The 58,185-nt window shown below is 34.5% G+C and overlaps 7 protein-coding genes, 2 long non-coding RNA genes and 1 pseudogene across 30 annotated transcripts; 5 read left to right on the forward strand and 5 right to left on the reverse strand.

Moving 5' to 3' along the window:
* Positions 1-766: 766 nt before the first annotated feature.
* On the forward strand, positions 767-2,944 carry LOC104724691 (mitochondrial carnitine/acylcarnitine carrier-like protein). Of its 2 annotated transcripts, none has more exons than XM_010443231.3 (3): positions 767-1,252; positions 1,748-2,143; positions 2,278-2,944. In XM_010443231.3, the coding sequence occupies exons 2-3, from the start codon at positions 1,752-1,754 to the stop codon at positions 2,786-2,788; spliced, it is 903 nt and encodes a 300-aa protein (XP_010441533.1). In that variant the 5' UTR covers positions 767-1,252; positions 1,748-1,751; the 3' UTR covers positions 2,789-2,944. The 2 variants fall into 2 exon arrangements, with proteins under 2 accessions (XP_010441533.1, XP_087329644.1); XM_087473518.1 differs by having other exon boundaries at positions 1,245-1,465.
* A 750-nt stretch (positions 2,945-3,694) lies between these two features.
* On the reverse strand, positions 3,695-6,053 carry LOC104724692 (uncharacterized). Of its 2 annotated transcripts, none has more exons than XR_757742.3 (3): positions 5,837-6,053; positions 4,973-5,135; positions 3,695-4,002 (listed from the first exon to the last, which is right to left on the reverse strand). It is a non-coding gene; the product is annotated as an uncharacterized LOC104724692 (long non-coding RNA). The 2 variants fall into 2 exon arrangements; XR_015571609.1 differs by having other exon boundaries at positions 4,973-5,564; positions 5,837-6,003.
* Positions 6,054-6,251: 198 nt separating this feature from the next.
* Positions 6,252-7,696, forward strand: LOC104728514 (RGG repeats nuclear RNA binding protein C-like). The gene is made up of 3 exons (XM_010447480.2): positions 6,252-6,647; positions 6,743-6,808; positions 6,896-7,696. The coding sequence occupies exons 1-3, from the start codon at positions 6,439-6,441 to the stop codon at positions 7,017-7,019; spliced, it is 399 nt and encodes a 132-aa protein (XP_010445782.1). The 5' UTR covers positions 6,252-6,438; the 3' UTR covers positions 7,020-7,696.
* Positions 7,697-8,583: 887 nt separating this feature from the next.
* Positions 8,584-18,725, forward strand: LOC104724693 (uncharacterized). 18 transcript variants are annotated; one of them, XM_087476625.1, is made up of 10 exons: positions 8,706-9,127; positions 9,250-9,467; positions 9,538-9,671; positions 9,796-10,002; positions 10,111-10,186; positions 10,275-11,080; positions 12,053-12,215; positions 17,559-17,717; positions 17,850-18,014; positions 18,375-18,725. In XM_087476625.1, the coding sequence occupies exons 6-10, from the start codon at positions 10,980-10,982 to the stop codon at positions 18,549-18,551; spliced, it is 765 nt and encodes a 254-aa protein (XP_087332751.1). In that variant the 5' UTR covers positions 8,706-9,127; positions 9,250-9,467; positions 9,538-9,671; positions 9,796-10,002; positions 10,111-10,186; positions 10,275-10,979; the 3' UTR covers positions 18,552-18,725. The 18 variants fall into 18 exon arrangements, with proteins under 18 accessions (XP_010441543.1, XP_010441536.1, XP_087332750.1 ...); XM_087476624.1 differs by having other exon boundaries at positions 8,629-9,467; XM_087476623.1 differs by having other exon boundaries at positions 8,629-9,127; positions 9,291-9,467; positions 9,796-10,186.
* Positions 18,726-20,889: 2,164 nt separating this feature from the next.
* Positions 20,890-22,020, forward strand: LOC104724694 (abscisic acid receptor PYL1 pseudogene; annotated as a pseudogene). Its single transcript, XR_015573070.1, has one exon. The product of XR_015573070.1 is annotated as an abscisic acid receptor PYL1 pseudogene (transcript).
* Positions 22,021-30,311: 8,291 nt separating this feature from the next.
* On the reverse strand, positions 30,312-32,509 carry LOC147934722 (uncharacterized). Its single transcript, XR_015571749.1, has 4 exons — positions 32,088-32,509; positions 30,577-31,474; positions 30,447-30,495; positions 30,312-30,351 (listed from the first exon to the last, which is right to left on the reverse strand). It is a non-coding gene; the product is annotated as an uncharacterized LOC147934722 (long non-coding RNA).
* A 983-nt stretch (positions 32,510-33,492) lies between these two features.
* On the reverse strand, positions 33,493-34,645 carry LOC104724696 (protein HAIKU1-like). Of its 2 annotated transcripts, none has more exons than XM_010443247.3 (2): positions 34,532-34,645; positions 33,493-34,370 (listed from the first exon to the last, which is right to left on the reverse strand). In XM_010443247.3, exon 2 carries the CDS (start codon positions 34,359-34,361, stop codon positions 33,654-33,656), a length of 708 nt encoding a protein of 235 aa, XP_010441549.2. In that variant the 5' UTR covers positions 34,362-34,370; positions 34,532-34,645; the 3' UTR covers positions 33,493-33,653. The 2 variants fall into 2 exon arrangements, with proteins under 2 accessions (XP_010441549.2, XP_010441548.2); XM_010443246.2 differs by having other exon boundaries at positions 34,507-34,645.
* A 5,919-nt stretch (positions 34,646-40,564) lies between these two features.
* LOC147934723 (uncharacterized) lies at positions 40,565-41,411 on the reverse strand. The gene has a single exon (XM_087471606.1). It carries the CDS (start codon positions 41,227-41,229, stop codon positions 40,825-40,827), a length of 405 nt encoding a protein of 134 aa, XP_087327732.1. The 5' UTR covers positions 41,230-41,411; the 3' UTR covers positions 40,565-40,824.
* A 2,580-nt stretch (positions 41,412-43,991) lies between these two features.
* Positions 43,992-46,402, reverse strand: LOC104724698 (transcription factor MYC3). Its single transcript, XM_010443248.3, has one exon. It carries the CDS (start codon positions 46,133-46,135, stop codon positions 44,312-44,314), a length of 1,824 nt encoding a protein of 607 aa, XP_010441550.2. The 5' UTR covers positions 46,136-46,402; the 3' UTR covers positions 43,992-44,311.
* Positions 46,403-47,558: 1,156 nt separating this feature from the next.
* On the forward strand, positions 47,559-49,911 carry LOC104724699 (putative ADP-ribosylation factor GTPase-activating protein AGD9). The gene is made up of 7 exons (XM_010443249.2): positions 47,559-47,800; positions 47,928-48,046; positions 48,318-48,753; positions 48,844-49,110; positions 49,202-49,327; positions 49,415-49,516; positions 49,605-49,911. Exons 1-7 carry the CDS (start codon positions 47,732-47,734, stop codon positions 49,710-49,712), a joined length of 1,227 nt encoding a protein of 408 aa, XP_010441551.2. The 5' UTR covers positions 47,559-47,731; the 3' UTR covers positions 49,713-49,911.
* The last annotated feature ends 8,274 nt before the right edge of the window (positions 49,912-58,185 follow it).

Genomic DNA, 58,185 nt, shown 5'->3' on the forward strand with positions numbered 1-58,185 from the left:
GTAGTATGTCTTAGAACCTGGATCTAATGCAGTGTCTATGTATAAAACAAATGGAACATATGAAAGAGAAAGAGGGACAGAGAATGTTGCAGAGAAGATAGCAAACGGTCTGTTGAATGAAGCTAGAGCAATGCGTACAAAGGACAACACCTCCATCATTTATTTATGTTTCGATACTTCCACCTTGGGGTTTCTCTAACATTTGCTTCTTAGGCTCTTACAGACTTCATCTTCTTCTAATAGACAAGGTAAGCAATGAATTTGATGATTGAACGACGGTCAGTCTCATGAAAAATTGATGAGAAGTCGAGAGCATCTATCATCGTCATTAGAGTTCTAAAGGCAATTTTTTTTTTGTTATAAAGTATCCTAAAATCTCCCAAAATCTGAAACAAGAATCTATCCAAATCACAAAATATTTTTAAAAAAATATATAAAAACTCTAACAAATAACCAAAAATCTTGCAAAATTCTAAAATATTAAAATCCCACCAAATTCTTTAAAATACAAGTTCAATACCTCTAAGTATTTTTCCAAAAAAATTACAAGAGCACAAACGGAATAAAAAGAAGCTTTCTCCATCTTTAACAACTTGGGCCTTATCGAGAACCACACGGCCCATATTCACACATAGATAAGAGAACCTCCCAATCAGCTTCAAACCAGCTCAATCCGTAAACCAAAGACTTAACCGAATTGATTCCTGAACCATCTGAGATCGACACATACCTACCTATATATACCGACCAATGAGCCGACTTAGCCAATTTGACATGTTTTGTTGAGACAAAACTGAAACTGAAACTGATCTCCAATTTTCAGTTTTCACCAACCACTTAAACAAAATCGCCTTTTTTTTGTCTAAAAGAAATTTTAAGAGAAACAAAACAGAAAAGAAACTGATCTCCAACTTTCACCAACCACTTAAACAAAATCGTTTTTTGCTTTTCTGTCTAAAAGAAATTTAAAGAGAAACACAACAAAAAAAATAAACTTGTGTCTCTGCAAAGCTCCATCCTTTTGTGGGCGTTTGAGAGCCATTGGGGAGTGGTTAAAAGTTAAAACTTTTATGTCCACTTGAAACCTTTTTAGTTTTTATTTTATAATCCTTTTGGATTTTATCTGGTCGATCACTCGTTTGTGTCTCTGATTCTCTCCATATCCCGTGGATTCGCATCTGGATTTGTTTTCAATTACATTCTCGTGGCTTCCCTTTCTCGGATCCATTTGATATCCTCTAATCAATCTCTGGTAAGCCAAAAATCTAATTACTTTGTGGGGCTTTCGATCTGATTTCACCTCATTGTCCATTTAGAGTTCTCTGGGGATTTAAAGATTCAATCTTTTTTTTTTTGTTAGTTTACCTTTTCTCTCATTGTTTTCTGAATCCCTCTGCTTTTGGGATTGTGATTGGATTGCATTTGCGTTAGAGTTTCTGAGGATCACAAGATTCCTACTTTATCGGTTTGTTTATACTTTCTGATTACACCAAACTTGTTCAAGTGGTTCAGATTACAATTAACAAAAAATAAAGTATTGATTTTGGATGGTTTGTTAGAGTGGTTTAGGTCACTAGTTTAAATGTGAATGATTCTTTCATTAACATAAGTTTTATATGTTGGTTGGTTCTGAGAATTTTGGTTGATTTATAAGTGGTTGTCAATCAAACTTTATCTTTCATTACAAAAAAAAAAAAGTTTTGATTTTGGTTGAATCTGAGAAACTTGGTTGATTTGTGTTTCTTAGAAAAATGGCGGATGTAGCGAAGGATTTAGCTTCAGGGACTGTTGGAGGAGCAGCTCAGCTAATTGTAGGTCATCCCTTTGACACAATCAAGGTCAAACTTCAGAGCCAGCCGACTCCAGCACCAGGTCAAGCTCCAAGGTACTCTGGTGCAATCGATGCGGTTAAACAGACCGTTGCTGCTGAAGGACCAAGGGGTTTGTTCAAAGGTATGGGAGCTCCTCTTGCAACCGTTGCTGCCTTCAATGCGGTTTTGTTCACCGTGAGAGGACAAATGGAAGGGCTGTTTAGGTCTGAAGCTGGAGTTCCTTTGACTATTCGTCAACAGTTTGTGTGCGGTGCAGGCGCTGGTTTCGCTGTTGCGTTCCTTGCTTGCCCTACAGAGTTGATCAAATGCAGGTTACATTCTTTTGACATATTTACCAATCAGAGCCTATAATATACTTGTGCTTATAACTCAAGCTGTACACTGCATTTTGTTTCTTTCACTGAAACAGAACTAATGTCTCTTTGTGTGTGTGTTCAATCATTAGGTTGCAAGCACAAGGTGGACTAGCCAGGGCTACTACCACAGGCTCAGTGCTTGCAGCTGTGAAATACGGTGGACCGATGGACGTAGCCCGTCATGTACTACGATCTGAAGGCGGCACACGAGGTCTATTCAAAGGTTTAGTCCCGACTTTCGCCCGTGAAGTCCCGGGGAATGCAATGATGTTTGCAGCCTACGAAGCTTTCAAGCGGTTTTTAGCCGGTGGTTCAGACACTTCAAGCTTAGGACAAGGGTCACTGATCATGGCGGGTGGAGTTGCTGGTGCGTCGTTTTGGGGAATTGTCTATCCGACCGATGTCGTGAAGAGTGTTCTTCAAGTCGACGATTACAAGAACCCGAAATACACGGGGTCGATGGATGCTTTCCGAAAGATTCTGAAGTCGGAAGGAGTTAAAGGTTTGTATAAAGGATTTGGTCCAGCCATGGCTAGGAGTGTTCCTGCTAACGCTGCTTGCTTCTTGGCTTATGAGATGACAAGGTCAAGCTTGGGATAAACTGGTTCGGTTTGGTTTAACTGTTGGTTGTATTGGTGGATGTTCCATTGAATTTAACCTTTCGGTTTTTAGATGATCCTTCTAAAATTTCAGCAAAATTTATGTAATCCCTTACACAGTTTATTTCTATATCTCTTACACAGCTTATTTCTGACACTCGATTAGGACCAATTCAATAGATTAAAACCGAACAAAAATTGAAACAGTTGGAAATCAAATAAAGAACTTGAAATTATTTTAGAGTTCAATTATGGGTTTGTTAAAAGGGTTGAATCTTACAAAATTATGAAAATACAACATTTTTGTTTATATTGTGGGCTAAGATTGAAGTTTTAGGTTAGATTTTACTGTGGATACTTCTCGGCCCGGTGGACATCAAAGCATCAACTCTCATTTTAGTGTGACCATTCAACCGTCCTTCGAAACCTTCGAGGATGGCCTCTCGATTTACCATGATCTCACATGTGTCAATATGCTCCCAAGCTTATTGTTCATAGCTCTCTTAGATTTTGACAAAAAAAAAGCTCTCTTAGATATACACAATGATGAATTCTTTTTATCAACTTTTAGCATTGGGAAATGCCTTGTATTGTAATGTTTCAAACTTTGGGGCTCTTGCTTCTTGTACTTGTACTTGCACTTGTTTCTATCTTGAATAAATGAAAGCAAAGAGTTTGACAAAAAAAAAAGGTTAGATTTTACACTTTACAGTTTAGGGGTTTGATTTATATGTTTTCTATTTAGAATTTGTATTTACACCGTTTTGTTTATACGTTGCAGTTAAAACTTCAATTTTGAGATTAAATTTTAGTATTTTACAGTTTAGGAGTTTAGTTTTTATGTTTTTGGTTTATAATTAGTAATTTATGATTGATATTTAAAATATCAATATTAAAGCCAACAACATTAGGCCAAACCCCACATTTCAACATCTGATAACGCTTCAAGCAACTTATTCTCCTTACAAAGCGAATAAATGACCATATTTAAAATGAATCCATCCCCTTAAACCCTCCAAAACCAATCAATTAGATTCAAATTCAATAAACAGCCCATAAAATAATTCAACGCATAAATAGAAACCCAAAAACACTCTGCTCTCGTCTGCTTAATCACTCTATAAGCTCCTTCAGCATCACCATTCTTTATACAAGCTCTAATCAATGAATCAAACACATCAACACTCGAACTCCCAAACCACAAGCTTGGTAACTCTGAATCAAAGCCACAAAACATGTACAAAATTGCAGTTCTTGGAGATTATTATTTTCCAAGAGATAGATATGATAAATTATCAATGATCTAATTTCTTTTAACATCTTTATAATTTCAATTTGCAAATAATTATTTTTAAATCTCTTTCTTCAACACAATATAAAGAAACATGAGAAATTACTACAAATAAATACACCTTGGTTTCTGTTTTTTTTTTTTATCAGGTATCCAATATTAGAATATGTTCAAAAGTACCTTGCCACGCCTCTACAAGCTTGACCAAAAAAACTTTTTAAGTAAATTTATTGCTTTTGCATAATCCCTCTCTGGATAACAATGTTGTATTATACAAATATAGATACGAACTACACTACCATCTGATCACATTTGGGAAGATACATTAATCTCATGTGTTTCGTTCTACCTTCCAATTTTCAAATAAACTCACTTTAAGATATGATCATTCCATAAACAGAACAATTTTGTTATGAGAATAGAACGAAAGACATGAATTTGAAGTATTTTTTAAATTAAGATCATATGGCAATGTAGCTTGTACCTAAAATTATATGATAAAATAATATTTTTCAGATAAGTCAAAAAATCTAGAACTATGCAAAAGCAAGATTATTTACTCACAAAGTTTTTAGGTCAAACTTGAAGAAGCGTGACTATATGTACTTTAAACTGATTATAATATTTGGTACGTGAATAGAAACAAAAACTTGCTTAATGTAATTTCTCATGTTTAATTTCACTGTTGAACTAAAAATCTTTTAAACAATTACTTTTCACCTGCAACGACAAAAATGAGTATGGTGGGAGGTTTGAAAAAATCAAGATAGACAAAGCGAGACAATAAAGCAACACACTTTTGACTCATAAAAAAGACTACTAGAAAAATAGCACGTACTGTATGTTCTAATTGAAAATGAGAGAGAAACAAAATAGAAGAAAAACTCCACAAACCTGTAATACATGTGCAAACCCGTACTATTATCTATGAACCTTGGAAAATGCCACACTAGCCTCCCAAAGTGCATGACCTATGTGTCCTTTGACTTTATCATCATCATAATTACTGCATCTCCATATTGTACTTGAAAGGTTTTTTGATACACATTACTATTCCCTGCCAAACAAACGAGAGGCTTTGTAAGCGCATATGAATGATCTCACAAGAGTTCTAGTCAAATGCAACTCATCCAATAAATCATAAGAAAGCATTGAAAAGCAAAACCATGAAATTATTTTGTGCCCTAATCATGTGTATGTCCCAAAAAAATAATTTCAATTGTAAAAATCAGAAACCTGAAATGAAATTCCAAATTTAAAACCATGAAATCTGTATTCCAATATTTTCAATTACCACAAGCACTCGTATATGACTTTCATTTCCAAAAGACTCACATCGTCATACAAAAATATCTTAACTAGATATCCAAATATTTCACAAACGAACCTGAAACTAAAAATAAAATGGTCCCATGAAATAGTTTTGCCATGTTGTTCGGATAAAATTGTAAGACAGATAGATCAACACCAAAACCTAAGATAAAACCTAAGATAAGAGAAAGTAACATCAGTTTCAAAGACAGAGAAGACAATTATACAAATTATCAGAACAAATAAACACAAATCAAGTTATCTAAAACATACCATAAAGATCCACAAACCCTAACATCAATAGGAACAAAAAATCTAAACAACCTAACACAATGAGAGAGATACAGGGAAAAGAGACAAAGAGAGAAAGAGACAGAAGCAGTGAAAGACGTAATCTAATTACTCAACTCAACAAATTGTGAGAAGGAGAAGAGATAGAATGAGTACCTGTCGGACAATAATCAGAGGGTCGAGCGAGATGGTAGGTGGGGCAGTCGACCGGGGAGAGGCATGGTGAGTCGAGGAGGAAGAGATCGGAGATAGTATTGAAGAGGAAGAGATCGTAGATAGTATAGAAGAGGAATAGATCTTAGTGTCTAGACGACAAATATGGTGGAGTTTAGGTTTTTGTTGTTCTTAAGTGTGAGTATTTATGTGGAGGAAATAAGAAGAGTTTAGGTCTTACCTTATCTTTATCCTATCAAGTACAAGTGACATGTCCAATAGAATTTTAACAAATCTGCACAACTCGTACGTCCAATAGAATTTTGACACATAGATTAAAACAATATTACTTTTTTTTTAGATAAAAAACACTAATTAATGGAAATAGAAAAGAAAGAAATATATATTCAAAAGAGGTAATTGTGAAAACACAAAATACTAACTTTTGAACCCTAGATTTTATCTAACCAATGCCACCGTTTCAAACCACTGTTCCACATTCTTTTTATTATAGTCAATTCTCAAGTTTGAAAATTAGAACAATCAGAAAATACTGATTTATATTATGAAGTTTCGTTTGCATCGATGACTTGCAATGTTACTGAATGAACAACCGGAACAATGATGGTCCTGCAAATGAGAATGGGTTTTCTGGCGGATACAGACATTCTGAAGATGCTGATGGGGCAAGGCGTGGAGGTATTGTTGGTGGATTACGTGGTCGTGGAGGTCGTCGTGGATTTTCCAATGGTGAAGGAGGTGATGTTGAACGCCCAAGGAGGACTTATGAGAGCTATAGCGGGACTGGTCGTGGGTAAGCTTTTTTTGTTTTCTTCTGTCCACTACTTTGGTTACTGCTTTGTTGTTTAACTTCTAATAATTGTGATCTTTTTGTTTTCTTTTGTTTAGTACTGATCTAAAACGTGAGGGTCGTGGTCGTGGAAACTGGGGAACTACTGAAGATGACATTGTTCAGTAAGCATCCTGGTCTTCAGTTTAATTTTCCATCCCATATGTCTTGAACTCTAGGCTGTTTAAAAACTAATGTTTGTGATACATTAGAGCTACTAAGGAACCCACCACGGAGGTTGAGAAGAGCCCTGTTGCTGAGAAGCAGGGAGGTGAGGATGAAACTGCTGATGCAACCAAAGAAGCCGAAGAGCAAGCACAACTGGAAAGAAGCTGAAGACATGGTAAATTCATCAATTACAGCTATTGACGCATCATTTGGAGATCTCCAATGGATTGGAAACGTTCCTTCTCTTTACAAATTCCTCAAAGCATTATCAAGTACTTATTCGATTTTCTAAGGGAAGGTGACGTTGTGTATCTTTAACCCTCCATTTTTCTATAAGTTCTGAACTCTATCACATTCACTTATGAAAATTATACCTAATCCTCATGAAGTTTTTACCTCTTATGAATTATGAGATTTAGGTGAGCCACATCAGAGATTAAAGAGAGTGGAAGCGATTCAGTCAAATGCAAGGCAATCACTATTTCTCCTATCGCTTTCTTTTTCTGGAATATTTAAAGCAGTTTTTCCATTTTTATTCACACTTTATCTCCTTCCTTACTTTGAGGGAGAATGACACAAAATTCAATATCAAACATCAACGACCATTACGAAAGACATGTTATGTTCTCATGCCATCATGAAAAGGTGTAATCGCTATAATATCCTATCTCACGTGTATCATATGTTTTAATTTCAGTACATGGTTATTTCAAAGTCTTTCCTAATGGATGCATTACCATTGTTGTTACTGAGAATGTAAGAAAATGCACATATTATTTTTGAGAGTAAGAGCTGTAGAATCTCATCCGAAATATAACATTCCTTTTGCATTGTTTAGATGTAAATTTTTGTAACATATTTCATGTTTTAATTTCTTAAGCATTTATCAACATGTCTATAATTATATCTATATATCAATATATGTGACTTTTAATACCCTTTTCATCTAAAGAGTTACTATATATGGTTCATGTTTTGTGACTTTGCATTATCATGTTTTTGTTGTGTCCATGGGTCTCTAACATTTACTCAATATTGTTAGTCTTAATACATTTCTTCCATTTATTAGTCTTAATACCCCGATTGATGTTTTTTTCAACATCTTCCTCTTATATTCTCCTTTCTCCATTTTTTTTTAAAAGAAGAATACAAAAAATGGAAGAAATGGAATTGCTACTCGTTTATTATGTGGCCACATGGATATAGGCTCTTGCTTACGGCCACATGGATATGGGCCCTTGCTTACGGCCATTTGAATATCCGGAGAGATGGTCTATCTGTGGGCTGCACCTCTCCCAGGGATTAGTCTCGGGTCCCTTCATAGGCCTGGGGATTTACCCTGAGTTATCCAAAAAAAAAAAAGAGTACAAAAAATTCTTGCTTTTGGTCTCGAGTAGTGATATCACAAGTTTGCTCTTCTCTTGCCAATTTAAGTATTGATTACTTCAATGGTCTTTTTTTGGTTTATAGCCTTTTGACAATGATATGAAACGTTAAGCATAAAAGAAGACAAATTACGAAAACAAGAAAGCTAAATAAAGAAGCATTAAAGGAAGCCACAAGAAGAGCATATAGATAGACAAAACTTTCATGGGGTGTGATGACATGACATGGAAAAGCCTTTCGAAATTTTAACATGACGACATAAATCTTAAGTCTTCTCAACACAACAAAAAGCTTAAGTCATGAGTCATGACATAAATTATGTGTGTTCAACTGTTGAAGCGTTAATGTCTTAAAAACTTACTTATTCGGAATTTTGTGATTTTGCGATCCTGAACTTTTTAAATCATATTACCTGTTTCATGAACTCTCATAAGTTATTTAGTTCCATATATTCTTATTTTTTTTGGCAAACCAATACTTTCAATTAAAAACTACGGTTCAGTACAGAGAAAACGAAGAGCCTCTTTAGCCAAGAGATCTGCTTGTCGATTCTTATCCCGTGAAATGAAAGAGAAATTACAAGAGCTGAATTTAGAAGATAGAGGATATCATATATAATCTCGTGAAGTTTCATTAGTTGGATCTTCTTATGGAGAGTCTTGACTAGCAATTGCGAGTTTGAGACTACATGAAGGTACGTGAAACCCGATTCAAAGGTAACTCCCATCGCAGTGAATGTTGTAGTTGCTTCGGCCATCAGCAGTGACCACACATGGAGATGAGATGTAGATCCCCGGATCAAGATTTTGTTTAATTGGTCCTTGAAAACCCATCCACATCCCGCCGAATTGTTACCCAGCCAGGCGCCGTCTGTGAAGCAGGTCACACAGGTTGGTGCCATTGGGGGTAGATCCTGGTTGTTACTTAAATGGTGTGGTATTTTTTAATTCGATTGCAGTATGCCATTATTTCGCTCGCGTGATGGCGAGATTCAGAACCCCCTTTGCCACAGGTTGTTCTTTGCTGAAGATTAGTCGGTTTCTTGCGGTCCAGATTGTCCAGAAAATCCATGGAGCTAGGGGTCCGGATCCGACTCCGGTGGGAGGTAAACAAGTTAATCTTGTAGTGGCAGTGATTCCCGCTTTCAAAGATCGGATGGTTTTCCGGATTAGTTGTTCTTTAAACGGGGCCAGTTTCCAAATCAAAGATGCAAATGGGCAGTGGAAAAAGGTATGAATCTCCGATTCTGGTTCTCCACAGTGTGGACATTGGCCTTAGTCGTGATATTTCTGATTCTCAGATTTTCGCCGACCGGTAGTGCCTTCTGAGCCATTTTCCAAAGGAGAAGTTTTGTCTTAGGTGAGCATTTGAGGTTCTAAATGTTAGCTTTCCAGCTGAAATCATCCTACGGGGCTCTTGGGGGATTTGTCTCGGGTGAGTTTGTTGGTGTTTTCTTTGCATTGAAAGCTTCGAAATAACCTGAATTAGCTGAGTAGATACCATCCTTTGTTGATAACCATGCCCATTTATTTATACCTCCATGTTTACTTGGTCGTAGTTGGAATAATTCAGTTTCATGGAGGAGAACCGTTTTTTGGATTAGGTGTGTGTCCCATTCTCCTGAGATTGGGTGCAGTAAGTCCGAGACTTTGAGGGAAGCACTACATTCGGTTGGTGGGCCCATTGGAGATAAAGGTTCTACCAGAGAAAGCCATGGGGTTCCCCAAATGGGAGTGGTTTGTCCTGATCCAATAACTTTCCCCAGGTGAGTCTTGAGGAGATCTCTACCAGCACAAATGCTTCGCCATCCATGGGAGGCAGTGGATGGGAAAGAGCATTCGAGAAATGATGAGGATTTACAATATTTCCCCAGGAGGACTTTTGCTAAAAGGCAGTCTGGTTGGGTGAGGATATGCAAGCTTATTTTTGCTAGAAGTGTATCGTTGAATGTCTGTAAATCTCTAAACCCCAACCCTCCTTCTTTGAAAGATCGATTCATCTTATCCCATGAAAGCCAACACATTTTCTTCTTTTAAGGATTGGAGTCCCACCAAAAGCGTGTTAGAGCAGATTGGATTCGGCTACATAGGGAGTTTGGTAGTTTGAAACAAGATATTGTGTAAGAGGGCATGGCGGCCAGAACTGATTTGAGCAAAGTTAGTTTCCCAGTCGAGGAAAGAAACCGGGTTGACCAGCTGATCGATTTTTGCTTGATTCGATCAACAATCATGGTAAAAATATATTTTTTCTTCTTTCGGTCAAACAGTTCTGGTAAGCCTAGGTACTTGCCTTGTCCCCCTTCCTTAGTAATTCCTAAGTCTCTCTTCACCCTGGTTCTGACTTCATTTCTTGTTTTTGCGGAGAAAGTGATTGATGATTTATCTTGGTTAATGCGTTGGCCTGATGCTTTCTCTTATTTTGCAGGATTGACCGTAGTTGGTTGCAGTTATATTGATTTGACTTGCAGAAAAACATAGTATCATCTACAAAGAGTAGATGATTCACTCTATAGGGCTGACTTTTGCCACTCTGATACCAACTAACCTCCCTTGATCTTGTGCTTTGTTGCAGAGTCCTGAAAGGACCTCACTACATAGGATGAAGATGTATGGAGAGAGGGGATCTACAATTAGCTATTCACCCGGCCTTTTGCTTGACCATTGATAAGATCTGAATAGCTAATTGTAGTTATGCATTGCATTAACTAGGTGATCCATCGGTGATGGAAACCCTTCCTCTCAAATGGTAGCTCGAATGAAGTCCCATTCTAGCCTATCATATCTCTTGCTCATGTCAGTTTTCACCGCCTTGAAGCATATTTCCTTTGCCTCAGAATTTTTCAGGTAGTATAGCGATTCATGAGTAATAAGAAGAGATGAAGAATTACACCTTATACGTAATATCCCACATACGAATTAAATACAAAAAGTAAACTACGGGATTGAATACTAGTACCAAATAAATTCATTTTAACCAAATAATTTAGTGGGAACTTTTTGCCAAATTTTGGGTTGGTCCGCCCAAAACAAATAAATTTGGTTTGATAATTGTCTTTTTTAAAGTATATGATTTTGAATAACAATTATAAAAAAAAAAATTCTATGTTTGGAGTGATATATAAAAGAAGAAGAGAGCACACATACACTATATAAAATTTAAGGTTAAGAAAATGATTAGATTTTAAAAAAATTATAAATAAATATTTTACATATCTTTATAGATAGATAATTCAAAAGATGAATTTATTTAATATATATATATATATGAGTTATATATGCATATAAATTATTTATAGCTTGGTTCTATGGTTGTGATTGGAGTATAAGGTTTGGAGTAAAGGTTTGGGGTACCGGTATAGGATTTGGAGTAAAGGTTTGAATTTGTGGTTAAAGTTTAAAAAATATTAGATTTGTAATTATTTTTATAATTGTTAGATATTAGTTTGTGGGAATGTTACATTAATTAGATTTCTTTTCAGAGTCTATGGTTTTAGGATTTATGCTTATTTAGAGTTTCACATTATGTGAATCACATAGCTTCAGAATTATCCGCGGCAAATCTGTTGCTAACTTATAAAGAACCTTTTAAATTTTATTATTGTAATATTATTTGCCACAAATACTGCATAGTTTTTGTAGCTAATAGTCATGATTTAGTTATGATATTAATCTGTAGCTAAGATACATTAGTGATGAAAAAGCTACTAAAAAGTCACGAGACACGTTTTATTTTAATGACAAATTTGTGGCTGTTATGAAATAAACCAGAAAATTTCATGGCTAGATCGTCGAGATATGATTTTTTTTTACTACTAGAGACAAAGAAGAATCATTGAAAGAGGAAAATATGCGAGATAGCAACGAGGAAGAGCCATATATGATATTGCGAGAGAACCACTACTGTAGACGCTTCGAGTATATTATCGGAGTAAGTTGCAGCGGCGAACTTAGAAGTTTAGAAAATCTCTCATTTACAAAGGTTATCTAGTGACGCTATTACTACTAAAATTAAGTTGGTTTATTAAATGATGCTAAATTCCTTTCTGTTAAAAGTTTTAAAGTTGGTTTAACAAGTGACAGTTAAAAAACCGACGTCTCCCATCCTATCTTTTTTAGTGATTTTGTTAATTTAAATTATATATATATATATTCTTTCTATAGTTTAAGAATTATCTTTCTCATTGCTTACGAAAATAATTCAAAACTTAAGCTCTCTTAAATCTCATAACGCTTACCACACCTTGGTAACTCTATTTATATAAAATCTTTATAACCTTTTTCCAAAACCAATTATGAAATATAACATATTTTAGATAATTCCTAAAACTTAGATATGTATATTTTGGATAATTCCCAAATATATTTAGCTTGGGCCTTAAGCTAGTTCAAGTTTACTCCAACAACATTCTCCTCTTTAAGCTTGAAACTACTCTCATTCCGATGAAGCTCCTCATTTCCTTGAACTTGATTCTTCCAAGTGCTTTCGTCAATATGTCAGCCTTTTGTTCCGTTACGGGAACATGTTCCACTTCTATGAGTCCTTTCCCAACACATTCTCTAATAAAGTAGTACCTCCGGTGTATATGCTTACTTCCATGAAACACCAAATTTCTTGTGAGTACTATTGCCAATTTGTTGTCTAATAAAATTGTGATTCGTTTACTTGGTGATCCTGTGACTTCACTAAGCAAATCTCGAAGCCAAATTGATTGTTTAGCTGTTTCGGTGGCTGCCATATACTCCGCCTCACACGAAGACATTGCCACTGTGTCCTGTTTTTGACTGAACCAAGTGATTAGACTATCACCGAAGTAGAAATGTAACCCTCTGTACTTTTTCCATCATCTTTGTCAAGGTTGTGACTACTGTCACAGTAACCAACCACACCTGTCTTAGAGTCACGAGCAAAAACAAGACCTAGCGATGAAGTACCTTGCAAGTATCTCATAATCTACTTCAAAGCGGCTTCGTGGGATGTCTTTGGCTCATGCATATAACGGCTCAGCACACCGATGCAGTAAGATAAGTCTGGTCGTGTGTGAATCAAGTACCGAAGACATCCTATAAGCCTTATGTAACTTTTCTTATCAATGTTCTTCTCCTCCTGAGATTTTGATAGTTGCAGGTTCATATCCATTGGTATATGTGTCGAATTACATGTATCCATTCCTGCTTCGATTAGGATTCTCTTAGCATATCTCGCTTGTGTTAAGTTGATCCCTTTTTCATGTTGGTGAACTTCGATCCCAAGATAATATGTAAGCTTCCCAAGATCACTCATCTCAAATGTCATTCCCATCAGTTTCTTAAACTCAAGTATCAAACTCAATGATGATCCAGCAACCAGAAAGTCGTCTACATACATACACACTATAAGTAGCGACCCTTTCTCCTTCTTTTGATATAGTGATGGTTCTTTAACTCACCTATGAAAATCCAAATCTCTGAGTATCTTGTTTAGCTTGTTGTTCCAAGCTCTAGGAGCCTGTTTCAGACCGTAAAGGGTTTTGTTCAACTTGTAAACCTTGGTTTCTCTTCCTAATACTTCAAAACCCTATGGTTGAGTAACATATACTTCCTCCTTCAGTTCTCCATGAAGAAATGCCGTTTTTACATCAAGGTGATGTATTTCCCAACCATTCGAAGCTGCTAAGGCAATGATAAGGCGAATTGTTTCCATGCGTGCCACTGGAGCGAACACCTCATCATAATCAACGCCATGTCTCTGCACGTAACCTTTTTCCACTAATCGAGCTTTGTACTTGTTAATACTCCCATCAGAATTACGCTTTATTTTGAACACCCACTTTAAGCCAATTAGCTTAACTCTGATGGGAAGATCAACGAGATTCCAAGTTTGATTCTTCTCTATAGATGACAATTCTTCCTTACAAGCTTCAATCCATACTTTAAGCTCTTTAGCTTCCTGAAAGGTCCATGGTTCCTCATTTATTACCATCAAGAGTCGTTCACACTCTATTTCAGCAATGAGCACATAATCATTCAAGTAGGTTGGTCTCGTTCTTAGTCTTGTTGACCTCCTCAGCTGCTCCGGTGAACCATGAACTTCATCATCACTGCCATATTTCTCTACTTCAACTTTGCTATCATTCTCATCCTCCATTGCTTCCTCTTCGTTATTGACGTCTTCACTCATAACTCGAGAGACGTGGGAATCATCTTCCAACTCGGTCTGTGTTATGATCTCCCTTATGCCTTTATTGGCAAATTCTCCTATACCAAATTCAAAAGTTCCAGAGTTTGTATTTTGGTCCTTTTCTGAAATATTCCAGTTCCAACTCTTGCTTTCATCAAATATCACATCTTGGCTCACAATTATCTCCTTACTTTTAGGATCAAGAAGACGGTATGCTTTATAGCCCGACTCAGTTCCTAAATGCACCAGGATTCTTGATATGTCATCAAGTTTCTTTCTTCCTACGACCTATGTTCGTGTATATGCGATGCATCCAAATATTCTAAGGTGACCAAGATATGGCTTGTTTCCTTTAAACATCTCATATGGGGTAGATATGTTCAGAGATCTTGTTGCTACTCGATTGATCAAATAGGTTGCATGTCTCACTGCTTCTCCCCATAAGTAATTCGGCAAGCTTATGTGCTTCAGAATGCTCCTAGTCATCTCTAGAATCGTACGATTACGTCTCTCAACTACTCCATTTTGCTGAGGAGAATAAGGTGCAGTCAATTACCTTTTGATGTCGTGTAGATCGCAATATTCTTGGAACTCAAGTGACACAAATTCACCACCTCTATCTGTTCAGAAGGTTTTGATCAAAGCCTTCGTTTCTTGTTCCGCAAGCGATTTGAATTTCTTAATTTTTTCAAATGCCTCACTCTTCTCTTTCAACAAAATCGTCCACATATATCTTGAATAATCATCAATGAGCACAAACACATACCTCTTGTGAGCTAGTGTAGCAGGTGTAATGGGTCCGCAAAGATCTCCATGAACTAACTCAAGAACTTGTGTGGCTTGGTATACGGTTGCTTGAGGAAAAGGTCTTCTTGTTTGTTTGCCAAGGAGGCATGACACACATGTTTCTTTCTCAATTGTGATACTTGGTATACCAGCCACAACCTCTTTATCAATCATCATCTTCATCGTATCCGTGTCCCAAACGTGCATGCCATCTAGTTGATTCTATCAATATTGTTAATTGTAGACACTTGATAGTTTTGACTTCCAATATGAACTTATACAACCGATTTCTTGACCTTGTCATTTTTATCTACTCTTGACCCATTCGATCATAAAGCATAAGTAATTCTTCCTTCATTCGTACTTCACACCCTGCCGGTAGCCTGACCAAGGCTCACAATATTGCTCTTTAATCTCAGTATGTAGTAGACATTGTAAAGAACTTTTACAATTTTCTTCTTCCCAACTTGGAACACAAAGCGTATGGACCATTTTTTCTTCTATACCAATCTGAGAATCATCTCCAAATCATACCTTTCCTGTAATAGTCTCATCAAGTTCATAGAAAAACGATTGATTTCCACTCATATGATTGCTCACCCCATTATCGAGATACCACACGTTAGGTGCATCACAATCTGCTTCAAAGTTGCTTGGTTTTATCTTCTTCTCGTTGAGATACACCACCTGGTGCATCATCAGTCCTTCAACTTCTTGCGTCTCTTCTTCTTTCTTCTCAAGTTTCTCTTGAAGTTTAAGCAATCTGTCAGGACAGTCAGATGCATAGTGACCAAGCTTGTCACACCGATAACACGTTATCATAGAGGTATCTTTGTCTTGGCCTCGTACTTGGTAACCTCTAGAGCGCCCGCGACCTCTACCTCTCCACGCATAACGACCACCTCGGCCTCTTCCTCTGTTTCCTCCATAACTTCTGTGAAAGGTGGATTGTGTATTGGTATTAGCGTACATCAGTTTGTTCTGCTCTTCATGTTGTTCTTCGTCTTCTTCCCCTATTCTTTCTTCATATGTTTTCAGCCTTCCAACAATATCCTCAAAAGTAGTTTTCATCAGGTCAAGAACTTGTTTAAGGGCCACAAGGATATGTATGTATTTCTTTCTTGGTAGACTTTTCAGGAACTTCTTAACAAGCTTTGTTTCTTCAATGGTCTCTCCAAGAGATGCTGACTTTGATGAAATTGCTGATAGACTTCTTGCAAAGGCATCGATTGTATCAGTTTCTTTCATCTTAAGTCGATCGAACTCTGCCATCAGAGTTTGCAATTGAGCCTCCTTTACTCTCTCGGCTCCAACATGTCTCGCTTTTATTGCATCCCAAACTGCTTTTACTGTGTCAAGATCTCCGATTTGAAGGGTTAAGTATTCTGGTATTGATTGCAACAACAGAGCTATGGCCATGTCGTTCTTGTCGACGTTCTTCACTTTGTCTTCTATAGTTTCCCAAACCTTATTCACCTTAAGAGTAATTCTCATACGTATAGCCCAGACGGTGTAATTGGAAGAATTCAGGATCGGACATTTAATCGAAGAAGGTCTGCCTTCTTTGGATTGAAACTCAACAACTTCAAGCTTTAGTTCGGTCATCGTGAATGAACAAAGCTCTGATATCAAATATAGATTAAGTACACAAAATAAGAATAACTATCTTCTCTTTATTGGTTAAGAAAATATTATATAAAACCCTTAGAATCCTTTTCCAAAACAATTAGGAAATATAACATATTTTAGATAACTCCTAAAACTTATATATGTATATTTTGGATAACTTCCAAATATACTTACCTTGGCTTTAAGCTAGTTCAAGCTTATTCCAACAATTTTTAAATTTTGAATTAAAAATAGATTTATTAAACTAGAATTATATACCAAAAGCTTTTCTAAACCTAAATTTAGTTAATTTTGGTTTAGGCTTCAGATAAAAAACGAAAGGTAAATAAATATCAATGGAACATCCACTAATCGGACTAGCAGTTAAGCCAAACCAGACCGGTATATCCCAAGCTTGACCTTGTCATCTCATAAGCCAAGAAGCAAGCAGCATTAGCAGGAACTCTCAACCACTATAACTATTTATCGTCTTACATTTTTATAATTATTGATGTAATTATTTTCCACTATAAAAACCCAATAAAATAATATCACCAGTTAGAGAAACAATAATCACAAGTCTTATGGAGACGATTGAGCAACAAAGACATTCACTCTCTTCTTTGCCTATGCTCTCTAGGCTTGAACACTTAGATTTCGTTGTAAACTGTTCTTTTACCTTTGGTTTTTCAAGTTAAGAAAAAGAGTTTACTAGTTTGATGATTTACTCAAGTGTTTGTTTTCGTTTTTTTTTTTTTTTGGGTTATGTAGATAAAGAATCTAGAGAGACAACAAAACCTTTCGAAATGGAAAGATGAAAGGGCGTCTACCACACGTGGATTAATCGATAGAGGCACGGCGATTAGAGAAGCGAATTTCAAAGGATCGTTACTAGATCGAATCGCAGCTTTGGAGACCAGACTTTTTCAGGTATGGTTTTGATCATTAATTACTGATTTTTCCTAGCCAAAGTTTCTCTTGAAGTGAGTGTAATTGTTGTTTGAAGGGTTTTTGTATATGCTAATGTTTAAAAGGGTTTTCATTTTGTACAATGTTTTAAAGATATGTTTGGAGTTGGAATCGAGCAGTGCATCTTCTACCTCAACTGGAGGGTCCGGTGAAACATCAAGCCAAAGGATTAAGAAGGATTTGACAAAGACATTACCTATTTTCAGTAGCAACGTTAATCCTTTTCATGTTCCCTTACAACATCCACAAGACCCTCGGGTATAGATATATTTGTTGTTGTGTATTTCTAGACAAGATAGTTATAATATTTCAGTTACATATTACAGAAAAAAACAATCAAATATTATTAGATCTTCTTGACTAAGCAATTAAGGAGCGAAAATAGGTCATCTATCTAGGATCTAATATCGGTAATTAGAAGGAAAAAAAACTAATGTAATTAGTTTAAGTATATAACAAACCATATTTTTCATTTTCTTGTTATATTTTGTAAGAGACTGATTTTTTTTTTTTTTTGCTATTATGTGCTTCTTCTTGTATTGATATAGGCTTAAAAAAAAAACTTAGTTAGTTAATTACTTCCGTAGTTGTGATTAAATGTTGTATTGTGATATGAAGGACATGGAGGAGAAGATTGAAGAAGAGAAAGATGAAGAGATAAATCTAGAGAAGCCATTACTCGAGAAGAAGAAGATTAAGAAGAATGATGCTAATGAAACTTGCAACCCAAAGAAGAAGAAGAAGAAGACAAATTCTCCCAAGAAGTGGTGTCGTTTTAGCTTGTTGGGCTGCTAATTTTATGTTATCGCAAAATTTCCTAGACTATGCTTTATTTCGTATTTGTTTTAGATCTAAGTTTTTCTTTACCCATCAAACTTTAGGATTAATATCTATCTTTTCTTTAAACATCTTTATCACCAGATATGCTCTGGTTTTTACATGATCATAGCAAACAAATGGATTTATAAATATTGTTAGCAAGTAACATAACCTATGTTTAAGACTATATGGTTGAAAGAGAAAGACCAAATACATGCTCTAATGTAGCCCAAATTGTACTACATCATGATTAAAAAGAAATTGTTATCATATTAACTTTTAGGATGTACTATAAAGCAACTACCCTCCAAAAAATACAAAATGTGTGGATGTAGATATGTGTATAACTGTATATTCCACTACTTTCATTTTTCTTTTTTTCGCATGCATATTCCTTTAAAACTTGGTAAGTGGATTCTTAAAGAATATATTTGTAAAAAATTCTTTCAGCCAGATTTTAGAATTAAAAAATTCGCAATGATCAGAATCAATATTATTCCACCAAATGGACTTTTTTTATATACTTTTATAATCTCCATAATGCTAAAAGAATATATAGCAATCTAATGAATATGTATTATTTTCTGACTTCAACTTTAGAAAAAGGTAAAAATGTTATAATTAAATCATGACAGTTTGAGTCCGCTCCATTTCTTTGTCTACCCAGACAATACTATTCTCCTTTTCATTTAAATTTTCCGAAAATTTAATTTAGGGTAATGCTACAATTTCTGGTTGTGTTATATGTCAAAAGATTAATGTAGTTTTTGATATCTATAATATATGTCTTAAAAATCTCTGTCTAGCACCGATTACACCTCGTAAAATCGCTAGGTCTATCATCTCCGTTTCGATTAATGACTAATCTTTCCTACCATCGATTATCTAATTATGTCAGTTTAATTTGATTATAACCCGTCTAATCTAATTATTTCCTGTTTAATTTTGTATACCGATTATTTTTGGAGCTAAATATAAATCAAATATATATATATATATATTTGTTATTTAGACATTCAGATTAAGATTTTGTGATGTTTTACAATAACTATAATCATAATATTTTCATTTCAAAATTATATTTTTATGTATTTACCGTAATTTTAAAAACAATATTATAGTTTTATATTTAATTTGATGTTTATTCTTTTAACATAAATAGAATTATACATATATTTAGTACTATATATTTTTATTTTAGTATTAATTTAATAAAATAACCCTAAAACTAATCTCCGATTAATCCTTGTTTAATCTCCGATTTTTTCGTTAAGCGTTATGCCCACCCCGACCACCCCCGACTAGCGTCTACCTATTTCTAAAATAGGATCTACAACTAACTAACTCTTAATAGTATCAATATTAAATTTTTAAAAATATTAAGTACTATATACTATAGAAGAAGAAGAAAAAGTAAATAAACCATGATTCCCATAAATCTCTTTTAAACATGTAAAAGTCAACTCTCATTAAATTAAAAGAAAATAATATATAATTTTCTATTTAGAATATCCGTACAATTTTAAATGGTTATTTTATTCGGTCACTATTTACCAAAAGAAAATTCCAAGTTTTTCTTTTAAAGAAAAATAAATAATCTGAAATCAGAGATAAGAGTATTATAAAAAGCTATAGTGAATCAATGAGAATAACATTCAAGTTAAAATGTAATTTAAAAGAAGGTAAAAACTAGTATTAATCATCGCCGTAAAGAAAAGGGTGTAATACTAATCATCAAATTCGATATAAGTGTATTTGTATATGTGCACGTATATATATATATATAGTTATATACATGTAGACATTAAAATTAAATGTCTCGAATACGCCAAAAAAAAAAACAGCTGCACACGGCTCTTTTATGGTTATAAATTGTACCTACCGTATCTCTTTCGATTCTACCTCTTTATAATAGCTTTACGAACAAAGGCTAATGTAATGGTTAACCTTTAAATGCATTTCGAATAATTTTAATGATTCTATTTTTGAGCGCATATAATCAAATTTTCAACGACCCCTACATAATAATGTTATATAAAATAATGTTATTTGCATTCCAATACCCCCAAACAAATAGTTTTTAAATGATATTTATCATACTGATAATTGATATGAGACAGTAAGAATTTTTATTGTTGACAAAAAAAAAAAAGTAAGAATTTATATTAAAATAATATATATTAAAAAATTTACACGCTACAAACATATTTTAAAAATTAGCATCTGATATATATAATTGACTCATATATATTAGTTTTAAAAATTATACGATTTATACATTTTATAATTGAATAGTACTATTTCGGAATCTATAAAGAAATTGTAAAAGCTGGGTTAATAATATTTGATGTAAGAGGTTCAACAAAAATAGTAATAATCAACTAAAAGTAGAAAGATTCAGTGCCTAATGACATTTTATGTGGTAGTCATTAATAAAATAAAAAAACTCTATTATTAAATTCCACATCTACCCTTCTCTTTGCTTCTTCTTCCTCCTTCCATTAAAAACTCTCTTTCAAACAAAAACTCAAAAACAACATCAATGGCGAATTCAGAGCCTTACTCCTCCTCCTCCTCTGCACCACCACCACCACCAGTAGTAGTAGTATCTAACGAAGAAGAAGACAACAACAACAACAAGGAGAGAATCTCAACTCACCATCACCAGACCATGCCTTCCGAGTTAACTCAAGACGAGTTCGCCGTACTCTCCCACTCAATCGACGAGTTCCACACGTACCAGCTCGGCCGAGGTCGCTGCTCCTCCCTCTTAGCTCAGCGGATCAACGCGCCTCCCGAAACAGTCTGGTCCGTGGTGAGAAGGTTCGACCGGCCCCAGATTTACAAACACTTCATCAAAAGCTGCCACGTAGACGAAGGTTTCGAGATGCGAGTGGGATCCACGCGCGACGTGAACGTGATCAGCGGTCTACCGGCGAACACGTCGAGGGAGAGGTTAGATCTGCTGGACGATGATCGGAGGGTGACTGGGTTTAGTATCACCGGAGGTGAGCATAGGCTGAGGAACTACAAATCGGTGACGACGGTTCATAGATTCGAGAAAGAGAGAGAACGGATCTGGACCGTTGTTTTGGAATCGTACGTCGTGGATGTGCCGGAAGGTAACTCGGAGGAAGACACACGTTTGTTTGCTGATACGGTGATTAGATTGAATCTTCAGAAACTTGCTTCCATTACTGAAGCTATGAATCGTAACAACAACAACAACAACTCCTCCGGTGACGGAACAAACTCTTCTTCTTCTTCTTCATTTCAGGTGAGGTGATGATGAGATTTGGGGGGGGGGAACAAAACAAAACAAATTGGGGGTTTTTTAATTTTATCATCGTTTTTGTTTGCGGTGAATTGTAATTTGATTATTGTTTTTATGTTTTTTTTTGTTTTAAAACAACATCAAGTGAAGTCTCTCCTGGATTATTGGAAATTGAAATGTTCGATATATAAGTTACTAATTCTATAATGAAACTAGGAAGGGTCCCTTACTAATTATAGTAGTTCGTTAGGTTCTAAATTAACAAGATGTGTTTTATTTATATAAAAAAATGTAACAAGGTAAAATTACGTAAGTTTGTCTTTTTAAGTTAGGTTTTTCTTTTTCTTTTTCTTTTTTGGTTATATTCGGTTTATTTTATTTTATAGATTAGGTTAGGTTAAAACTCCATACCAATATTATTAAGGGTCCATCTGCTTGGATCTCTCATAGTCATAGTACTGTATCTTCTGATAATGTTTTGATAACGTAATTTTTTTCAATTGGTTCACCATCATTGGCTTGTAGTAAATAAGTTTTTATATAAAAAAAAGATATAAACTGAATATCCGTAAAAACAGCAATAATAAGAGTCAATATTGGTAAATGGTAATAATATAGAACGGTATAAATTTTGTAATAGATAGAAAAAAAGGTAAAGGATATTAGATTATGAGTAACGTTCCCAATATCGTTTTTGTGATTGATCAGTTTTTAAGCGGTATATTCCATATCACAAGGATACAAGAGTTACTAATCAAAGTCAAAATATAAAATGAGAAAATTATTTCGTGACAAAAATCATCTGCTCCGTAGGTTCATTTTATTCTTTTTAATTCTACAGCTCTTTTATTTTGTTTTTCCATTTTTTTTTGTTATGTACAGTAGTAGGCAAAAAAAGTAGTATTTTCATATTGTGTGCTAAATATCGCTCTCAAAAAAGGCTTTGACAGACGAAAAAGCCCATCACTGATACTACAAATTGGACTCTTTTATTTTCCAGTTTCTATTTTAAGGGAAAGGGAGCTTAAACATTTTGAAAAAGACTAGTAAGCCTAATAGTGTAATTTATGTTGTATATCTTTTTTTTTTTGACAATCAATTTATGTTGTATATCTTTTGATATGGTTTTTTATGATTTTATTACTGTGACAATGATAGTCAGATAGTGTATATCATATATCAATCAAAATCTATAACTGGATTCACTTTTTTGTTTTCTACTCATCTGTTCGTTCTTTGTATTTTCTTTCCCGGGATTATTAGAGAATCTAAAGTGGGACGATCCTACAACCATCATGAGACAACAACACCTCAAAGACTTTGGTTGCAAAAAAATCTATTTCAAATATGGTTGGACGACGAGAAATTATGGGATTTGGAGCCACTCCTTTTTTAGTTTCTGCAAATTGTGGGAGCCACGTCACGTTCCATTTTGTAGTACACTAGTAGTCGAGTACTACTTCTTTTTTTTTTTTTTTTTAACAAGTGTTTTGTTTTGGGAAACTTATGCTTATTTATTAGTTTTCCTAATTTGGTTATGGCATGAAATTTTATTTTAGTAGTTAATTAACTAAATATTTTATAATTATCTGTATCAATCATCATTTAGTGTACACACAAATTTTTTACAGTAACAGCATGTTACAGTAGTTAATTAACTAAATATTTTATAATTATCTGTATTAATCATCATTTAGTGTACACACAAAAATTTTACAGTAACAGCATGTTACATGTACATAAATTATTCGATGTAATTCATCAACTAGTCACAAAATAAATATAGAGTGTGTGATATTGTCATTGTTTTTACACAAAAAAAATATTTGTTTTCAAGAAACATTTTTTAAATAAAAGGCACAAAATATACATTGATAAATATTAGGTTTTTTCTATAAAGTTTTTAATTGTTGTATTTAGTAATTGAAGCAACAGTAAAGGAACTGAAGATGCTTCTAGTTTTATTCCATTAGGGAAAGGGACAAATCTAGTGGGTACTACAAGTTGCCAACTTGGTTAACAACAACAACAACAAAAAGTCAGAAAGTTAAATTTGGGTTTTATTGATTGGAGGATAAAAAATGAAACAAAAAAGTAAAAATCATCGGGTCCAGACTTTAATGATGGTGAACCAATTAGAAGATAGGATTTGTCAGCACCATGACCTTAATCATTAACATCAAACTTCTTTTTTGGTTTCATTATGAAGGGATGGGGTAACTAAAGTTTGAAAATCTATCTCATATCCCATTGAATTTTAAACTCTTTTTTTTTTTTTCTCGATCTATCGTAAGGATGGTCAAAGTTTGTGATGTTTTTAATGATTATGATATATACATGTTGGATTCATTCCTTCAAGGCTTTACCTGTTATATGTTATAAACGGGATAATAACATTTGTGATTATCCATCACATTACTTTTTACTTTAAGTAACTTTAATCTTATTTATATGTTTATTACTTACTTACTTCCCAAGTAATTAAATTTTATCTTCTTATCCCATGTATGACTTATCCATTAGTAATCCCTATATATATGTGTTTGTTCGTTCATTGTAATATAGAACAAAAAAGTTAAGAGAGTGAAGTAATAGAAGTTCATTGTTTTAACTCTCTCCCTCCCTCCCCTCTCGATCTCTCTCCATTTATTTATTCTAGTGTATATAGTTATACATATATACACATATAATATAATATTATTATATATTTGTGTTATGTTTTATAACATATTATCAGCATGATGTCTTTACTGTTGGAGCTTTTATGAGGTAAGTAAGTTTATATTGTTTCGATTATATTTATAGAACATAAATATTATAGATATCGTGAAATTACGCCTTTTTCCGGATTGATCGTCATAAACTGTAGGCATTGCCTCCTTTATGATCAAATCTATAGCTAAATTATATCCGAATATATCGTTAGATATATAGTAGGCTTTGCCTCCTTCACGATCAAATAAAAGCTATTTCTTTTCCGGATAAATAGATCGTTAAATATGGTAGGTTTTGCCTCTTTTTCGATTATACATAAAGCTATATAATTTTTGGATGGATCATTTTATATGATAGGCTTTGTCTCCTTATAGATCTAACAAAAGACTATGTCTTTTCCAGAAAAATCGTTAAAAATGGCAGGTTATGCCTCCTATATTATCAAATATAAAGACTATGTCATTTTCTGGATTCATCGTTATAAGTGGTAGGTTTTACCTCCTTTTCGATCAAATATATAGTTATGTTATATCCAAATTGGTCGTTTGATATATGGTAGGCTCTGCCTCCTTCACGATCAAATAAAAGTTATGTCTTTTTCGGGTAGATAGATCGTTATATATGGTAGGCTTTACCTCCTTTACGATCATATATAAAGCTATATAATATTTGGATTGATCATTTGATATGGTAGGCTTCGCCCCTCCATCACGATCTAACAAAAGGCTATGTCCTTTCCAAAAGATCGGTTTTACCTTTTATGTGATCAAATAAAAGGTTTTGTCTTTTCCGGATTGATCATTATACATATAGAATTTCTACCTCATTCATGATCAAATAAAAAACTTTGTTTTTTCCGGATTGATCGTTATATATGATAGGCTCTCCCTATTCTAAGATCAAAGAAAAGCTATGTCTATTGAGTTCTTATATATAAGGCTATAACTCTTATTTTATTTTCTGAATTTATATGTTTGTTTATTTAATTCCGTTTATTAGTAAAGAATAACTATATGTGTTATATGAGATTTAAAGACAATGAAATGTCTTTAAAATCAAAAATATATTTCTCTTATGAGAATATATGAAGCACATGTCAGTATATCCTAGACAGTGCAAACATAATTGAAAGGTCTAGATGAGTTAGTCTCTCGACTTCCAAAGACATCATATTCATAATTATCGATGTCTAGTGTTCTCCAAAGTCTCAAAGAAACTCATGGAGTTTTGAAGACTTTTTTTTTCTTAATGAAATTATTATGTTGAGACTATAAATAAATATGGTATCGCAAGATCGGCCATATTGGAGACACACATGTATATGATTATATCATACAAAAAGAAAGATGGCAAAATAATAGTAAAAATGAAATTCTTTTATGCTTTAAGTATAACATTACCGGTTAAGCCATCCCGGTCAATCAATGATATTAAAAATCATTGAGAATTTGTTCAGAGGAACAAAAGTTTTTTCAAAAGTACTGCATGTCCCAGTTCACATTTCATGAAGTTGTAATCACTGCACTTCATTCATATTTCAGGTAACATCTAATTTATGTTGAATTTATTTAAGTTTATTTAAATTCAATTAATTTTCTATTTATTGTTTATGAAGTCGATGGTTATATACCTCCTCCTTAATTTTGTAGTAGTCTATGCCTCCAGAATCATATAGTGTTGGCCCACTCACCATCTTTTTGGATTAACAAGCTCATTGTATATATATGATGGTTTGATTTCTTTAATAAATCCCCAAATTAAACCCCAAATATCACCGATGTAAAAATAAGATTCGGTTAAAGGTGAATGGATATAAAATTCATCATCTTGAGAGGGGTAATTCTCATCTCACATATTATAAGGATCTAAGATAATAGACATAACCAGAATCGGTATGTTGTTGATCCATGTATGGGATTCAGTACGAGATGAATCAACTCCAAGAGTTATCATCTCGAGGGGGAGAATTAAAATTCCACATCGACAATAAGTCGATAAACTTTGGTGAATTTGACACCCCATAGCGATATAACTTTGGTGAAGTCATATCCTTTAGTTTATCACATATATATGTCGCATGTGATAAAGTAGAACATCCATGATGTTCACTCTTGAAATGAGCTATATAATCATTCATAGCGCAACCACAAGATATTACAAAACGGTTCCTGGTTTTTTGATCTCCATGTCAAAACATGGAACATGGAGTTTTGCATGTAGTCAATATTATATATGACGCCAACATTTTATAAAGAAATATTACTCCCATGTTATATATTCACGGTTGAAGATCAAATATTTCTCATTTTGAATCTTATGGGTGTGTGATATATATTTTAAAATGCTCCTCCACACCGCATAAAAATATCATCCACAGAGGATGAAATATATAGATGTGGGAGATGACTCTCCGCTCTAATAATGTTAAAGCCATCTTATGAGAGATGTGCTTATTGCAAGATTTGCATATCATCATGTTGGATGATAAAGATCCCATCACTATGGGGAAATCATAAAATAGTTTGGATCTTTGAACAAACGAATATAATGAATATGAACTTGATTGTTCAAAAGTTCAAAAGACCACTATTCAAAATGTTTACTGCAAATCAAATGCAAAAAGCTGATGGTTGAGATTTCATATTGATCCTCGCTTAAATGAATATGAACTTGTAGTTCTAAGAAATCTCACATCCCAGCTAGAAATGCTCCAATAAAATATGTCTCTGACGGATGACATACTAAGTCTATGACACACAAGAAACGTGATAGACTACTTTGGTTCCTAAGATAAATAAAATCCTCGAAAAGAAAAAGGAGCAAATAAAAAAGAGGCTTATACTCTCAAAAGAGGAGCAAATGAACTCCTAAAGAGGAGTAGATAGACTCTTAAAGAAGAGCTAATAGACTCCCTGAGAGGAACACATAGACTCCTAAAAAGGAGCAAGATACTTCTCAAGAGGAGTAGAGAAACCGGTTGATATGGTTAACGAAATCAGGTACCTGTATAAAATCATTTATATAATGATTAAAGAGATCTTGATTAACCATGTCATTACGGGAAATATGGAACCAAAGACATAATGTCGACAATAAAAATATTATATCGCGCAATGTGATTAATGAGGATCATAAATCTCTGCTCTGTGAGCGTACAAAGATATATATTGGCCAATAAAGAGGTAATCAAGTCTATATTAAACTCGTATGAAAGACGGGTAATTTTTAGACTAGTGGTCCAAGCATCAAAAGGGTATAATGATATAACGAAATGGTGTGTCGTGCCATGTTTTGTTAAAATACCTTATCAAACAAAATGGATGTTATATGAATGACTTGAAATATGCCTCATGGATGCTTGAAGAGCTTACCCCGAAATATATATGATATCATAATTATGTTCTCGAGAACTCATAACAGTGATGATTTTGAACATCATCAAAACTCTTGAAGAGTTATATGGAATGAAAGATCTTGGAAAGACAAATATGTCTCTAGATATTCCAAACTAAACATCTTTCGAAATAGATTCGATAGATGTTATACTAATCACTTTTAAAGGAAGTCAAATATAGATATATATAGATATATATATATAATCATGTAAGATCATATAGAAATGCTGACGAGCATTTATATATTTTATGAATTATACATAGCATTTTCTACTAATCTTTTTGCAGCATATAACTCATTCTCTATGAGTAGATTTTGAGTATGAGTTAAAACATATCTTCTATTGCAAAGGTGTGATTAACTTGGGCTTAATATATTTTGGAACCCCCAAGTTTGGTTTAGTTGGTTTTACAGATGGAAGATTTATATCGGATCAGTACAAAGATAAATCGCAAAACAACAACTTCGCGACGTTTCAGTGATAGACTTTTTGGCTGTCGCTTATTCAAGTCATGCCAAAATAGTTGTTCTTCATATGCCATATCGAGAATCCCTAATGGCTCAGATGATGTCCGAACATCAACCAATAGTTACCCGCCTAAGCCTGAAGCCTCGTAACATGTTTACAAAGAACTTCGAACTGAGGGTTCGATCAACATCAACTAGTTAATGTTTGTTGAGACCCATTAGCAAGATGCAACTAAAGTAGTCACCAAGGGCAACACCACTGTTTGAAGATTCTGTTGCATATGTCGCCCAAATTCAAAGGAAGCTACACCAAGAGTGACAAAACAAGACATATTCCTCTCTTACCTTTGAGAAGAATAAAGAAGTTGATAGTTAGTCCATCAACTCAAGTAACAATGTAGCAGAGTTACTTATAAAGGGGGAGAATATGATGATCCACGTGGCTGCACTCTTTTTCCCTTATCATGGTTTTTATCCCACTGGGTTTTTCCATGAAAGTTTTTTAACGAGGCAGCAAATAACACGCAGAATATCGATCTCAAAGAAGAATGTCAATGGTGAAGGTCTATCTCTCTTCAGAAGAATGAAGAGAATGATCGATATGGATCATCTACGAAGATATGAAGAAAAGAATGATCGATATGACTCATCTACGAAACCTATGAAGAGAAAAAGACTCGTCTATTTCAGGGGGAGATTGTGTCACTATACTCTTTTTCCCTTATCATGGTTTTTATCCTATATGATTTTTCTATGATAAAGTTTTTAACGAGGCAGTACACAATAAATGGTGATGAATAATCAAGGGAGAGTGTTATAAACGAGATAATAACACTTGTGATTATCCATCACATTACTTCTACTCTAAGTAACTTTAATCTTATCCATATGTTTATCACTTACTTACTTCCCAAGTAATTAAAGTTTATCTTCTTATCCCATGTATGACTTATCCATTAGTAATCCCTATATATATGTGTTTGTTGGTTTATTGTAATAAAGAACAAAAAAGTTGGAGAGTGAAGTAATAGAAGTTCATTGTTTTAACTCTCTCCCTCCCCTCTCGATCTCTTTCCATTTATTTATTCTAGTGTACATAGTTATACATATATACACATATATATATATATATAATATAATATTATTATATATTTGCGTTATGTTTTATAACATTATAATCTTAATATTTAGAATTTTGTATATTTTTTTCGAGTTATCATGTCTCAGCCATATCGAATGTACCTGCCAAGATCTCTTGAGAGAGTTTTTCAAAAATATCAAGTTGGGCTTATGCCCCCTAACAAAGTTAAGCAAGCTCGCTTGGTACATGTTATCAAGGTAGGTGCGTGCGTCTCTTAGTTTCAACTTTCAACGAATTCAAACAATGATATTTTGACACAATTTTCTAACAACAATATGTCATAGTTTGGATTTGTAAGGGTTAGGCCTGGACATTTGGGTACCCGATCGGGTTCGGGTCGGGTATTTCGGATTTTTGGGTATTTCAGTAAGAGGGTTTCAGACCTATTCGGGTATTTTTAATATTTGGGTAGGGTTTCGGATATACATCCATCAGGTTCGAGTCGGATTCGGGTACCTGATCCCAATCTAAAATTAAACAAAACCAAACTCAATGCTATTCATTCTCCAAAATTAAACAAAACCAAACTGGAACAATGCCATTAATTCAATCCGAAAATAAAATATAACACAAAAAGAGACCAATGTTCAAACTTCAAACCACGAACAAACATCTCCATGTTCTAACAAACCAAGTACTAAAAAAACAACAAAGTAAACAAGTTTTCCAAATGAAACACCAAGTGAAAGAATAGTCGACACACCAAGTGATTGTAACACCAATTTCACCAAGTAAAAGTGTGAAACACCAAAGCCGATAGTTCTACTTCTTGTCTTCTTGATCTTGATGATGAATCCATACAAAAATAAGAAGCATATTAGACGATTAGGAATAGAATACAAGAGTAAGAGACAGTCAATACATTGAACTTATTTACCTTGTAGCTGTAGCCGAGACCTGAGTGACTTACTCTTCAATGTGAAACTCTGAAAACAAAAGAAATGGATGAGTTAACATAAAGTGTAAGAGAGGGAATAACAGAAAAAAAAACAAGTAGATAGACAAACCTTTTCCAAGTCGATCTTCATATTCCACTTCTGAAAGTATTTGTGCGTTTGTAAGCACTCTTGATTCAATTGCAATGTCTTGTTACCACTGCTCAGTACACATCAAAACCTCAACCATATAGGGAGTTAGGCAACTCCTACATGGTTCTATTATCCTACCACTTGTGCTAAAAGCACTTTCAGATGCTACAGATGAAACTTGCATAGCAAAGACATCACGAGCCATTTGTGATAGAATGGGATACTTGCCACAGTTGAGTTTCCACCAAGAAAGAACATCATAGTCAGTCCCCATCATCACATCCGGATTCTCAACAGCCTCTTTCAGTATGTAGTCAGTTCCAAATAGATGTAGTTAAAGGAACAAACAAAAGAAAACATTAAGACATACCTTGTTACAGAAATGTCTCCAAGCCATACTTTCAATGAAAGCCAACGGCAACTCCCCTATCACAAGCATCTCATTGGATGCTTCTCTGAATACACTCTCAGGAACTTTTGCACTTCTCAAATTTCCATCCTTATCAATGACCTGCTGAGTCGAATTTCTATCTTTGCCGTCTAGCCATGCCTTATGTTCCTTACAGATTTCAAGATGATTCCATAAATTTTTAGTCCCTGACTTTGTTGGACACTTGAATTCTCTCTTGCAATAGTGGCAGGTACATAGATTACGGTCATTTGGTAGCCTTGTGAAATGAACCCACACACCAGACTTTGGCGTTATCATCCTTTGAGTTTTAGGTTGTTCACAACCATCTCCACCTTCATGATTTTGTTTTCTTTTTCCCCATTGATTTGCTTCTGGAGTCTGAAACCCTTCTCCTTGGTCGTCATACTCAAGATCAGGTCCATCTGCATTATTGTCTCGATCGTATTGAGGTGTAGATGAATCCATCTGCAGATTGTAAAAGAAAAACAAGTTAGTAAATGATCTTACCATCAACAGATCATAAATGTTAGAAGAGATCATCACAACACAAACGCACACAACACAAATGCTAAAACAGAACCTAATTACCTAACCATTAAGCTAAAAAGAACCAATTGAAGCTAAAACATAAACGATTACCATCCATCTCCATCACGCAAAAAAAACAGAACCCATTCAAGAAAATCACATAGAACTTCAAATAACTCATCAAGCTAAACTAAAACAAAACCTATTGAAGCTAAAACATAAACGATTACCATCCATCTCCATCACGCAAAAAAAAAAACAGAACCCATTCAAAGAAATCACATAGAACTTCAAATAACCCATCAAGCTATACTAAAACAAAACCTATTGAAGCTAAAACATAAACGATTACCATCCATCTCCATCACGCAAAAAAGAACAGAACCCATTCAAAGAAATCACATAGAACTTCAAGGGAAGCCATCAAGCTAAACTAAAACAGAACCTAATCAAAACAAACAAGTGAAGAACTTATGATTTAAACAAGATACAACAAAAATAGAAACGGAGGAGAAGTCGCAGAACTGGAACAAGATACAACAAAAATTACCTGTGATTGATACCGTGAAGTAGGAGAGGAGTTTCGGTTATCCAGTTTGATAAATGGGGACTGAATCAAGATAAATAGGGTTATAGAACCTCGAAACTGGAAAAGGAACCGGTTGTGATAGGTGAATTAAAAAAAACTGCTTCACTTTAAGGATTATAGGCAGTAGGAGTAGGGTTATACGAACGGGTGTTTCATAAGTAATCGGGTTTTGATCGGTTTTTAATCGGATTTCGGGTATTACCCGATCGGGTTCGGATATCCGAAGTTCAGAAATCCCAGATCCATTCGGATATTTTCCTCTAACGGATGCGGGTTCGGTTCAGGTTTTTTGGATCGGATTCGAGTTTCGGATCCGGATATTTTGTCCAGGGTTAGTAAGGGCATTTTCATCGGTTATAGGGTATATGGGTATTTGAAAACATTAATTAATAATTTTATAATAAATAAATTATTTGTTTAAATTTTAATTAATAAAAAAAGGATATGACCCAATCTGATAATGACACATGGTTGACACCCATTACCATAGTATCCTAAATTATCTAGACGGAGACCCAATATTTAAACTGTTTCTAACTTTTTATTATATTTAATTTTTTTTTAATATATTGATACTCAATCAAAGATGTGGGATGGAAATGCTCTAATGAAACTAAATGATGTGACACCAAATCCTTGAAATCTAACTTTTACTGAAAAAACTGAAAAAATAAAGAAAAAAAACTGAAAAAATAATGGAAAAAATCACAAAAATAAGATTTAGACAATATTTAGTTATTTACGATACATGAAATGGTTATTTGATAAAACAAAAAGAAAAGAAAGATAATTTCATAATAATAACATAATTATAAGACCCCCTAACAAAGTTAAGCAAGCTCGCTTGGTACATGTTACCAAGGTAGGTGCATGCGTCTCTTAGTTTCAACTTTCAACGAATTCAAACAATGATATTTTGACACAACTTTCTAACAACAATATGTCATAGTTTGGATTTGTAAGGGAATTTTTATCGGTTATAGGGTATATGGGTATCTGAAAATATTAATTTAATAATTTTATAATAAATAAATTATTTGTTTAAATTTTAACTAATAAAAGAAGATATGACCCAATCTGATAATGACACATGGTTGATATCCATTACTATAGTATCCTAAATTATCTGGGCAGAGACCCGATATCTAAATTGTTTCTAACTTTTTATTATTATTTTTTTTTAATATACGGATACTCAATCAAAAATGTGGGATGGAAATGCTCTAATGAAACTAAATGATGTGACACCAAATTTTTGAAATCTAATTTTACTGAAAAAATAAAGAAAAAAAAATCACGAAAATAAAATTTAGACAAGATTTAGTTATTTATGATACATGAAATGGTTATTTGATAAAACAAAAAGAATAGAAAGATAATTTCATAATAATAGCATAATTATAAAACATTGTATTTAGTCATTTTGATATAGGTCTCTAGCTAGTACATATTACATTAGTGCACTGCTTACAACTTAGGAACACTTAATTGATGAAAGGATTATTAAATACACTTCTACTAATTAGGCTATTGATTTTTCCATAATGGACTAAGCAACGGAAAGAAAAAACCCGGTGATGGTGGTGGCATCGATTCAGTACCACCACCTAAAAACCGTGGCGAAAATGCAAAATTAGGTGAGAACAATGGAAACGGCGATCTTGGTGGAGGTGACAAAACAAACTGTGAAACTGGAGATTGGAATGGTATTGGATTAGGACCGGTTTGATGTAAACGAAATAATTTGGTTGATGGTTGAACCGGATTTTGGTTTTGTGGCTGAGACCGGTTTCCGCCAGGGCTTGATTCGATTAGGTAACGCATATAAGCCGAGATGGGGGATTCGGCTGGGTTACCCGAAAATTGGTTAACAGGCTGAACCGGTTCAGAAGCGATTGGAACAGATTGAACCGGAGGTTGAAGTGGAGGATGGTTGACTTGGGTCAAAGGAGCAGGTCTAACTTTAACCAGCCGTGAATTTGGTGGTTTTGGTGGGTTCGCTTGCGGAGGAGGATTGACGGAAGAAGTTGAACCGAGTCCGGTTAACTGTTGAACGATTGATCTGAAATCGGTTTTGTTGATGTTGTAAACCAAAGCTTGAGGGTTTTGTTGTTGATTTTGCTGGGTTGATGGATCTTTACGGATGTTTTTTCCCATCTTGTTCACACCAAGATGATGTTGATGATGGTTATCATTATTATGATAATCATTAGCACGATTTCTCTGATCATCCATTAATAAAACCTGAAACAAACAAACAACAATGGAGCAGATCCAAATCTTGGAAAGAAACTATAGTAGAGAAGAAGAAACCACAAAGACAAATATTTCTAAACCAAGAATCTCTCTAGAACAAGTAAAATTAAAATTGTTTTATAACCTTCTTAAGGAGAAAGAGAGCTTACGCGTTTTCTGAATTTGACTAGAAAAAAAAAACGACTGGAAAAGAAGAACAAAACAAGAGGCTTTTGACTTTTTGTTGTTGTTGTCTCTCTTTCTCTCTCAATTTGAGTTGTTGTTAATTATATAAAACTAGTTTCTGATAACTAATATATTTTTTTGCTAGATGGTGTTCAACCAACAAGTGGACTAGATTAGCTGATTAGGATATTTAGACGTAAACAAGTTGAGAGGATTAGTGTTTTATAATAGGAAGACTAATTAAAGTTGTTTATTTAGGAGTCGTATTTTTTTTTTTTTTTGTCAAGTGATGTTATTGATAAACCTTGGAATGATACAAAGTGAAATACAACTGAGATGATAACACCTTAGTAACTTACTATTAATTATTAACAGAGATGATAACACGTGTTGGATTTCTTACCATCGAAACAATTGTAATACAAGAGAGGGTATTCAACTTGATATTTAAAAGATTTTGTAGGATTTTAATATTCTAGAATTTTGAAAGATTTAGGATAGTTTTTGGAGATTTGATTGTGTTTTAGAGTTTTTCAATTTTTCTAAAAAAGAAAATGAAATTTGATTCTATGAAATTCTACAAGACTTTATTAGTAAACTTTGAGAGATTTTAAAATATTTTACAACACAAAAAAAGAAAATTATATGCTAAAAAGGAAAATTATGAAAGGGTTGCAAGGGAAGTATGTAACAACGGGGAAGTATGTGAGAAAAGTCGGTAGAGCTTATAGAAAGGGTTTAATGGAGAATGAGAAGAACGGGATGGTGTTTGCTTGTGAAGTGCCATGGCTATGTAACGTATCTTTGGTGGTGAGCAGAGGGATGGGCTTAGAGGGAAGACATAATGGCAAAATCATGAGCAGTCTAATGAAGACTTCACTAGAAGTGGACCAAATCTTGCGTCTGCCTTTCTCTTGCTTGGATTATCTGAAAACTGGTCTTGCCATCATATAACTTGATCTCAGGTTCAAGGTATGTTTTGTACGTAGCTAAGAGAGATATAGCAAATGAAAAACACAAAAGTAGGCTGTAAAACGCAATGAAACTTGTGACTTGTGGCTCCAATATGGTTTAGTTGTCGTGCACTTACGATTGCAGTAGAATTGTGTTGTCATATAATAATACAAGAGTTGCTCGTGCATCATGTGTTGTTGCTCGAACACGCCTTGGTCCTCCAAAGAGAAGTTGATTTCCTCTTGTTTCATGTTTACCACATTTGATGGTTTCTCTGCAGTCATCCTTCTCTTTCAATTTTGATTTCACAGGAAAAAGTTGCAGGTATGATAGTTCATCTTTTTGAAATCCATCAAAATTCCAGTTAAAAGGGTATGATTTTATAATTCATATTTTTCAACTAAAAAACAACATAAAGTCTCTTAAAATCATTCAAAATAACATTTAAAAAAAAAGTTGTGATGTTTTGAATAACAATAGATTTCAAGTAAGTTTTATAAATTATTGATTGAATAACAAGAGATTGTGTATTATTTTAAATAATTTTATATGAATGTCAAGTTGAATAACATTGAACTTTGAAAGATTTTTAAAAATCATCAATTGAATAACAAGTGATTTTAGGAATACTTTAAAATCTATTAGAATGTCAAGTTCAATACCTCCCTTAACAAGGGATTTTAGGAATACTTTAAAATATATTAGAATCTCAAGTTCAATACCTCCCTCTAGTGTTTACTGTTTTCTGGGGTAGAAAGTAGTGTTTACTGTTTAGTGTCGTCTTATCGTAAAGAGAATACCACTAGTATTAAACACAGCCGACAATAATGACCATTAACGGTTTAGAGAATATAAACCACGAGCATAGGACTAAATTAAAATTATTATTGTAGTAAAAATTAAAATTAAAATTAAAAGAGAATACAACAAGGTATCGTTTTAATACAGTAGTAGTAAACATTAAAATTATTCACAGTATATCCGTTCATGGACCTTGAGCCTAGGACTAAATAAAAGTATATCCATAATATAGTTTTTATATAATTTTAGGTTTTAATAGTAACTACCGTTGGGACGATCAAATCCGTCAGCAGTTTAGTTCGCCTCAAAAATAAAACGGACAGCAGACCGTTGCAGACCAACTTTATTTATATATAAAAATAGTCTGCAGTTGATTCGCAGCTGTTTTTCTGTATCTTTTGAACCGCAGCATTGCAGACTAAACTTGTGAATGATAAAATTTGCCGATGGATTTATCCGCCTTAACCACTACAACCATTTCCACCCTTAGTCTGAAAATTTGGTAATCTGAAAATCTAGATAACTTTATTTTTTAGACCAAACTTAGGCTCTGATTGAGAGAGACTTTAAAAACTTTAAAATTAATTTAAAGGCTTAAAAGCCAAAATTTTACCAATCATGCTTTTATTACTTTATTATTTTTAAAAGCCTTAAAAGTCTAACTGCCCATTTTTTTAGTTTGTACGTACAAATTTTTAAAGCCACAAATGTGAGACTTTTTTGGCTGTTAAAAAAAACAAAAAAAAACTGTAGTTATTTTTTCTCTTTCTTATTTTCCATGATGATTGAAATAATAATAAAGCTCTCCACAAGTTTATATATATATTCTACATATTTTATTTTTATAAAATAATTATTCTTATTTTTTTCTCTTTCTTTTAAGATCTATTTCAATAATAATTATTTTTATTTTTATTATCATCATTAATATCATCATTTCAATATTTTTAATAATAAAAGTAACAGTTACAGCTTAAAAAGTGTTTGTTACTAATCAAAATTTAACAGTTAAAGTTTGTACAGTCAAAGCATCTACAGTCAAAATTCTCTACACCTAAAATTTTAAAGTTAAAGTCTTTACAGCCATAAATAACAGCCGTTACCAATCGGAGCCTAAGAATATCTCCAATATATTATTTTACTTTTAGTTTAATATAGAGTAAAATAACTTTTCAATATAGCATTTTATTTCGTACTTTTAAAAATAATAGTAAAGAAATAATTTACTTTAAATATTAACTGGGCCAAAGGATATTGTTGGCCTCCTTCAAATGTAATTCTACCATAAGAACATTGTAGATCAAATCCTCAATGCAGATTATCCCATGCTTAGTTCCTAAGAGCCTGTTTTTGTTTTGCATGAAAAAAGAAATCATGAGTATATAATTTCCTATCAGAGCAACATTTAAGAAGCTAGTGTCACATAGGAAGGTTTCGAACCTGTTTTACCAGAAAATTGTCCGTTAAAGCCACTCGTTGGTTGTTAGCTTTCTATATCCTCTCTTGTAGATCAGTTTCTTGACATTTTTCAAGGTATGGAATCTCAAGGAATGAGAGAGATCCAACACGTCTTTAAAATACATTTAATGCAAAAAGCCAAACAACAATATATGTAGGGCCTGTTCTTTTACTAGTCGCTGGAGTAGCGACAGCGACAGAAAAAAACGACGATCAAAACGCTAATCAGCAAAGCAAAAAGACAACAGCAAAAGCAAAACGACGAAGACGGACTAGTTGCTAGAGTGAGAGAAAAGTTTCGCGGGGTGAAAGCAGAGTCGCTGGAATTTCAAGCAACAATTGTCGTCGTTCATCTCAACAGTAACAACGACTCTTTTCCCAGTTGCAACGACTGTTTAATTGATATTTATTTTGTTTTTGTCTATTTTCTTGGGTTGCTATCGCTCGATGAGCGACATTAAAAAGAACATGCATGTACTCTCTCTCTCCATCACGGCTTTATAATTCGGCTGAAATATCAATTTTCACCACCCACATTACATCAGGTTCATGGCTGCCGTGCTATCGACTAAGAACACCACATGAGATTGTGAGGTTTAGAGAATAATCTTAATTTTTACTCTATTTTAGAGAAAAATATAGAGAAAAATAGGAGAAGACTTTACTTTATAATGAGTTAAGATAGAGTAGAGTTGAAGATGCCATAACTACTAAATTCAGTATTCATTTAAAGTGAACAAAACAATTTTAAAATTTAACATTTTGTATATCTATATTGCTCCATAATATAAAGACATGCACAAACATATAATATATAACATATAGAGATATTGATATAGTATATCATATCAATTTATTTAAGATATTAATTTGGGTTTCAAAATTATTAGACTTCTACACACTAAGAAACAAAAACTAAAAATGTAGAAAAACACAAGATATATAAAAATCGAATATCGATCAGATCTGTATCATCTAACTAGTTTTTAAAGCATCGTAAAAATGTCGATCTAAAGAAAATAAAATATCACATATACAATTATATAAAATGAATAATGGTGTTAAAGAAAACTCCAAATAATCGTGTTATATTCCATAAGAAAGATTAGATTACATAATAAATACGATCTAAATGGTCTAAAAGAAAATTAATAAGAAACACAGTATCCACTCCAGTCCACTTCATAACACACAATACGTTATGAAGGAAAAAAAATTCCAAAATATAAAATCTAGTCGAATATTGATATGCTCAAATTGTAATACCCTAATAGTACTAACAGCCTTGCAGTTGTAATACTCTAGGGGTCGAATCCACATAGACTCTAGATCACACAATAGACTTATTAATCTTTTTATTATGCTAAACCAAAATATTAAATTAAAAACAATGCAAAAACAGAATTCAAAAGTGTTGTAAATTCAGGAATTAAAAACGCTAGGCCTACGGAAATTCTCAGGAAATCATGGAAAATCAGATCAATTAATTAAACAAGCAGGATTCAATAATTAAGCACCGTTCTTGAACTCTAAACACAGTTGTAAAATAAATAAGTTCTCACTGCAAATATTATCTAAGTTTTAAAACCCGAAAATCCAAATCTCTTTGCAAAATTCAAGTTAAAAACCAGCAATAAAATCAAGTTTCCATAAGTTCACAAAATTACTAATTTAAATCTCTTTGCAAAAGGTAATTTTGCTCACCAAAGGTTTTTGTCAGGAAAATCAATTATATTCTCATACCAATCAATAATTCTAAGATCTAAATCCAGATGACTAATCAAAGATCTATCATTAAAAACAACTTATGGTGAAGAACAAGAAAGATAATGAATCCAAACAATTAATCAATCTAACAATCCATGAAATCCCTAATGAGAAACCCTAAACCTAACAAGCAGATCTACTTAGACATAATCAATGAAACACAAATCATATTCTGAATAAATTGCATTAAGAGATTAAAAGAAGTAGAAAAGGAGTTCTGAATCTTCTCTGGAAGGAGTCTTGATTCTTCTCTCCAAAAACTCTCTAAAAATCTTTCACGGATTTCTCTCTCAAAAGTTGCAGGAAAATAAAGCTTAGGTCTAAACAATGACCATAAAAATTCTATATATACTAATTTACACGAATGGAGCCTTAATTGCAAATAAGGAAAGCTTGGGCAATTTTTGTAAATCTTCTAGAACTTGTGAGAAAACTTCTGAATCGGCTTGTGGCTCTGTGTCGATCGATACCATCAGTTGCATCGATCGATGCTTACTTCTGAATTGGTCTCTCAACTTCGTAACTCAGCCCCAATGCTTGATTATGCTCCAAATCTTCATATTTAGCTCTATTATGTTCCATCTGTGCCAATGAGTACCTAATCCTATAAAAACTCAAAAACAATATAAAAAACAACTCTAAAGACTCAAAAAACACACTTATATTATGGTTAAAAACTATAAAAATTATGATATATCAAATATCCGAACAACCAGAGATTGGATCCAACTAGCTTAGAAGTAACGATGGAGCAATGAGGGAATACCACAAGAGTATCTGTCACGGCGGTTAGAAAGCATTTTTATTTTGGAAACTTAAGCAATGTGAAAAGTAGGCCCAACTGAAATGATGATATTCTTGACTAATCCAAGTCGAGTCATACATCATACAGAGAATTAGGAGATAAGCCTTGTTGTTTTCTCTTATGATTAACTTTTGTTGCTTTGTTAGTATTGTAATTTTACGAACGATATCACAAACTTATTGGATTTGCGAATTGACTATTAAAAAGGACTACCACCAATAAGGATGATCTCTTTTGTAGATTGAAAAATACGTTCATTCAAAGACAAAAGAAACATATGTATAAACAAAAATATTCAAAAGGCAAACAAACGTGACAACGTAATAAACAAATGAATACTATTATACATATTCTATCACGATTTATACAAACCATGAATCTGGATTAGAAACTATATATGTAATCAGCTTCGTTATTTCTCTCTTCCAATCGATGATGTAATCTCAAACATTCATTCATATAAAATCTCAGAATCATGATCAATCATGATGATCATATGTTAATCTTTCTTTTTTCTTCTATTAATCCTTGATCTCTCAAATTCTCAAAACTCCAATTCCTTCGCACTCCAGTGCTCCTTACAGGCTTTGGTTGTTCGGGCCGGGTTGGTCCATTGCTAGGGTTGGAACCAACAGGACCACTTAGCCTAAGGTGATGAATCTTTTTCACCTTCTTCATCTTCTGCGCTAAAGAAGATCCTGACCGTCCAATCTTCTCGTGGATCCTAGGGTTCAAACTCCCTGACCAATTTCTCCCACCAATAGGATCTAGTACACAACATGTTTTACCTAGAACATGATTGATCTCAACCGTTGGTGGTCCAGGACCGGAGAGATCAATCTCTTTGTTGGAATCTGTTCGTGGAAGGGCTTGACATGTTAGACAATTTAGGCTCATGGCTCTTTGCGATCTCCTTACGACGACAATGGAGATCAATAATGAGAGAGAGAGAGAGAGAGAGAGAGAGAGAGAGAGAGAGAGAGAGAGAGAGAGAGAGAGAGAGATAATGAAGAAGGAAGAGAGACTTTTGTTATATTTGATTAGCAATATGTTTTCAGTTCTATTTTAGAAAAGACTAACGAAAACTAATCTAATTTTAGTGAAATGTGTATATTTGCAAATTCGATTTTGGGTAGCATATTGCCCTCACACGTTTGTTAACAATTAGCTACTATTAACTTCATAGAAACGAGAGTGTTTCGGTCTCTTTGGTTGTTGGTTAGTTAAAGACAAACTTTGTAATTATTAACCGTAGTTGTTGTAGTCGTATATATATATATATTTTTTTTTGAATCTACTTGTAGGCGTAATTTCATAACAAAATTATAGTGTGAACGAATCAGTGAACTATTTAATATACAGTACATATCCAAAGATAGATGAAATGAAAGATGGCTATTATTTCCTTTAAAAGTGGGTCAACTTTATGGTACTACATGAAACATATTTTTCATTTTTTTTTTAAAGGGAAAATCACTAGTTTGACCTAAATTGAGCAGTTAATTGCTAGATTAACTCCTAAAATTTAAGGGTCAGTTGGGTTAGTTTTATACTGAAAATACCCTTTTTTTGCTTTGTTAGGAAAAAAAAGTCAATATTACCCTTGGTTAAAAATTCCTGCAATTTCGTTTTTTTTTTTTTTTTATAAAAGTCTGCCATACAAGTAATGGCAGATTAATTTGTAAGTGGCAGATTTATTGTCGATGGCAGTTTTTCTTTGGCAGACTTATTTTAGATGGCAGATTAATTTGCAGAGTTTGACGGCAGATTTTGTTTCTATGGCAGATTTATTTGAAGTGTGTAACGACAGTTTTTTTGTGAACAACAGATTTTCTTAACGCGACAGACTTATTTATAAAGTCATGACAGATTTTCATTGTTTTAGTCAATTTTCTTGGAATTTTGTGGCAGATTTTTTATGATTGTTGTAACAGTTTTATTTTTCACTTAAAAAATCTGTCACATTGCGACAGATTAATAAACGTAAAATTAATTGCTAGTTTGACATATAGTGGTGACAGATTTTTTGTAAGTTATGACTGATTTTTGGATTGATGGAAAAATCTGTTGTTTGATAACAGATTTTCGAAAGTCTTTTTAAAATTGCTATATTGACCCACATGCACAATATACGTTATGGCAGATTTTCTTATGTTATGACAGTTGTTTTTTCCTACTAAAAAATCTGCTGCTTGATAACAGATTTATTATATATGAATACAATGATAACAGATTTGTTTTATGTTGATATAGTGACAACAGATTTTTTAGTCATACTTTATTTTTAAAAATTATATTAAAACAATAAACATCATATTTTTTAATCATTTTGTTTTTTTCATAATCATATTTTTTAAATCAAAATATTAAATGCTATATTGTATTTTCGTTTAAAAAAAAAATAACAATTTTTTTAGGTTTTTAGTCTATTTTTTAATCATTTTATATTTTTCATTAATCATATTTTTAAATCAAAATATTAAATGCTAATATTAAATGCTATTGTATTTTCGTTTTAAAAAAAAATATATAACATATTTTCTGGGGTTTTAGTCTATTTTTTAATCATTTTATATTTTTCATTAATCATATTTTTAAATCAAAATATTAAATGCTAATATTAAATGCTATTGTATTTTCGTTTTAAAAAAAAAAATAACATATTTTCTGGGGTTTTAGTCTATTTTTTAATCATTTTATATTTTTCATTAATCATTTTTTTAAATCAAAATATTAAATGTTATATTGTATTTTCGTTTTTAAAAAAAAGCTAAAAAAAATCTGGGTTTTTAGTCATTTTACCTAAAAATTGTGTCATTCTAATTATTGGATAAATTGGAGTGTTAATCTAGCAATTAATTGCCAAATTTGTGTCAAACTGGTATATTTTCACTTTTTTTAATAAAAAACTTAAGTTGGTGGTTTTTAATTAGAACTCATCAATGGTGGAGAAAAGTAGTCTATGTTTATCATTACAATAAATATTCTTCGTGTTGGCAGAATATAAAATGCCTCACATTTTGGTTTAAACGAAAATTTAAGATTAAAAGCCCTATTACAATTAAGAAAAAAATATTAAACCTACTACCAGCAAACTTCTAAATTTAATTCAATAAGGTGTCAATAAATCTAAGAACTTAGGTCCAAATTGCGCTTTAAAGAAAATCTTAATTATCACCTAATATATATACTTAAAGACTAGTCTCTACTCTTTACTAATGTACAGAGGACTAAAAGAGACATAGATAGATCACACGGCTCTCTAAACCTTAGAGATATACTCGAACTCACACATAAGATAAGAAGATAGACTCTAAAAAGACTTCCTCCTACTCATATAACTTAAAAACTAACAACATTTAAATAAGTGTATTAAGGCAACATTTAATTGTTGTTATTAAATATTATTTTAAAACATATACAGTACAACCAAATGACTCATGTCTCCACATTTTCGGCATTACAAACAGTTTTCCTCATATCCCCTCAAAAAGATAAGAGCACCAAAACCCATTTACGACCACTTATTTTTTCGTCAGCTTTTTTGGTACACTACAGTTCATAATTTTGGACCTTTATGTTTTTTATAAAGCTACATCTATAACCCAAAAGTTTTGCATACAAAACTGACAAAAATTTCAAACATAGAACCAAAAAACTTCAGTAGAATTTAGGATCTCACTTAATCTTACTCCATACATATATATATATATACATACAAGTACAAACCAAAGATTTTTTATTATTATTTTACTAACTCTCTCTCTGGTCTGGTCTCCAACTTCGTTCTTCACTTGAGGCTTATGAAACACTACACTAAGAAACTAAACAAGTTCTCCTAATGAACAACAACATTAAACAACATGAAGCGAGTGATGCAAAATGAGATACTTACTACTTTACAAAGAGAGATCTTTTTGTGTCTAAGATCTTAATACATTACACTAGTCTTTTCAATTCTTCAATATGCCAGCTTTGATCAATAGTTTTCTCCGACTTTGGTCATTAAGGCAACTTTGAGCTGGTCATGATTGAAAAACTGGCTCCCCATCTTCACGGTAGCTTGTTGAATCATCAAATCATTCACAACGGATAAACTCGCATGATTCACTTCCAAATCCAATTCCTTAAGCGCTTCCATGAATCTAGCACCTGGATGATCCTTCTTGCTACATTGTACACGTATCATCACATCCCAACCTATGATCTTCACATCAATCTCCATCTCTATCGACGTATCTTGATTCGAACATTTCCGTTCTCTCGCCCTCGACCCTCCTCCGCCTCCTTTCCCTTCCTTGTTTACCCCATCAAGCCGCTTCTGAATCTCTTCTTTATCGACCTCCGCTTGTTGCAGCTTCGACTTAAGCTCATTGATATACGAAATAGCATCTCCAAGAAGAGAAGCTTTATCCATCTTGGAAACGTTAGGAACCACAGCTCTCAAAGAGTAGAACCTCTGGTTTAACTTCTCTCTTCTCTGCCTCTCGGCTTCAACATGATTCAACGGCTCTTCTCTTCCATTCGCCGGTTTCCTCCCACGTTTCCTCGGCTTCTTCTCCGGTGGTTCAACAACAATCGCTTCCTTAACAACAGATGCTTCGAGATCAGAATGATCCGAATCACCAGATTTAGCAGCTGATCGAACCACAGTGCTAAAAGAAAGCATCCCTTGATCGTTGTTACCCCCTTTAGAAACCGGAGACCTCTTCTTCTTGTTACTCTCGTTGTTACCACAGAAACTAAAAGTCTCGTTCGACTTCAACCCACCTTGAAAGTTCCCATTTTGATTCAACCCAGAGCTCGAAAAGTTCAACTCTCTCTCACCAAGACACGAACTTTGACGATTATGATTCTCAACAGAGCTTATATCATTCTTCTCAAGCTTCGAAATCCGATGAGAATCTGACTTTGAATTAGAATTCGAATGATTAACCCTCGCCGGAGATTCGATTCCGGTGTTCGTCGCCGGTTCACTAATCCAAAGAGCTGGATCGTTCTCACCTTGATCTGGGTTGAGATTAAAACCCCAAGAACAAGCTTCACCACCATTGTTACCACCGTTGTTGGAATTAAACAAGCTGTTAACTTTATCCATCAGATCTGAGCTTTGGCTTATAGCTTCCGAGGAACCAAGCTCAACGACGCCGTTTTGAGCAGCGATACACACCATCGTCTTCAACCCGTAAATCTGACCTTGACCCGCTCTTTCACAACCCGACCCGGTTAAAGCACCCGACCCGGATAACCAAATCACACGAGAGTTTAGGAAAGATTCACCGGGAAGTCCGACGCCGTTAGGGAAGCTCTGAGTCATCGAGACTAAGAAGAACCATTCAGTATCCGTTACTTCCTCGTCGTTTGCTTCATCGGAAGCTCCAATTCCGCCGGAGATTAACGAATTAAGCTCGCGGATCACTCTTTTCCGATGCTCTTGCTCCGCCGTGTTGGTGTTGTTCTTCTTCTTCTCTTTGTCTTCTTCTCCTTTGTAGTAACCATCACCCCAACCGAGGATCACAGTGTTGTCTCCCGTTGATGAATCGAAGTCGTGCGAGATCTGCCAGAAGATAGCGTAAGTCCAGTTCTCTCCGGCGGATTCTATCAAAGCTTGGAGACGTTGTTGGAGAGTGTCTTCGTTGAACTGAGGAGGAAGAAGAGATTGTGGTTGTGGTTGTGGTTGTGGTGGAGGAGGAAACAGAGATGAGTGCTGGTTTGTTCCGATGAAAGCTTCCATCGCCGCCGCCGATGCGTCATCGTCGCCGGTTGTTAAGAAATTGATTGATGATGTTGTGCCGCCGTTCATGTGAACAGCCGCCGGGTTTGAAAAGGGTAAGACTTTTCCCGGTGAAAGGTGAAGACTTTTTTTTTCCGGTGAGAGAGAGAGAGAGAGAGAGGTGACGTGTTGGATGAAAAATCAAAATAGGGAAAAGCTAAGCAAATGGCGTTTAGTGATTGTTTGGAGAAGATGATTCTCTCTTTTTTATTATATTTTTTTTATATATATTACAACTGTAAATTTATACATTATTATTTTCTTCTGACAAATATTAAAAAGCTTATATAATATGAGAGTTGTAACTTGTAACATATTATAAGATAATAAATACTACGAATTATTTTAATTTTTTTTTTGTTGACATCAAATATAGCGAAATTAAAATATTCATGGTGTGATAATTTTTGTTTAATGAATTTAGTCACAATTATGATATTATTCGGTTTGCACCACACATAAACCTGTCAGCATATTTATTTTGGACATACATTGAAAATTATGTTTTGTGTGTAGCCCACTTTTATTGTTTGGGTCCTCTGTGTAAGAGAGTAGTCGTTTCTGCTTTCCATTTTGTTTTTTTTTGTTTTCTTTCTTTCTTTCTTTTTTTTTTTTATATTTTATTTTGGGATTGGAAACCACTTTGATATTTTAGTCATGGCATATAGTACTGTACATACTTGGATTATTATACTATTTTACTCTATATTAACCACATTTTTTTCCATCAACAGTTAATTTTTTATCGTTATCCTATTGTTAATTTATGATTTTGAAAAAGTTACACATGATAATGCCAACCAATAAAATAAATAAAATATCCCCCCACACAAAAAAAAAAAGAAAAAAGAAGAAAAGTATTGAGTGAAAAAGACAACATGTACAGTATTCGATGGTTTTAATCACGATGGCTAACGATGATCCTCCACTTCACGTGATTCTCGTGGATGATGTAATTACAAAAGGCTTTAGACCCACTCACTAATTAACTAATAAGATTAATTGACATTACATTATAAAGTAATCCGTATATATCTTTAAGTTCTTGCCAGATTTGCAAGACATTATCCATGTCACTAAACACAAACAATGTAATTAAGCAACGTGTTCTAGAGGAATTGGTGTACTAGTTACTATTATGGTAACTTAATTTAATACCTTAACATGCTTCCATTAAAATGTCCATCTTTAGAATAATCGTCAAAATAAGTTTTAATGTTGAAATTCAACAAATCGAGTTTAATACGATGATTTAAGTTAATAATTTTGTGTTTATGGTTTAGATTTCATGTTTAAATATTTATAAGCTTCCGGCTAAAGTTTATATTTTACAATGTTTGTTAAAAAAAAATATTTATACAAAACAGGCTTCTTTTACTATTGGGCCAGTAAAGCCCATATGATCTAGTATTGATCCGTAATCTAATGTAAGGCCTTCTCACAATAACAAATCATAAACGTAAAAAATATAAAATAAATAAATTACCTTTACATGTTTCGTAAGCAAAAATAAAAATAATAATCTGCTTTGTTGAAGAGTCGATCCATCTTCATCACCACTTTCAGAAATCTTAGATTTTGGGGGAAATCTTCTCTACTTCTTCCTTTTCAGATTTCTAATCAACTATGGCGACTGAGAATCTCACCGATAAGAATGTTGTTTTCAGAAAGCTGAAATCAAAACCCGATAACAAGGTTAGGGTTTTTTTTTTTCCCATTCTCTCCGTATAAAATTGAATTGAATTTGGTTTGGTTTCGATCAGATCTGGAAGTTATACGACTCTAATCTTCCGATTGGTTTGTGATTTTGTCGGTTTCTTAGGTGTGCTTTGATTGTAGTGCGAAGAATCCAACTTGGGCTTCGGTTCCTTATGGGATCTTCCTATGTATCGATTGCTCAGCTGTTCATCGAAGTCTTGGTGTTCATATCAGCTTCGTGAGGTAAAATTTGGATTCTTACTCTCTGGAACACTGATTTAGCATTTAAATTGAACTCTCTCTGTGTTTAATTTTCTAGCTTCAGGAACTTGTAGATTTCCACACTTCTTGGTTAGGGTTTAAGCTTTGATTATACAGGACGATGTTGACTTCTTTTTTTCCTCTTTCACTATTCTATATATAGCATTTTACTTTGTTGTAGATCTACTTGTTGAATATAAGACCATTCATTGTTTTTATGTCATTAGCTCTAAATAGTTTTGTTTTTGTGAAGGTCGACGAATTTAGACTCGTGGAGTCCTGAGCAGCTAAGGACAATGATGTTTGGTGGGAACAACCGAGCTCAGGTTTTTTTCAAGCAACATGGATGGAACGACGGTGGCAAAATTGAGGCTAAGTACACTTCAAGAGCTGCTGATTTATATAAGCAGACTCTTGCTAAGGAAGTTGCTAAAGCCATGTCGGAGGAAGCTGGTTTAACGGCATTGCCTTCTGTTGCTGCTTCTCAGCCTTTGGAGTCATCTAAGAACGGGGTTTCTTCTGAACCTCCGACAAAAGAGAGTTCTTTGGTTAAGCAAGATGAGACTGTCGTCTCCTCTTCTTCGCCAAAAGCTTCTCAGAAAGTTGTGGCTAGTACTTTTAAGAAACCTCTTGTGTCGAGAAAGACAGGGAAGACTGGTGGTCTTGGTGCTCGTAAGCTTACTACTAAGGTAAAGGTTTTCGTTTTTTTTTTTATTAAAGAATGATAGCTCGCTTCTTGTTTCTTGGTTTTGATTAGATTTTTCTCTATTGTTATGTAGCCAAAAGATAACCTCTATGAGCAGAAGCCCGAAGAACCTGTACCTGTGATACCTGCTGCTTCTTCAACTAACGACACATCATCTGCTGCTGGATCATCATATGCTTCTCGATTTGAGTACTTCGATGATGAGCAGCAATCTGGTGGGCAAAATGGCACACGAGTGCTTAGCCATGTTGCTCCACCAAAGTCATCGAATTTCTTTAACGAATTTGGAATGGACAGTGCTTTCCCTAAGAAATCAAGCTCAAGCTCATCCAAAGCCCAGGTTAAGAAATATGCATTTTTAACAGGACCTAAGAAAGATATAGAAGTCAATTATCATATCCTCTTTGCTTAACTGTATTTTGCTTACTTAGGTTGAAGAAACAGATGAAGCAAGAAAGAAGTTCTCAAATGCAAAATCAATCTCCTCTGCCCAATTTTTTGGGAATCAGAACAGAGATGCCGATCTGGACTCAAAAGCTACCCTTCAGAAGTTCTCAGTATGTCCTAAACCTCTCAAACTCTATATTAACTTTTCTTTAAGTCTCATTGTTGATACATACCTAATGCAATTACATATCTAACAGGGTTCAGCAGCTATTTCAAGTTCCGATCTGTTTGGCCACGGACCAGATGATTCCAACATCGATATTACTGCGAGCGAACTCATCAACCGGATTTCGTTCCAGGTAAAATACCGAGTAGGATCAAATTCTTCAGCTTTTCTCGACTCTGCTTATTACTTTGTATTTATTTGGACTTTGTTTCATTCCACAGGCGCAGCAAGATATGTCATCTCTTGCGAACATAGCTGAAGAAACAAAGAATAAGCTGGGAACATTTGCCTCTAGTATATTCAGTGATCTTCAGGATAGAATGCTGTAAGAACACATACAGATATCTTTTGATTTACAGAGGACACATTGTCAGATCTAAAATGCCATTTTTTTTTGTTTGGTTTTGTAGTTGAAAGAGTCATTTTTGTGGTATGTAAGATGTTTATCTGGAATTTGATCACTTGGTGGATGATAGTATATGACTATATGTTGTAATGATACTAAATACAAAATTTGGTCACCTGAAAGCTGAAAAGGGTCATACTGCATGTAGATTGTCAAAATGTTTCAAGTTTTCTGAAATTGTTTGCTAGATATTGGTTTTGCACTTAATACTGTCTGCAAGATATTGTAAGTAAAACAATAAGTTGAAATTAAAATACAGAGGTCGAAACTTATATAGCCAATCAAAACTTTTGTAGGAAAAGCAGAAACATTGAGAAAGCGAGCAGATGGTTTTTGAGTCTTTGTTTGACCTTATCGGGAACTTGTATCAACCAATTCTATTTATTTTCTTCTAATTTCTTGATAAAAACATGGGAGAGTTACTCTAATATTACATAAAAGTTCTTTATTACAAAAGTAGCACACAATAGTTGTTAATTACTAGACTAAATTTTGTACCTTTAGTACTCTTGAAACTATTATCGGGAAAAAAACGTAATTACGGCCAATGCCATTAGTGAAAAAAAAAACATTAGGAATTGGGAGAAAGTCTACCGATTCTTTGATGGTATATTTATTTGGTACATCAAGTCGGTAGTTATAGTTTGTATAGTTAGGTGCCTGATAGTAGGTGTATGTCAGATATTATTGGTACACTTAGTTGTAGTGTTGGTACACTTATCGGTTAAGGTAGATCAAATCGATAGATATATGATTTCGTTAGATTGAGTTGGTTGAGGAATTGCCCTTGATAATAGACTTATGTTTTTAGCGGGTATATCGATCGACGTAAAAAGGTGGGAAGATATTTATGGTAGGCTAATGGCCTGTTGCGACAGATTTATGTGACAGCCTTCGCCCGTTACAGATATTTTTGGTATACTTTGTTTGTTTTTTGAAATATTTTTCGTAGTGTATTGGTAGACTTCTAGTCTGTGGTAGATTTAGTAAGCATTTTTGACAGCTGTAAAGTCTTACCAGAATAATACGAATTTGTTTGAGCTGGCAAAGACAGTCTAACGTTGCGATAGACTTATTGGAGGAAGATCCAAACACGTTTGCTGTCCTTCCGATTAATGGTGTTCATGTAATAAAGTTTGGAGCAGATTCATCAATCGTGTTCTGTTTGTCGGCCGGAGCAAACGTCTTTTTCCTACTCAGTTTTGGAAATCTTTCCTTTGGGTTCATCCATGGAAGAGCAAGATATCGTTTTGGTGTGTGGGAGGTGGAGGGTAGACAAAAAGCGATGGTTGTTTGATGTTGGTACTAGCAAAGGGTGCAGGATTATAATTGCCGATAAAGAAACAAAGTTTGAAGACTTTAATGTTATGGTGTTCGATGACTTTGGTTTCTGTGAAGGAACTTCCGGAATAGAGTTGAGCTATATGTTAGATAAATATAAAAAAAAGCGGATGTTATATGCCACCGGTGATTGTTTCGAATGGTCGGCAGTTTCAAAATTTTCTCAAACAGTGCAGGGGTGAACTCATCCGGCTATGCGTTGAGATTAAAGATAAATCTGGTGAAACCTTGTTCGAGGAAGTTAAACCGAAAACCACAGAACCAACACCCAAGACCCCTGAAGTCGTTGTAGATGATTTCGTAGGCGTGGCAGAGGAAATGGGACAGAAAGATGAAGAGTACGAGAGTCGGAAGGTAGACGGTGAAGATAATGTAGGAAAGGATGTAGATGAAGATGAAGCATATGACGAGGAGAACAATAGATTTGATTACTATGACGACAACGATGGTGCAAGTTCAGGGGATGAAGACTATCGGCTGTACTCCAACTTCGCCCCGGATGGAGCAGAGGAATCATTGGACGACGAACCTGGGGGTGGGTCTTGTAGAGAGGAAAAGGTGTGTCACAAAGAATCAAATATCCGTACCCGCAAGACTAACTCTGCAACTGATGCAATTGAGAAGGAGGTTCGCAAAATAGAAAACGGAGGTGGTGATATTGCTGTAGGGGATAAGTTTGATAGCAAAGAAACGTTGGTGGCAAGGTTGAGGGTGCTGAGTGTATTAGATAAATATGATTACAATGTTCGATATTCAACGCCCAGTTTGTTAATCGTTGAGTGTTGGGTAAAAGGTTGTAAATGGAGAATACGGGCTTCAACCATGGGTGATTCGCCGGTGTTTCATATTCGTAAATATTGTCGTGAACATATATGCTCTGTTACGGAACGATATGGCCGTAGCCGTAATGATAAACCACCAATCCTAGCTCAATTATACAAGGATTATGTTGGTGGTGTGGGATGTTCTGTTGTGCCAAATCTTGTTGGGGAAGGGCTCAACCTACGATATGGTGTACATGTGGGCTACTGGAATACTTAAAATGCAGTCTTTTTAATATGTTTGTTTTTTGGTTGGCTTTGTGTACGTGATGGTCTATAGGGTGTACACGGAGAATTTTCTTATGTTGCTAGGGGGCTTTGTGTACGTGAAGACGTAGTGGAAATAATAACAAACTGATCGTAGCTTTAGTTTGTTGGTTTTCTCAGAAATTAGTTGATCCTATGGCCTGCATTGCACATATATATAATTCGATCTAGTTGATATTGTTCAATGCTGATGTCTTTTACTGACCATTTTCATATAATAGCTTGGCTACTGGAAGGCAAATCGTACACTTATAAAGGCGCAGGAGTATGTTAGGGGTACACCTGAAAGTGGATACGCTGAATTACCTGCATATTTATACAGGCTGAGGTCCTATAATCCGGGGACCCTTACTAGACTGGTCGTTGATGCAGAAGACAGATTCAAGTATGTTTTCATTGCGATTGCTGGATGCATTAAGGGTTTCAGGTATATGCGAAAAGTTGTAGTTGTAGATGGAACCTTTTTGAAAGGTGAATTCAAAGGGACTCTTCTGATAGCGACAACACAAGATGGGAATTTTAATATTTTCCCTTTGGCGTATGCGGTTGTTGATACAGAGAACGACAAGTCGTGGGAATGGTTCTTTACGCAATTCAGTAGTGTAATTCCTGATGATGAAGAGCTTGCACTGATATCTGACCGACATAAATCTATTGGTAAAGCTATCGGTAAAGTGTACCCCCTGACAAGTCGTGGAATCTGCACTTATCATCTTCACAAGAATATTATTCAGAGATTTAGTGGGAGCGAAACATTCCGGCTGGTAAAAAATGCAGCTGCAGCGTACCGTGTAGTTGATTTCGAAGAAATCTTTTAGCAAATTCAAGAAGCGAATCCGCAACTGCATGCTTACTTGCTGCGTGCAGATGTATCCAAGTGGAGCAGGGCACACTTTCCTGGTGATAGGTACAACTTCACCACAAGCAACATTGCAGAATCGCTAAACAAAGTACTGAATCCTGCGAGAGCCTATCCCATTGTAGAATTATTAGAAGCGGTTCGAAATATGTTGACACGTTGGTTTGCTACTAGGAGAAAACAAGCTGCCGCAATGCCAACTTTACTCACCAAAGGAGTGGAGAACCTGTTACAGGTATGAGATTCATTAACATATCCATCGATATATATGTTAACGAAAGGAGTGGAAAATGTTAGTGGATATGTTGTGTTCCGTAGGTTATATGAACTTACACTTTCATTTACTCATAGGCACGTATTGAACATTCAAGGCGTTTAAAGGTTCAAGAAATTGATGAAGATCGATTTCAAGTAAGTTGTGGTACCTCAACGCATGTTGTCAATCTGAGGTATAAGAGGTGTTCATGTAGGCGTGATCTAGAGAGGATGCCATGCGTACATGCGTTAGGAATCCTCCAAGAAGGCCAAAGATGTCGAGGATGAAGTCTTTTGTCGAAGTTGCGTTGGAGTCGAAGCGGCCCCGTAAACAGCATGCTTGTTCTCAGTGTCAACAGGCTGGCCACAACCGTACAACATGTCCAGCTAATACGTAGTGTAGGGGCGACAATAAACGTGTTCTCTTTATCTGGTGTGCACTTCACATTTGGTCCGCAACAATAGTAGTACCATATTAACGTTTTTGGTGAGAGGAGGTCCTTATCATCGGTTATTAAATGTTGTCTGTACCTTTTTTTTGATGTCGTGTGAGGATATTACTCGTTTTTCCTAAGTGCCACCATCGCTTTTTGTAACATGTTTACGATGGACCTTTTTAAATTTGTAAGCCCAGCCTTAAGTTTGACTATAATTGTTGGAGAAATTGGTCTCGGCTGCCCTAGTTGGGCCTATTACTCGTGTGGGCTTTTTAGAAATGTCAAGCAAACGATTTAGTGTTTGAATAAGATACTTACAAAAGCGAAGATATATCTGTTTGTGTATTTTATGTGGTCCATTAGAGAGATCATAATGCGATGGAAGGATAGTTTTGCAAATGGTTTAACCACATTCACTGTACATGTCAACAGACCAAAGAACTATGTTACTTTTACCGTTTGTTCGATGTACGGTTGATAGCAAATATGTACGTAAATCGTAGATAACTATTGTTGTGTACGTACATATATAACGTTGTACTAATTTTTATATTTTGTTGACAAAATATAACCATATATTATCCATAATCAGCGTAACATTCGGTTCATTCAGAAGTACAAACACACCGGAAAAAAAGGAATAGATTATAAATTGCATAGATCTGTGATGGTTCTTTCAATATTCTAAACTCTTTGAGCTCTCCCTTTCGACAGTCTAGTTCCTTTCTTCTTAAGGCCCTGTATTCTCCCCTATGTGCTCCATTATATGTTTTATATAGTAACATCCAACGAATTCAGATCTGCGGTAAATATAGAAAGTGTATTAACGTATTTGACGGTAACAACATATTTTAGTAGATTTCTTTATAGAAAAACAAACAGCTTACAGCGCCTTATGATGTTCCATTCCTACGAATTCTGGTTTTATATAGATTTTCGAAGAGGCAACTGTGTTGACAAGACATTGTAGACCTACAGAACATTTACAAAATAAGATAAATATGGTTTCACAAACTATTTTCCTTATCTGATCTATCAAATCGAACGTACCTTCGTAGCTTCCAACCTTCCAGAACCGCAAAATACAAAAGACGGGTTCAGATGTAAAAGTAAGATGACACCCATTTGCTTCCCAAGCATTTATGAAGCGAGCTGCATAGTCAGCTATGGCACGACACTTCAGGGTTTCATTCCTACAATTTTCTCATGTTAATATAGATCGGGAATAGGAAAAAACTTTAAATGAAAATGTTTTCAAAAGGTAGCACAAATCTCCTTTACCTCCCATTCATTAAGGTGATGATAACTTCATTGGCCGCATTTGCCCCCTCCAGCAATCTTTTGTCTTCCACTCCAACTACACACCCACAAACATCTGATTCGGGGAAGACACATACTTTAAACGTTACAATTTATGTACTTTGATATGAAATGGTCTACTAACCTAATTATTTAGTATCAGGGCTAAAAAACTAGTAATGTGCCCAAATATATCATTTAGGTAAAGCAAACGTTTTTTATCGTTGTTCCTACAATTTGTGTAATGAAAATTTTAAGATAAGCGTACCGAATGATATGGGATGGGTAATTCCCCCACGAGATATATCACCCAAATCCTTGAAACGGAAGTAAAGTTTCTGATTAACCGATTGGAGCAGATTCATCGTTGACTTATTTGTAAATTTGATTTGGAAAGGATGATGTGTATTCCTCTCCCTAAGGGTTGGCTGGATGATCATGAAATTCCTAATTTCATACCAATCACCATCATCGATATACTTCCTCAATTTCTTGTAGGTCCCTGGTAAAAACGCAACCTCGATTGTCTCACCCTAAAAATTGCATATCAATCGTGTATTAGACCAGTGTTAGATTAACAACTTTGTGCAAGTATTTTACAAAGTGAACTGGTATAACCCGTTTATCAACAAGGAGCAGAACCCGCTTTTGAAAGAACTCAGTAACAAACCACGGATGCACCAATTCGTTCTTCCTGGTTGAAGATCAGCGATGGCATCAACTCTAAATTCCATGGTTTTCTCTGATAATTTCCTGTTATTTGTTTCTACCCTGTGTTTGGAAAGGAGACAGGGAGTTGCTATTTAAATAAAACAAAGCGTCACCACTGGTACTTGCGACTTACTAGCGACTCCCTCTCTCTCCTTCTCTAATAAGCGCGACTCTTTCGCTTTCTTTGGTTTTGTTCGGGTGTATATTTAAAATTTTCTTAATTACGGTTCGATTGATGCGGCTACGTATGTTATATTACATCAGTAACGTTATTTAACATGGTACTGGAGACATTATTATATTGTAAATGCAATATAACAGTCATTGTAAATGTTCTGGCAAGACCACCTTGTTGGCCACAAATGTACTGTATCACGTATAAGTACACGTACACTCACAAGTAACAATCTTGTGTACGTTCAGTCATAATTTAGTTCGTAGTGTAGGTACAGACAACTCATTTACGTTGTGTACGTGGTATTATTTTATTATCTTGTTGATGTATTACCAAGCGAAACACATTTGTACCATAACTAAACATTACTCATACCATACGTAAACAACAATGTACCCAAACACACATAGTTGTACATACCCAATTGGCAGATTTATCAACTGTGTATAGTCGTTGTGCGTAAGAGAACAGCAAAAAAAAAAGGATACAACATTAGGTGGTAAATGATTCAAAATTAATATAAGAGAAAACCATGGAAACAAAAGGCCGGATTTAGTGTGCGTAAAGCCGTTGACGAAGATATAAGTACTGCGTTGATAACAGAAGACCTTTAGATGGAACGTTTAGGGCGAAACATCTAAGGAGATAATATAACTAAAGGATCTCAGATATAGATTTCGCCAACCACCAAAGGCCGCAATTTGTGCACACCATGTCATAGTCTCTGTAGTTGAGAGAGTACAAACCATGCTTCAATAAACACAATTTAGCACATTCCAGAGAAGGGATCAAAGGAGCAATAGGATAGACGAATGAATCCCTGTACGTGTTTAGTCACGCCGTCTGATATCTACCCAGCAACATGAACAACTCCCTGCCCAAAAGCCTTGCTTGAGATGTATTCAGTTGGTAGTGGTATGCATGAAACAGGTAAAGAAAATGACCCGCCATGTCGAGGTCCCATGTAACATAGAAAAAAACCCACATGCTAGTGTGGCATCATCTTCTGCGGGAACGTTACGAGTTAGAAGTGCAATACCTCGCTCAATGTCGCTTTCCTTGGCAACAACCCGGAGACCTGCGTAATAGATTGCCATTTTGTTCCCAGCTTCAAGGCACCTTTCGAAGATAAGCCGGTGCATCCCTTCCTCTTGGATTCTACCATTTCGGTGATGTAATTTTTGGAACCAAGAAGGATGGCATGTAATGTTGGAGATGTTAGCATCCTTGAGAACTTGAGGCGTAAGCACTGTTTTCACTCCTCGAGGTCCTTCCTTTAATATTGGAGCAAGGTACTTCAAACCATCAACTGCTAGAAACTCGAAGATGATAACCAACATCTTATCTGGTAGATCAGGCATTTTTTGAGACGCATACGCCATCTTGATGTGATTTTTTAGTAGGAACAACTACTTGTACAGAAGGTGTTGGAAGAACTTAAAGTTCTGGTTGTACTCAGTGGGAGTGGTACAGTTATTAATATAATTTATAGAACGCTGACGAGATACTTATTTAGCTAACCCCCTAGACTTTTGGGTGTAGGAGCTGTCACTTCATCCAACCTACTGCTGTCATGTCTACCCCTACGTAGAGCCTAGCGGAATTTAAGCAAGATAATTGGCTAAGTCGTGTATAACGCATTTGACATCCGTTATTATGGTGGCGCCACGTATATACTAATACGAAATTGAAGAATTTGCATGAAGAATTATTTATATTTATTTTCCAAAAAACGATAATTACCGAACTCTTGTTAACTATTGTACGTACACTCAATTTACAAACTCTTGTACGTACATTGCCTTAGATTATAAACTCTTGTACGTACACTAAAATTATATACTCTTGAACGTACACTCAAATTATCAACTTTGTTACTACAATAACATCTTTCAGGTTGTGTACGTCCTACTATTATATTTAAGGGTTCTTGCAAGGGAAGACGATCTATAAGGTTTTATATTCATAATTCCTCTCCAATGCCTTGGTTACGTTTAGGGCACCCAACCACTTACCATTTGTAAACAACATATTAAGTAGCGATAGATACCGCGTTCTTATAAAGGATACAACATTAGGTGTTACATGAACCAAATTTACTACAACAGGAGACATTCTAAACTAAAGGCCGGATTTATAGTACTTACATGGATTCTAGAAGATATAAGAACTGTGTTGATAACAGAAGACCATTAGATGGAACGATTAGGGCCAAACATCTTATGAGATAA

This window comes from Camelina sativa, chromosome 11 (genome assembly GCF_030686135.1).
Source record: "Camelina sativa cultivar CO46 ecotype springtype chromosome 11, ASM3068613v1".
NCBI lineage: Eukaryota > Viridiplantae > Streptophyta > Magnoliopsida > Brassicales > Brassicaceae > Camelina > Camelina sativa.

Bases quoted from the DNA above. Each gene is read 5' to 3' on its own strand.
- LOC104724691 (XM_010443231.3), top strand. From the start codon at position 1,752: ATGGCGGATGTAGCGAAGGATTTAGCTTCAGGGACTGTTGGAGGAGCA. The intron at 2,144-2,277 runs GTTACATTCTTT...TTCAATCATTAG, and splicing joins ACAGAGTTGATCAAATGCAG to GTTGCAAGCACAAGGTGGAC.
- LOC104728514 (XM_010447480.2), top strand. From the start codon at position 6,439: ATGAACAACCGGAACAATGATGGTCCTGCAAATGAGAATGGGTTTTCT. The intron at 6,648-6,742 runs GTAAGCTTTTTT...TCTTTTGTTTAG, and splicing joins TATAGCGGGACTGGTCGTGG to TACTGATCTAAAACGTGAGG. The intron at 6,809-6,895 runs GTAAGCATCCTG...GTGATACATTAG, and splicing joins ACTGAAGATGACATTGTTCA to AGCTACTAAGGAACCCACCA.
- LOC104724693 (XM_010443234.3), top strand. From the start codon at position 10,980: ATGGTAGCTCGAATGAAGTCCCATTCTAGCCTATCATATCTCTTGCTC. The intron at 11,081-12,052 runs GTAGTATAGCGA...TTTTACTACTAG, and splicing joins TTTGCCTCAGAATTTTTCAG to AGACAAAGAAGAATCATTGA. The intron at 18,015-18,374 runs GTATAGATATAT...TGTGATATGAAG, and splicing joins AACATCCACAAGACCCTCGG to GACATGGAGGAGAAGATTGA.
- LOC104724696 (XM_010443247.3), bottom strand. From the start codon at position 34,361: ATGGATGATCAGAGAAATCGTGCTAATGATTATCATAATAATGATAAC.
- LOC147934723 (XM_087471606.1), bottom strand. From the start codon at position 41,229: ATGAGCCTAAATTGTCTAACATGTCAAGCCCTTCCACGAACAGATTCC.
- LOC104724698 (XM_010443248.3), bottom strand. From the start codon at position 46,135: ATGAACGGCGGCACAACATCATCAATCAATTTCTTAACAACCGGCGAC.
- LOC104724699 (XM_010443249.2), top strand. From the start codon at position 47,732: ATGGCGACTGAGAATCTCACCGATAAGAATGTTGTTTTCAGAAAGCTG. The intron at 47,801-47,927 runs GTTAGGGTTTTT...TCGGTTTCTTAG, and splicing joins AATCAAAACCCGATAACAAG to GTGTGCTTTGATTGTAGTGC. The intron at 48,754-48,843 runs GTAAAGGTTTTC...ATTGTTATGTAG, and splicing joins CTCGTAAGCTTACTACTAAG to CCAAAAGATAACCTCTATGA.